The sequence below is a fragment of the Aegilops tauschii genome, chromosome 7 (genome assembly GCF_002575655.3).
Source record: "Aegilops tauschii subsp. strangulata cultivar AL8/78 chromosome 7, Aet v6.0, whole genome shotgun sequence".
Classification (NCBI taxonomy): domain Eukaryota; kingdom Viridiplantae; phylum Streptophyta; class Magnoliopsida; order Poales; family Poaceae; genus Aegilops; species Aegilops tauschii.
In genome coordinates, this window is record NC_053041.3 from 176,488,105 (window position 1) to 176,560,193 (window position 72,089).

Genomic DNA, 72,089 nt, shown 5'->3' on the forward strand with positions numbered 1-72,089 from the left:
TATATCTCAAAACAATCATCAAGTATCAAACATCTCATAGTATTCAATGCACTTTTATGAAAGTTTTTATTATACCCGTCTTGGATGCCTATCATATTAGGACTAATTTTATAGCCAAAGCAAATTACCATGCTATTCTAAAGGACTCTCAAAATAATATAAGTGAAGCATGAGATATCAATAATTTCTATAAAATAAAACCACCACCGTGCTCTAAAAGATATAAGTGAAGCACTAGAGCAAAATTATCTAGCTCAAAAGATATAAGTGAAGCACATAGACTATTCTAATAAATTCTGATTTATGTGTGTCTCTCCAAAAGGTGTGTACAGCAAGGATGATTGTGGTAAACTAACAAGCAAAGACTCAAATCATACAAGACGCTCCAAGCAAAACACATATCATGTGGTGAATAAAAATATAGCTTCAAGTAAAGTTACCGATGGACGAAGACGAAAGAGGGGATGACTTCCGGGGCATCCCCAAGCTTAGGCTTTTGATTGTCCTTGAATTTTACCTTGGGGTGCCTTGGTCATCCCCAAGCTTAGGCTCTTGCCACTCCTTATTCCAAAATCCATCAAATCTTTACTCAAAACTTGAAAACTTCACAACACAAAACTCAACAGAAAATCTCATGAGCTCCGTTAGTACAAGAAAACAAATCACCACTTTAAGGTACTGTAATGAACTCATTCTTTATTTATATTGGTGTTAAACCTACTGTATTCCAGCTTCTCTATGGTTCATACCCCCCGATACTAGCCATAGATTCATCAAAATAAGCAAACAACACACGAAAAACAGAATCTGATAAAAACAGAACAGTCTGTAGTAATCTGATTTGTTCGAATACTTATGGAACTCAAAAAATTCTGCAAAACTAGTAAAACCTGAATAATTTGTATATTGATCTACTTCAAAAATAATTAGCAATTTATCACGTTTTGGTGAATTTTAACAATTATTTTCGTGAGTGCAAAATTTCTGTCTTTTTCAGCAAGATCAAACAATTATCACCCAAGAAGATCCTATTGGTTCTACTTGGCACAAACACTAATTAAAACATAAAAACACATCCAAACAGAGTCTAGATGAATTATTTATTACTAAACAGAAAAAAAGCAAGAAACAAAAATAAAAATGGGTTGCCTCCCAACAAGCGCTATCGTTTAACGCCCCTAGCTAGGCATAAAAGCAAGAATAGATCTAGGTATTATCATCTTTGGTTTTAATTTTTTTAGCGGAGTCATGCTCGAATCTGGGAGGTTCTTTACGTTTTCCTTCATATTCGGAATTTTTTAGATCTAAAGAATCCAACCGCTTATTGCAAAGGGTAATCAACATATTCATGCGGTGAAGATTTCCGCTAACACTCTTTAAGAGGTTCAAGAGACTTTTGTAAAATTTTCGTTACTTCGCAAATCTTCTCAAAGACTTGTGTCTCTTCCTGGGTATGATGTGGCCCCTTTTGTTGAGGTAGTGTTCCTACTATTCCCTCTATCATTTCATGCGCAATACTGGGATCAATTTCGATAAAATTTCCTTTGGCAACGCAATCCAAGAGTTCTCTATGGGACATATTTAGTCCAACATAAAAGTTGCTAAGTAAAATTCTATAACTCACCTCTAAGGTGCAATTACGATAAGATTCCATCATCCTATACCAAGCATCTTTTAAGTTTTCTCCTTGTCTTTGTTTGAAGTGAAGAACTTCAAACTCGGGAGACAAAGGAGCAGATAAAGGACTGGCCATGACGACGAAACAAACGATCTAAAACACGGACACACAAGAAGCAAGAGAAAAGAGACGGACGGAAAAAGAGGGCGAATAAAACGGCAAAGTTGAAGTGGGGGAGAGGAAAACGAGAGGCAAATGGCAAATAATGTAATGCGAGGGAGAAGAGTTTGTGATAGGTACTTGGTATGTCTTGACTTATGCGTAGATCTCCCCGGCAACAGCGCCAGAAGTCGCACGTTGGCGGGAGATCAAATTTTGACTTGACTTGGTGTAAGCGTCCCCGGCAACGGCGCCAGAAATCCTTCTTGCTACCTCTTGAGCATGCGTTGGTTTTCCCTTGAAGAGGAAAGCGTGATGCAGCAAAGTAGCGTAAGTATTTCCCTCAGTTTTTGAGAACCAAGGTATCAATCCAGTAGAAGACTACACGCAAGTCGCCTAGTACCTACACAAACAATCAAGAACCTTGCAACCAACGTGATAAAGGGGTTGTCAATCCCTTCACGTCCACTTGCAAAAGTGAGATCTGATAAAGATAATGAGATAAATATTTTTGGTATTTTTGTTGTATAGATTGAAAAGTAAAGATTGCAAAATAAATAGTAAACTAGAATTGTAGATTGAAAACTTCTATGATGTAAAGTAGACCCGGGGGCCATTGTTTTCACTAGTGGCTTCTCAAAAGATAGCATGTATTACGGTGGGTGAACAAATTACTGCCGAGCAATTGATAGGATAGTGCATAGTTATGATGATATCTAAGGCAATGATCATGAATATAGGCATCACGTCCGTGTCAAGTAGACCGAAACGATTATGCATCTACTACTATTACTCCACACATCGACCGCTATCCAACATGCATCTAGAGTATTAAGTTCATAAGACCGGAGTAACGCATTAGGCAAGATGACATGATGTAGAGGGATAAACTCAAGCAATATGATATAAACCCCATCTTTTTATCCTCGATGGCAACAATACAATACGTGCCTTGCTGCCCCTGCTGTCACTGGGAAAGGACACCGCAAGATTGAACCCAAAGCTAAGAACTTCTCCCATTGCAAGAAAGATCAATCTAGTAGGCCAAACTAAACCGATAATTCGAAGAGACTTGCAAAGATATCAAATCATGCATATAAGAATTCAGAGAAGAATCAAATAATATTCATAGATAATCAAGTTCATAAACCCACAATTCATCGGATCTCAGCAAACACACCGCAAAAAGAGTTACATCGAATAGATCTCCTAAAGAATCAAGGAGAACTTTGTATTGAGATCCAAAGAGAGAGAAGAAGCCATCTAGCTAATAACTATGGACCCGAAGGTCTGTGGTAAACTACTCACGCATCATCGGAGAGGCCATGGTGTTGATGTAGAAGCCCTCCGTGATCGATTCCCCCTCCGGTAGAGCGCCGAAAAAGGCCCCAAGATGGGATCTCACGGGTACAGAAGGTTGCGGCGGTGGAAATAGGGTTTCGTGGTGCTCCTGGATGTTTTTAGGGTATATGACTATATATAGGCGAAAGAAGTAGGTCGGTGGAGCCACGAGGGGCCCAGGAGGGTGGGGGCGCGCCTACCCCCTGGGCGCGCCCTCCTACCTCGTGGCCGCCTCATTGCTTCCTTGACGTCCACTCCAAGTCTCCTGGATTGCGTTTGTTCCGAAAACGATCCTCGCGAAGGTTTCATTCCGTTTGCTATTCCTTTTCCGCGAAACACTGAAATAGGCAAAAAAACAACAATTTGCACTGGGCCTTCGGTTAATAGGTTAGCCCCAAAAATAATATAAGAGCGCATAATAAAGCCCATTAAACATCCAAAACAGATAATATAATAGCATGGAACAATAAAAAATTATAGATACGTTGGAGACGTATCATTGTGCTGCATCATCCCTTCCTCTTTGGGGAAATACCGATGTAGCTTCAACCCGCATCAACAGGAATTTCTGGCGCCATTACCGGGGAGGATCTTCAACATATACCTGGTTCGTAATCACAAATCTCATCTCCTCGCAATTTACATTATTTGCCATTTGCCTCTCGTTTTCCTCTCCCCCACTTCACAAGATTTGCCGTTTTATTCGCCCTCTTTTTCGTTCGCCGTTTTCTCGTCAGATCTATCATTTGCTTGCAAACATGAGTGATTTTGGTATGGCACCAACAGATGACGGCCTAACTCCTAAGATTGGACGTATGGGCAATCTGGATGCTAAAACTTTTATCTTGGGGCAAGGGAATGTTATGGGAAAAGAACATATCCAAGAATTTTTCAGTTGTGTTGGGAATCTAAATCTTGATGATACTCCTATACTTAGAACTACTAGATCTTATGCGGATGCTATTTCAGCACTAGTTTTGAAACTTGAAAGTAAATTTATTCATACTCATCCCACTTTGCAAAGATAGTTTTTTGAGCTTCCCGTTATAAACAATCCTAGGGCTAAAAAGTTGGCCACCCTTGTCCTTATGAATGAATTTGATTACATAATACAGGAAGCTAGGGAAATCTTTGATTTTTATGGTATGAATCGTGAAAAACCCGTGATAGATGAAATTCTTTACAATAGTGATTATGCGCTAAGGCATTTTCTTGGGGATAATAAAATCTTTGATGAGAATCTTAGAAAGGAAGTCCCCGTTTTAGATATAATCCAACAAGTTTTCAATAATGTTAATCCACATCACTCTTGGATTGTTGCTGGAAATCAAAGGGGATATGATGAAAACCAACTCAGGAATGCCAAAGGTTTCTATGGATAATATGTTTTATGTTGTCTTTACAAAACCTCATGACAAGGATACCCCTAAGGAAATTAAGAGCAAGATGACAAAACTTAGATCCTTGCTTTATGCCTAACTAGGGGCGTAAAACTATAGCGCTTGTTGGGAGGCAACCCAATGAATAAAATTTATTTTTGCCTTTTGCTTTCTGTTCTTGAGTGTTTGCACAATTAAGATACTGTTATGATTGTGTTTTTTGTGTTGTAATTAGTGTTTGTGCAAAGTAAAGCCTTTAGGATCTTCTTGGGTGATAGTTGTTTGACCTTGCTGAATAAAACAAAAAAATTCGCACTCACGAAAACAATTCTCATTTTTAACCAGAGCGTGATAAAATACCAATTATTTTAGCAGAAGATTAATATACAAATTTCTCACGTCGTCCTAATTTGTCAGAATTTTTGGAGTTTCAAAATATTCGAAATATCCAGATTGCTACAGACTGTTCTATTTTTGACATATTATGTTTTCTTTGCGTTGTGTGCTTATTTTGATGACTCTATGGTTTTCTTTGATGAGTTTTTGACATAGAAAAGTCGGAATACAGTATATATAAAGCAAGAATAAAATATGAGTTGGTTTGATACAATACTAATAGTAGTGATTTGCTTTCTTATACTAACGCATCTCATGAAGGTTTTGTTGAGTTTTGTGTGATTGAAGTATTCAAGTTTTGGGTTATCTTACGATGGATGAAGGAATAATGAGTAAGACGAGCCTAAGCTTGGGGATGCCCATGGCATCCCAAGCTATTATCCAAAGAGAAGCAAGCAACTAAGCTTGGGAATGCCCCGAGTGGCATCCCCTCTTTCTTCTAACGACCATCGGTATTTTGCTCGAAGCTATATTTTTATTCGTCACATACTATGAGTTTTGCTTGGAGCGTCCTGTATGATATGAGTCTTTGCTTGTTTTGTTTTGCTTTTTAAGTCTTGATTCCTTGCTGGATACACCTATTTGAGAGAGCCAAAATTATGCCATGACTTGTTAGAATTGCTCTCTGTGCTTCACTTAAATTTTTTATGAGCTATGGATTTGCTCTAGTGCTTCACTTATATATTTTTTAGCATGGTGTGCTTAGTTATTTTTGAAGAAATGATCTCTTGCTTCACATAGATTTATTTGAGAGTTAGTAATTTTTTTAGAAATTCTCTCTTGCTTCACTTAAATTAATTTGAGAGAAAGAAATATTATGCTCATGATCTTCACTTATATTTGTTTGAGCTTATCAAAAGCAACACATGAAAATTAGTCCCAAAGTGATAGATATCCAAGAAGGATATAATAAAAACTTTCATGAAGATCATTGGACAAAATAAACTTGATTCCTTGTAATAGTTTTGAAATATGATGATGTGATATGTGAGTCATGTTGACGAGTAATTGTGCTTTAGTAAGAATATTGGTGTTAAGGTTTGTGATCCCCTATGCAAGCACGAAAGTCAATTATCATGCAATGAAATTACATCCTACTTGGTGCATTATTCAGTGTTAATTATGCTTAATGCTCGCTTATGAGATTATTCATTTCTTGGTTGGTCGCTTCTCAATCTTTTGCTAGCCTTCATTTTTCACTAAGTATGATCACTACTTGTGCATCCAAAATCCTTTAAACCAGTTCTGCCACATGAGTCCACTATATCTACCTATATGCGGTATTCTTTTGCCGTTCTAAGCAAATTTGTATGTGACATCTCTAATTTTCAAAATAAACTTCTCTTTTGTGTGTTCTTACCGCTCGCGAGGCGGTGAGGGTGGCTAATATTTTCCATGCTAGATGTGTTATTCTCACAATGAGTGTTTATTCACTTGTCATTGCACGAGAGTAAGGCAAAGGTATTAGGGATGCCCAGTCCCGAAATGAAAACTGAATTTACTTTATGTTGTCATATAATAAATTCCTTGGAAAGTGTTGGTATGGAGGGCAACCGTGGATACAGCTAGCCATGGAAAGTGAAAGTATGGTTGAAAAAGGAATAAACTATAATTTCTGTTTGGGAACCGCCTATGATATATCTAGCATGGAAAGTGTTGGGAACTCTAAGTCGTTTTCGTTGGTGGGAAAGGCACACCTCCCAATATGTTTTTACCTCTAAGTTTTTCGCTTTGAGCTCTGGCACCTCTACAAATCCCTACTTCCCTCCGTGAAGGGCCTTTCTTTACTTTATGCATTTTTTATTTTGAATTTGAGTCTCCATCTTCTCTTATAAAAGCACCAACTAGGAGGCACTATGATCGTACTTGAGCATTGGGTGTAGTTAATATGCGAATGTGTTTCATGAATGGATCAATGGTTGAGCATGATGGGCTAGGGATAACTTATTTTAGCATTGATATTTTGAAAGACATGGTTGCTTGTTGATATGCTTGAGTATTTAAGTCGCATGTCAAAACTAGACTATTGCTTTGAACCATATAAAAGTCCAAATATCCATGCTATAAAGAAAAGAATATGATATAACATGTTGGGCACCATTCCACATCAAAAATTCTGTTTTTATCACTTACCTACTCGAGGAGGAGCTGGAATTAAGCTTGGGGATGCTGATACGTCTCCAACGTATCTATATTTTTTGATTGTTCCCTACTGTTATATTATCATTCTTGGATGTTTTATAATTATTTTATAGTCATTTTATATCATTTTTTGGTACTAACCTATGGACATAGTGCCAAGTGCCAGTTGCTGTTTTCTGCATGTTTTTTACATCGCACGAAACCAATACCAAACAGAGTCCAAACGCAGCGAAACTTTTTTGAGATTTTTTTGGACCAGAAGACATCCAGTGGGCCAGAGAAGCGCCTGGGGGTGCTCAGAGGGGAGCACAACTCACCAGTGTGCGCCAGGAGGGCCAGGCGCGCCCTCGTGGGTTGTGCCCCCCTCGGACCGCCTCTTTTCTCCATAAATACCCCAATATTCCAGAAACCCTAGGGGAGTCGACGAAAATCAATTCCAGCTGCCGCAGAGTCCAGAACCACCAGATCCAATCTAGACACCATCACAGAGGGGTTCACCACTTCCATTGGTGCCTCTCCGATGATGCGTGAGTAGTTCTTTGTAGACCTTCGGGTTCGTAGTTAGTAGCTAGATGGCTTCCTCTCTCTCTCTCTCTTTTGATTATCAATACAATGGTCTCTTGGAGATCCATACGATGTAACTCTTTTTGCGGTGTGTTTGTTGGGATCGGATGAACTTTGAGTTTATGATCAGATCTATCTTTTTATCCATGACAGTTATTTGAGTCTTCTTTGATCTCTTATATGCATGATTGCTTATAGCCTCATATTTATTCTCCGATATTTGGGTTTTGTTTGGCCAACTTGATCTATTTATCTTGCAATAGGAAGAGGTGCTTTGTTGTGGGTTCGATCTTACGGTGCTTGATCCCAGTGACAGAAGGGGAACCGACACGTATGTATCGTTGCTACTAAGGATAAAAGGATGGGGTCTATTTCTACATAAATAGATCTTGTCTACATCATGTCACCGTTCTTATTGCATTACTCCGTTTCTCCATGAACTTAATACACTAGATGCATGCTGGATAGCGGTCGATGTGTGGAGTAATAGTGGTAGATGCAGGCAGGAGTCGGCCTACTAATCTTGGACGTGATGCCTATATAATGATCATTGCTTGGATATCGTCATGATTATTTGAAGTTCTATCAATTTCCCAACAGTAATTTGTTCACCCACCGTTTGCTATTTTTCTCTAGAGAAACCACTAGTGAAATCTACGCCCCCCGGGGTCTCTTCGTTAATATATTTGCCTTTGCGATCTATTTTCCTTTGCTTTTATTTTCAGATCTATTAAACCAAAAATACAAAAATACCTTCCTGCAATTTATTTTATTTGGCATTCGATCTATCAATATTTACAACTCTCTCACGTCCGTTTGCCTATCTCTAGGCGTCGTTACCCAAAAGGGATTGACAACCCCTTTTACACGTTGGGTTGCGAGTACTTGTTATTTGTGTGCAGGTGTTGTTTACGTTGTGTTGCTTGGTTCTCCTACTGGTTCAATAACCTTGGTTTCATCACTGAGGGAAATACCTACCGCTGCTGTGCTGCATCATCCCTTCCTCTTTGGGGAAATACCAGTGTTGCTTCAAGCCGCATCAGGTTCCCATTGGGTTTTTGGGGCCTTCCATGTGCTTTCCATCGCGCAGTACTTCCGTACTACATGCGATAGTTCCGTGAAACTCTGTATGCGGCGGCGGTCGAGGGCATTCCGAATTCCCTCATCGGTGCAATTGTGGTGAAAAACCGAGACTGCATCATCGTCGCAGTAAACTTTAATCTTGTTTTTGACAAGTAGAAACCTGGCCCAAAAGTGATTGACCGTTTCCTGAGGTTGATGTCGTACATACATCAGGTCGGATATGCCCGGAGGGCCTGAATTACTAGGAGAGTATTGATTGTGGTGGGCGGGTGGGCTAAAACTTAAATCCCTACCCAAAATTATATTCGGAGCTGGTAAAATCTCCGAGGTCATCGGTTCGGGTCCAGGAAGATCCAAGTGCTCCCCGGACCCTAAGTCCGACCCTGAGTTTGGGGGACGCGGGGTCTCCTCCAAAGGAAGAGTATCCGATTCAATGGATTCAGAGATCCGAACGTAGATGGTTTTTAACTTAGGGGAAGAAGTGTTCTTGTCTCGTTCCTCGACGACTGCCACCAGGTGAGTGACCGGCGGGAGATTGATTTCCCTCTGGTCAGGTTTAAGCACGGTCCGATCATAATCCGTTGAAAGCCCCAGGGCGGCGATGCGATCTAGCAGCTCGTTCAAGGACGAGATGTCTGTCGGATCCATCTTTTCGGAGTGTTCGAGACTGATGCGGAGGTGATGTTTGGCGATCGCGGGGGGCGTCGTCGGCTTGATGGCCGTGTGGGTGCCCATGGTGAAACCGTCGAGCTGGAGGACCTGTCCTGAAGTTAGGCTCCTTCCAGAAGTGATATCGTTGTTGATGACAAGGCGAGCCATCGATGCTTCTATCGACAACACAATGGAACTCTCAATGAAAGCACCAATGTCGGTGTCAAAACCGGCAGATCTCGGGTAGGGGGTTCCGAACTGTGCGTTTGTGGATCAATGGTAACAAAGGACGATGGGGACACAATGTTACCTAGGTTCGGGCCCTCTTAAAGGAGGTAAAACCCTACGTCCTGCTTGATTGTATTCAATGAGTATAGGGGTTACAAGAGTTGATCTACCTCGAGATCGTAATGGCTAAACCCTAGTTGTCTAGCCTATGAGAATTCTGATAGCCTCTACGGACTAAACCCTCCGGTTTATATACACACCGGAGGGGCCTAGGGTTATACAAATTCGGTTTGTAGAGGAATGGATTAGTACATCCGGACACCAAAACTTGCCATCCACGCATATAGGAGTCATGCCCGGACACATGGGATAACCTTCCGATCTGTCTTCACGGCCCATCAATCCGGCCCATATCGAATAGGCCGGATACCCGAGGACCCCCTAATCCAGGACTCCCTCAAAGGGTGCGAAGAGCAACGTTGTCAAACTTTTTTCCGTTGTCGGTTTGTAGTGCAAGAATGGGGCGACCGAACTGTGTGGTGACATAGGAGTAAAAGGAGGTGAGTGTGGCTAAAGCATCAGATTTGCGACGTGGAGGAAAAGTCCACACATAATGAGAATAATCATCTTAAATCACCAAATAGTATAGGTAGCCCATGTTACTCGCGACGGGAGACGTCCAAACATCACTATGAAGTAATTGAAACGGAAAAGTGGAGACAGTTGTAGACGCACTAAAGGGAAGACGAACGTGCTTGCCTAAGCGACAAGCCTCACAAGTATGCTCGTCGAGCTTATTACATGAGAAAGAAAAACTCCTAAGAATCTAGCGCAAAACGTTGGGTTGCGGTGGCCCAAGCGAGCATGCCAAAGGTCAACGTCGACAGCGAGGGTGACGGGTGTGGAGGTGGAGGCGCCGACGTGCATCGGATAGAGCTCATCGGGGCTGTCACATCAGTGAAGTACCATCCGGGTACGGGCGTCCTTCACAGAAAAGCCAACACCGTCAAATTCAACAGTATGTGGGTTTTCACGAGTAAGATGATGAACAGAAACTAAGCTCGTTACTAAGTCAGGTGAAACAAGAACATTAGACATAGTGATAGGTGTGGAAGTAGAAGGAAAACTAGTGCTACCGACATGAGTGATAGGTAAAGAAGAGTCGTTGCCAACGGTGATACGAGTGGGTGTGTGAACGGGAGTGGGGGAGGTTAGGTTACCGGGATGAGCTGTCATGTGCGCAGTAGCACCTGAGTCCATGTACCAGTCGCCTCCACTGCCATAGTTACTCGGTGACGGCGCAGAGTGCAGGGCGGCCAGGAGGGCGGGGTCCCATGGCGCAGGAACCGGCGGCAGCTGCATGCCCCCATAGGGCGGTGCCGGGGTGGGCAGGCCATAGCCGCTGAGAGGCGGTGGCGCGAGGGGGGCCATAGCCGGCGCCAGCTGGCTGGTAGGGCGCGCCGAGGAATGCCTAGTGGCCCGCGGGGCGAGGACCGAGAAGACCCGGCGCAGGAGCCCGTCGGACGGGCATATGATAGGCATGCACGACGCCCGTCCACGGGTTCTGGCCGGCTGCCCACGGTGGAGGGGGCTGCTGGTAGCGCGGTGCTTCCCTGGCGCCTGATACGTCCATTTTGCATCATGCTTTTATATTGATATTTATCGCATTATGGGCTGTTATAACACGTTTTGTCACAATACTTATGCCTATTCTCTCTTATTTTACAAGGTTTACATAAAGAGGGAGAATGCCAGCAGCTGGAATTCTGGGCTGGAAAAGGAGCAAATATTAGAGACCTATTCTGCGCAACTCCAAAAGTCCTGAAACTCCACGGAAGTTATTTTTCGAAATAATAAAAAATACTGAGCGAAGAAAATACCAGAGGGGGCCCACACCCTGGCCACGAGGGTGGGGGTCGCGCCCTACCCCCCTGGACGCGCCCTCCTGCCTCGTGGGCCCCCTGGTGGCCCTCCGGTGCCCATCTTCTGCTATATGAAGTCTTTCGTCCGAAAAAAAATCATAAGCAAGCTTTCGGGACGAGACTCCGCCGCCACGAGGCGGAACCTTGGCGGAACCAATCTAGGGCTCTGGCGGAGCTGTTCTGCCGGGGACACTTCCCTCCGGGAGGGGGAAATCATCGCCATCGTCATCACCAACGCTCCTCTCATCGGGAGGGGGCCAATCTCCATCAACATCTTCACCAGCACCATCTCCTCTCAAACCCTAGTTCATCTGTTGTATCCAATTCTTGTCTTTAAGTCTAAGATTGGTACCTGTAGGTTGCTAGTAGTGTTGATTACTCCTTGTAGTTGATGCTAGTTGGTTTATTTGGTGGAAGATCATATGTTCAGATCCATTATGCATATTAATATGCCTCTGATTATGAACATGAATATGCTTTGTGAGTAGTTATGTTTGTTCCTGAGGACATGGGAGAAGTCTTGCTATTAGTAGTCATGTGAATTTGGTATTCGTTCGATATTTTGATGAGATGTATGTTGTCTTGCCTCTAGTGGTGTCATGTGAACGTTGACTACATGACACTTCACCATTATTTGGGCCTAGAGGAAGGCATTGGGAAGTAATAAGTAGATGATGGGTTGCTAGAGTGACAGAAGCTTAAACCCTAGTTTATGCGTTGCTTCGTAAGGGGCTGATTTGGATCCACATGCTTCATGCTATGGTTAGGTTTACCTTAATACTTCTTTTGTAGTTGCGGATGCTTGCAATAGGAGTTAATCATAAGCGGGATGCTTGTCCAAGTAAGGACATCACCCAAGCACCGGACCACCCACATATCAAATTATCAAAGTACCGAACGCGAATCATATGAACGTGATGAAAACTAGCTTGACGATAATTCCCATGTGTCCTCGGGAGCGCTTTTCTCTATATAAGAGTTTGTCCAGGCTTGTCCTTTGCTACAAAAAGGATTGGGCCACCTTGCTGCACTTTATTTACTTTTGTTACTTGTTACCGGTTACAAATTATCTTATCACAAAACTATCTGTTACCGATAATTTCAGTGCTTGCAGAGAATACCTTGCTGAAAACCGCTTATCATTTCCTTCTGCTCCTCGTTGGGTTCAACACTCCTACTTATCGAAAGGACTACGATAGATCCCCTATACTTGTGGGTCATCAGCACCCTGGGTCGGCTGCTACTGCTGACGGCGGCCCCGCCGCCCCGCCGGTTGCGCCGGCTGATACGTCCATTTTGCATCATGCTTTTATATCGATATTTATTGCATTATGGGCTGTTATTACACATTATGTCACAATACTTATGCCTATTCTCTCTTATTTTACAAGGCTTAACGAAGAGGGACAATGCCGGCAGCTGGAATTTTAGGTTGGAAAAGGAGCAAATATTAGAAACCTATTCTGCACAACTCCAAAAGTCCTGAAACTCCACGAAAGTCAGTTTTCGAATATATTGAAAATATTGGGTGAAGAAAGCACCAGAGGGGGGCCACACCCTGTCCACGAGGGTGGGGGCGTGCCCTACCCCCCTGGGCGCGCCCCCTGCCTCGTGGGCCCCCTGCCAGGCCTCCGGTGCCCATCTTTTGGTATATGAAGTATTTCGCTCTGGAAAAAATCAGAAGGAAGCTTTCGGGACGAAGCGCAACCGTCTCGAGGCGGAACCTGGCAAAACCTATCTAGGGCTGTTCTGCCAGGGAAACATCAACACCATCGATCCTCTCATCGGGAGGGGGTCAATCTCCATCAACATCTTCACCAGCACCATCTCCTCTCAAACCCTAGTTCATCTCTTGTATCCAATCTTTGTCTCAAAACCTCAGATTGGTACCTGTGGGTTGCTAGTAGTGTTGATTACTCCTTGTAGTTGATGCTAGTTGGTTTGATTGGTGGAATATCATATGTTCAGATCCTTTATACATATTAATACCCCTCTGATTATGAACATGAATATGATTTGTGAGTAGTTACGTTTGTTCCTAAGGACATGGGAGAAGTCTTGCTATAAGTAGTCATGTGAATTTGGTATTCGTTCGATATTTTGATGAGATGTATGTTGTCTTTCCTCTAGTGGTGTTATGTGAACGTCGACTACATGACACTTCACCATTGTTTGGGCCTAGGGGAAGGCATTGGGAAGTAATAAGTAGATGATGGGTTGCTAGAGTGACAGAAGCTTAAACCCTAGTTTATGCGTTGCTTCATAAGGGGCTGATTTGGATCTACATGTTTCATGCTATGGTTAGGTTTACCTTAATACTTCTTTTGTAGTTGCGGATGCTTGCAAGAGGGGTTAATCATAAGTGGGATGCTTGTCCAAGGAAGGGCAGTACCCAAGCACCGGACCACCCACATATCAAATTATCAAAGTAACGAACGCGAATCATATGAGCATGATGAAAACTAGCTTGACGATAATTCCCATGTGTCCTCAGGAGCGTTTTCCTTTATATAAGAGTTTGTCCAGGCTTGTCCTTTGCTACAAAAAGGATTGGTCCACCTTGCTGCACCTTATTTACTTTTATTACTTGTTACCCGTTACAAATTATCTTATCACAAAACTATCTGTTACCGATAATTTCAGTGCTTGCAGAGACTACCTTACTGAAAACCGCTTGTCATTTCCTTCTGCTCCTCGTTGGGTTCGACACTCTTACTTATCGAAAGGACTACGATAGATCCCCTATTCTTGTGGGTCATCAAGACTCTTTTCTGGCGCCGTTACCGGGGAGTGAACCGCCTATGGTAAGTGGAATTTGGTAAGGAAAAATTTATATAGTGTGCTGAAATTTACTGTCACTTGTTACTATGGAAAGTAATCCTTTGAGGGGCTTGTTTGGGGTATCTTCACCCCGACCAGTAGAGCAAAGAGTTGCTCCTCAACCTACTGAACCTACTGAAAATATTTACTTTGAAATTTCTTCGGGTATGATAGAGAAACTGCTAGCTAATCCTTTTACAGGAGATGGAACATTACATCCTGATTTGCACCTAATCTATGTGGATGAAGTTTGTGGATTATTTAAGCTTGCAGGTATGCCCGAGGATGTTATCAAGAAGAAGGTCTTCCCTTTATCTTTGAAGGGAAAGGCATTGACATGGTTTAGGCTATGTGATAATATTGGATCATGGAACTACAACCGATTGAAATTGGAATTTCATCAGAAGTTTTATCCTATGCATCTGCTTCATCATGATCGTAATTCTATATATAATTTTTGGCCTCGCGAAGGAGAAAGTATCGCTCAAGCTTGGGGAGGCTTAAGTCAATGTTATATTCATGCCCCAATCATGAGCTCTCAAGAGAAATTATTATTCAAAACTTTTATGCTCGGCTTTCTCTCAATAATCGCTCCATGCTCGATACTTCTTGTACTGGTTCCTTTATGATGAAGACCATTGAATTCAGATGGGATTTATTGGAAAGAATTAAATGCAACTCTGAAGATTGGGAACTCGATGAAGGTAAGGAGTCAGGTATAACACCTAAGTTTGATTGTGTTAAATCTTTTATGGATACCGATGCTTTTCGTGAATTTAGCACTAAATATGGACTTGACTCTAAGATAGTAGCTTCTTTCTGTGAATCCTTTGCTACTCATGTTGATCTCCCTAAGGAGAGTGGTTTAAATATCATCCTCCCATTGAAGTAAAAGTAGTTGAACCTATTAAAGTTGAAGAAAAGACTATCACTTATAATGTTGATCCTATTATTCCTACCGCTTATATTGAGAAACCACCTTTCCCTGCTAGAATAAAGGATCATGCTAAAGCTTCAACTGTGGTTCGTAAGAGTAATACTAGAACACCTATACCCCCTGAGCAAATTAAAGTTGAACCTAGTATTGCTATGGTTAAAGATCTCTTGGTCGATAATATTGATGGGCATGTTATTTACTTCTGTGATGAAGCTGCTAGAATTGCTAGACCCGATACTACAAATAAACATAGACCTGTTGTAGGCATGCCTGTTATTTCTGTTAAAATAGGAGATCATTGTTATCATGGCTTATGTGATATGGGTGCTAGTGCGAGTGCAATACCTCATTCTTTATACGAAGAAATTATCCATGATATTGCACCTGCTGAGTTAGAAGGTATTGATGTTACAATTAAGCTTGCTAATAGAGATACTATTTCACCAGTTGGGATTGTTAGAGATGTTGAAGTCTTGTGTAGGAAAGTTAAATATCCTACTGATTTTCTTGTTCTTGGTTCCCCACAAGATGACTTTTGTCCCATTATATTTGGCAGACCCTTCTTGAATACTGTTAATGCTAAGATAGATTGCAAAAAGGATGTTGTTACTATTGGTTTAGGGATATGTCTCATGATTTTAATTTTGCTAAATGTCGTAGAAACCCCCATGATAAAGAATTGCCTAGTAGAGATGAAATTATTGGTCTTGCTTCTATTGTCGTGCCTCCTAATGATCATTTAGAACAATATTTGCTAGACCATGAAAATGATATGTTTATGAGTGAAAGAAGGGAAATAGATGAAGTATTCTATAAACAGGGACCTATTTTGAAACACAACTTGCCTGTTGAAATTCTAGGGGATCCTCCTCCACCCAAGGGTGATCCCATGTTTGAGCTTAAACCATTACCTGATACTCTTAAATATGCTTATCTTGATGAAAAGAAGATATATCCTGTTATTATTAGTGCTAACCTTTCAGAGCAGGAAGAAGAGAAATTACTGAAAATTCTGAAGAAGCACCGTGCTGCTATTGGATATACTCTTGATGATCTTAAGGGCATTAGTCCCACTCTATGCCAGCACAAAATAAAATTGGAGAAAGACGCTAAACCGGTTGTTGATCACCAACGACGGTTAAATCCTAAGATGAAAGAAGTGGTAAGAAAATAAATACTAAAGCTTCTGGAGGCAGGTATAATTTATCATGTCGCTGATAGTCAGTGGGTAAGTCCTGTCCATTGTGTCCCTAAGAAGGGAGGTATTACTGTTGTTCCTAGTGATAAAGATGAATTGATTCCACAAAGAATTGTTACAGGTTATAAAATGGTAATTGATTTCCGCAAACTAAATAAAGCTACTAAAAAGGATCATTACCCTTTACCTTTTATTGATCAAATGCTAGAAAGATTATCCAAACATACACATTTCTGCTTTCTAGACGGTTATTCTGGTTTCTCTCAAATACCCGTATCAAAAGAGGATCAAGAAAAGACCACTTTTACTTGCCCTTTCGGTACCTTTGCTTATAGACGTATGCCTTTTGGTTTATGCAATGCACCTGCTACCTTTCAAAGATGTATGAATGCTATATTCTCTTACTTTTGTCAAAAGATTGTTGAGGTTTTCATGGATGATTTCTCCGTTTATGGAACTTCTTTTGATGATTGCTTAAGCAACCTTGATCGAGTTTTGCAGAGATGTGAAGAAACTAATCTTGTCTTGAATTGGGAGAAGTGCCACTTTATGTTTAATGAAGGTATTGTCTTGGGACATAAAATTTCTGAAAGAGGTATTGAAGTTGATAAAACTAAAGTTGATGCTATTGAAAAGATGACGTGTCCTATGGACAATAAAGGTATAAGAAGTTTCCTTGGTCATGCCAGTTTTTATAAGAGGTTCATTAAAGACTTCTCAAAAATTTCTAGGCCTCTGACTAATCTCTTACAAAAAGATGTTCCTTTTGTCTTTGATGATGATTGTGTAAAAGCATTTGAAATACTTAAGAAAGCTTTGATTTCTGCACCTATTGTTCAGCCACCTGATTGGAATTTACCCTTTGAAATTATGTATGATGCTAGTGATTATGCTGTAGGTGCTGTTCTAGGACAAAGAGTTGATAAGAAATTAAATGTTATCCAATATGCTACTAAAACTCTAGACAGTGCCCAGAGAAATTATGGTACTACTGAAAAAGAATTTTTAGCAGTTGTTTTGCTTGTGATAAGTTCAGACCTTATATTGTTGATTCTAAAGTAACTGTTCACACTGATCATGCTGCTATTAAATATCTTATGGAAAAGAAAGATGCTAAACCTAGACTTATTAGATGGGTTCTCCTACTACAAGAATTTGATTTGCATATTATAGATAGAAAGGGAGCTGAGAACCCCGTTGCAGACAACTTATCTAGGTTAGAGAATGTTCTTGATGACCCACTACCTATTGATGATAGCTTTCCTGATGAACAATTAGCTGTCATAAATGCTTCTCATACTCTCCATGGTATGGTGATTATGCTAATTACATTGTTGCTAAATTTATACCACCTAGTTTCACATACCAGCAAAAGAAAAAGTTTTTCTATGATTTAATACATTACTTCTGGGATGACCCACACCTTTATAAAGAAGGAGTAGATTGTGTTATTAGACGTTGTGTACATGAGCATGAACAGGAACAGATCCTACGCAAGTGTCACTCTGAGGCTTATGGAGGACACCATGCTGGAGATAGAACTGCACATAAGGTATTGCAATCCGGTTTTTATTGGCCTACTCTTTTCAAGGGCGCCCGTAAGTTTGTCTCGTCTTGTGATGAATGTCAAAGAATTGGTAATATTAGTAGATGTCAAGAAATGCCTATGAACTATTCACTTGTTATTGAACCATTTGATGTTTGGGGCTTTGATTATATGCGACCGTTTCCTTCCTCTAATGGGTATACACATATTTATGTTGTTGTTGATTACATTACTAAGTGGGTAGAAGCTATTCCAACTAGTAGTGCTGATCATAACACCTCTAATAAGATGCTTAAAGAAGTTATTTTTCCGAGGTTTGGAGTCCCTAGATACTTAATGACTGATGGTGGCTCACATTTTATTCATGGTGCTTTTCGTAAAATGCTTGCTAAGTATGATGTTAATCATAGAATTGCATCTCCATACCACCCACAGTCTAGTGGTCAAGTAGAATTGAGTAATAGAGAGATCAAATTAATTTTGCAAAAGACTGTTAATAGATCTAGAAAGAATTGGTCCTAGAAACTTGATGATGCATTATGGGCCTATAGAACTGCATATAAAAATCCTATGGGTATGTCTCCGTATAAAATGGTTTATGGAAAAGCATGTCACCTACCTCTCGAACTAGAACATAAGGCATATTGGGCCATTAAAGAGCTCAATTATGATTTCAAACTTGCCCATGAGAAGAGACTATTTGACATTAGCTCACTTGATGAGTGGAGAACCCAAGCCTATGAGAATGCCAAACTGTTTAAAGAAAAAGTAAAAAGATGGCATGACAAAAGGATACAAAAGCGTGAGTTTAAGGTAGGTGATTATGTTTTGCTATACAACTCTCGTTTAAGATTTTTTGCAGGAAAACTCCTATCTAAATGGGAAGGTCCTTACGTTATCGAGGAGGTCTATCGTTCCGGTGCCATAAAAATCAACAACTTCGAAGGCACAAATCCGAAGGTGGTGAATGGTCAAAGAATCAAACATTATATCTCAGGTAATCCCATAAATGTTGAAACCAATGTTATTGACACCGTAACCCCGGAGGAGTACATAAGGGATACTTTCCAGAACGTTTCAGACTCCGAAAAGGAATAGGTATGTGGTACGGTAAGTAAAATGACTCCAAAACAATTCTAATAGCATTTTTTCTCCGTTTTGGAATATTTAAGAAAATAGGAAAATAAGAAGTAGTCCGGGAAGGACACGGGGCATCCACGAGGGTGGAGGGCGCGCCCTACCCCCCTGGGCACGCCCCCTGCCTCGTGGGCACCTCGTGTGCCATCCGGACTCCGTTTTCTTGCACGATACTTCTTTTGGTCGGTAAAAATTCATTATATAATCTCCCGAAGGTTTTGACCACCGCACCACGCAAATATCTCCTGCTTTTGTTTCGAGCTGTTTTCTGCCAGAGTTGTCAAGGACAGGCATCATGCCGTCCCCCTCCTCCAACAATGAGGGCGATGATGCTTGGCTAATGAAGATAGAGCTGAAGGGAGAAGAACCCGGGGAGATCAACAAGGATGATAGGATCAAGAAGGCCACGGAGGATCAAGCTCCGGCAGCAGAAGAAGAAGACATCCTTCAACCTCATTACAATCTTCTTACCCCTACTGAAATTGAAGCTTTCAAGATGATTGAAATAGTTCGGATGCAGAACAAGTATCTAACTCGTGAAAATATTCTGTTGCAAGAGCATATCACCGCACTTAAGGGCATTATTCGTAAGTTGGAGCACCTCCTACGCTCGATGTTGGACGACAAGCCTGCATCATCAACAACTCTATCATCACCACCTCCGAAGAAAGAGACATAAACACATGGGGATGGGCACTCCCCTTGGCAACTGCCAAGCTTGGGGGAGGTGCCCCGGTATCGTATCACCATCACACTCCTATCTTTACCTTTTTCTTAGTTCGATCCTTTTGGTAATATCTTGATCTAGTAGAATAAAGTTTTAGCATGATCTAGTTTTGAGTTTTGCTTTACGATCCTTCTATGTAATCGAGTCCGTGGGCTATATATAATAAATATTAGTTTTGAGTCGAGGGCTTGGTTATCTTGCTATGATCTTGAGGGAATAAAAGAAAGAATAAAAAGAATTAAAGAGATCATATTGATCTTATGGAGAGTAATGACTTCACATATAAAGAGTATGATGAATAAAAGTTGTTGAGAGTTGACAAACATAGTTTTGGTCATCATTGCAATTAATAGGAAGTAATAAAGAAAGAGAGGTTTTCACATATAAATATACTATCTTGGACATCTTTTATGATTGTGAGCACTCATTAAAATATGACATGCTAAAAAGTTGATGTTGGACAAGGAAGACAACGTAATGGGTTATGTTTTCTTATATCCGAAATAAAGTATATTGTCATGGATCATCCAACATGTTGAGCTTGCCTTTCCCCCTCATGCTAGCCAAATTCTCTGCACCAAGTAGAGATACTACTTGTGCTTCCGAATATCCTTAAACCCAGTTTTGCCATGAGTGTCCACCATACCTACCTATGGATTGAGTAAGATCCTTCAAGTAAGTTTTCATTGTTGCATGCAATAAAAATTGCTCTCTAAATATGTATGATTTATTAGTGTGGAGAAAATAAGCTTTATACGATCTTGCGATATGGAAGAAATAAAAGCGACGGACTGCATAATAAAGGTCCCTATCACAAGTGGCAATATAAAGTGGCGTTCTTTTGCATTAAGATTTTGTGCATCCAACCATAAAAGCACATGACAACCTCTGCTTCCCTCTGCGAAGGTCCTATCTTTTATTTTTTGCTTTATATCTTATGCAAGAGTCGCGGTGATCTTCACCTTTCCTTTTTACACTTTATCCTTTGGCAAGCACATTGTGTTGGAAAGTTCCTGATATATATATATCCAATTGGATGTAAGTTATCATAAACTATTATTGTTGACATTACCCTTGAGGTAAAAGGTTGGGAGGCAACACTATAAGCCCCTATCTTTCTCTGTGTCCGATTAAAACTCCATACCCATAAGTATTTCGTGAGTGTTAGCAATTGTGAAAGACTCAATGATAGTTGAGTGTGTGGACTTGCTGAAAAGCTCTTATATTGACTCTTTTCGATGTTATGATAAATTGCAATTGCTTCAGTGACTGAGATTATAGTTTGTTAGTTTTCAATGAAGTTTCTGTTTCATACTTTACATTGTGAATAGATTGTTACTTTAGCATAATAAATCATATGACAATATATATATATATATATATATATATATGTTGTTATAAGAATGATCATGATGCCCACATGTCCGTATTTTATTTTATCGACACCTCTATCTCTAAACATGTCGACATATTTTTCATTATCGGCTTCCGCTTGAGGACAAGTGAGGTCTAAGCTTGGGGGAGTTGATACGTCCATTTTGCATCATGCTTTTATATCGATATTTATTGCATTATGGGCTGTTATTACACATTATGTCACAATACTTATGCCTATTCTCTCTTATTTTACAAGGTTTACACGAAGAGGGACAATTCCGGCTGCTGGAATTCTGGGCTGGAAAAGGAGCAAATATTAGAAACCTATTCTGCACAACTACAAAAGTCCTAAAACTCCACGAAAGTCAGTTTTGGAATATATTAAAAATATTGGGCGAAGAAAGCACCAGAGGGGGCCACACCCTATCCACGAGGGTGGGGGCACGCCCTACCCCCTGGGCGCGCCCCCTGCCTCGTGGGCCCCCTGGCAGGCCTCCGGTGCCCATCTTTTGCTATATGAAGTCTTTCGCTCTGGAAAAAATTAGAAGGAAGCTTTCGGGACAAGGCGCCGCCGTCTCGAGGCGGAACCTTGGCGGAACCAATCTAGGGCTCTGGCGGAGCTGTTCTGCCGGGGAAACATCCCTCCGGGAGGGGGAAATCATCGCCATCGTCATCACCATCGATCCTGTCATCGGGAGGGGGTCAATCTCCATCAACATCTTCACCAGCACCATCTCCTCTCAAACCCTAGTTCATCTCTTGTATCCAATCTTTGTCTCAAAACCTCAGATCGGTACCTGTGGGTTGCTAGTAGTGTTGATTACTCCTTGTAGTTGATGCTAGTTGGTTTAATTGGTGGAAGATCATATGTTCAGATCCTTTATGCATATTAATACCCCTCTGATTATGAACATGAATATGATTTGTGAGTAGTTACTTTTGTTCCTGAGGACATGGGAGAAGTCTTGCTATAAGTAGTCATGTGAATTTGGTATTCGTTCGATATTTTGATGAGATGTGTGTTGTCTTTCCTCTAGTGGTGTTATGTGAACGTCGACTACATGACACTTCACCATTGTTTGGGCCTAGGGGAAGGCATTGGGAAGTAATAAGTAGATGATGGGTTGCTAGAGTTACAGAAGCTTAAACCCTAGTTTATGCGTTGCTTCGTAAGGGATGATTTGGATCTACATGTTTCATGCTATGGTTAGGTTTACCTTAATACTTCTTTTGTAGTTGCGGATGCTTGCAAGAGGGGTTAATCATAAGTGGGATGCTTGTCCAAGGAAGGGCAGTACCCAAGCACCGGTCCACCCACATATCAAATTATCAAAGTAACGAACGTGAATCATATGAGCATGATGAAAACTAGTTTGACGATAATTCCCATGTGTCCTCGGGAGTGTTTTCCTTTATATAAGAGTTTGTCCAGGCTTGTCCTTTGCTACAAAAAGGATTGGTCCACCTTGCTGCATCTTATTTACTTTTATTACTTGTTACCCGTTATAAATTACCTTATCACAAAACTATCTGTTACCGATAATTTCAGTGCTTGCAGAGACTACCTTACTAAAAACCGCTTGTCATTTCCTTCTGCTCCTTGTTGGGTTCGACACTCTTACTTATCGAAAGGACTACGATAGATCCCCTATGCTTGTGGGTCATCACCGGCCCCCGCCACCTTGCAACTGCTGGGGAGGCGCGGGGGGCGCGGGGGCAACGAGTAGTACCCGACTGGCGCAGGAGGGCGGGGCAGGGTCGGTGCGGCCGGTGGAGCGGGGCCGCCGCGGGTGGTGCCGGCGGCGAGGGCGGTGTGCTGGACCCGCTGCTTCACCTTCGTCATCCGGCGCTCCTCAAGCTTGAGGTACGCGACGACGCGTTGAAAGGTGGGCTGCGCAGCAAGGTGAGGTTGGACGCCGCGTTGTTGAAGTCCTCGTTGAGGCCGGCGGTGAGGGTGCTCGGCATGAGGTCATCGGAGACTTTGTTACTGATGTCGTGAAGCTCATTGGCGAGCATCTTGAGCCTCATGCAATACTCATCAATGGTGGAGTTGTCCTGGTGACAGCCGAAGAACTCCTGCTGCAAGAAAACAAGGCGCTGAAGTTTGTTGTCAGTGAAGAGCGCGTTGATCTTGGTCCACATGGCACAAGCGATGTCGTCCTTGGCGACAACCGTGTGGAAGATGTCCTTTGAGACGGTTTGATAAAACCACCGGATGAGCATGGCCTCAATGGCGGACCACTCCGGATCGCCCTTCATGTTGTCGCCGTCCACGGAGCCGTCGATGTGCTCGGTGAGATAGTACTTGAGGAGGACAAGGTTGAAGTAGGTCTTCCACGCGTAGTACGAGGTGCTCGAGCTGTCGAGGTGGATGGGGACCCGGGCCTCGATATTGAGGTCGCGGATGGCGGCGGCAGGGGGCTCGGGCTGGCGAAGGTGTTGGACAAGCGGGTGGTGGAGGAGCCCGGGGAGTCCATGGCGGCGCGGCTAGGGTTGGGGGAGCGGCTAGGGTTAGGGTTGAAGGGAGGAGCAGCGACGGCGGGAGGGGTGCGACAGCTGCGTGGGGCGGCGACTGCGTGGGGAGGTGGCAGCGGCAACGGGGAGGGATGGTGGCGCGACGGGGAGCAGCGGCGGCGCGGCGAAGAAGAGGCGCAGCGGCGGCGGCTGCGGGTCGGCGCGGGGAGGTGAGAGCGGAAGCGGCAGCAGCACGGGGCGGTGGCGGCGTTGGAGGGGAACGCGGTGGTGGCGGGGTGCGGCGGCGGTGGGGTGCGGCGGCGGCGGCGATGGCTCGCCCTAGGGTAGGAACGGGAAGGATGATACCATGTACAGAGATAGTTTGGCAATGCAATACACGTTATATTGATTCGGTGCAGGTGCACTATATATAGAGTACAAGTAGGTCTCGACCTTAACTATACACAACTAGAAGATGGGCCAGGATATACACAAATACATGCAACACATATATATTCAACACACATTTTAGATGTACAAGTATGATCGGCACTGGATTATATCATTGTCGATGTCACTTTCTGTTTTGCGGGATATGCATATTCTTTTTTTAAATTAGAACAAAGTTTATTCTGGTTTGAATCGCGTGTTAAGGCATGGAGGTCGTGATACGTGTTTGTCCATGTGTGGTTGCCGGGCGGCGCAAACTATAAGACTTGAATGAGAGCGTAGCATGTGGAGTGGAGTGACATCATGAGGGAGGTGAATGTTTGGTTGGGAGTTATTAAGGTCCCAATAGGTTCAGGAACGGTCATCGAGTTTCCATTTTTCATAACATATGTATGTCTTTTATCATCCAGTTTACACTCTAAAACTGTCTGCTACCACCTTTGTCAAAGACGCGAATCCAGACGATCATGGAGTCCCCATCCAACATTGGTCTCGGGGAGAGATGGGATTGTCAAGGTTGAGAAAATGCTTCTTTGCTTGCCTGTTGGCTCCAGCTTCAGATTCCTAAAAGAGAAGGTCAGCTAGCGGCAAATGAACTTGCAGACATTATTTCCAAGCAAAAATTTAGATAATATAATAAGTTTGTGATCATCAGGACGTTAGAGTCGGAAGAAAGCAACTATGATATGACCCATGTGTGGTGTGTCGCCCTTCGGCCCGCTAGTGCTGGTGTATTTTGTTCGAATCACCAGGGCGACATTAATTAGAGGTCGATCTTAATTTTACTTGTCCATGAAAACAAATTTTAGGCGGCTTGGGGCATGAAAACACTTAATCTATCACTATATTCCTTGCACATAACAAGTACATAATACCACCTTACACACCAAACTCACATCATTTCACAAAATCGTTTGACACATATAGATAACATCGCTAATATTTCGCATAGTTGTGTAATAATCAATGCAACATGGAACAAAAATAAATGAATTAACATGAGGATATTATATTTAAAAACTGAAATTGTAAAACAAAGACAATTTTTTCTCGTTTCCTTGAATCTTCTTATCGTTTTGGCTATGATGTTTTCTTTTGTTTGATCTCTTTACCCTATGACCATAGAGGCCATGATGTGAACATACACACCAACAACATAAATGAGCACGTTAATGGATAGATAATAATATGAACAAAAGAATGCTTTAGATTTCATGATTTGTGTGAAATTGGCACGAGATGGTCGCTCAATTGGCTCAACGGGAGATTTAAAACCTTTGTAACATCGAGGTGTCATGTGCCCACATGTGTGTGTGATTTGCAGTCAGATGATGGTTTGAAAACCCATTTGTTAATAAGGATTGAAAATCAAATTTTACAATGGCAGAAATGTGTAACAACATGGGAAATACCCATCGGCTCTCCACGACGTGTGTTCCCTGAATCTCACCGACCAGTTAGTTTGAGACAGGGCCGACCCTAGTATTATGGAAGCCCTAGTGCGAATGTGGTACAATGGAACAGACAACAGAGTAACATAAATGAGCTCAGTTTATAAAAAAATGTTCGCTTAAAAATATACATTACAAAACAAATTAAAAACAACTACATTTTCCTATAGTCGGCTCGATTCACTAGCTCAGCAATGGGGCTGTCCCATCCAGGACGACTCTTGCCAAATAGGAGGAGGTTCCGTATGGAAAACCCTATTTGTTGCATTGTACGACAAACTGTCGACGCATCGCACACTCTTTGCTTGGGTCGGCCATTTATTGTTTTATTATGTGCGTCAACCTCAGTTTTGGGAACCTTCTGGAAGGTCGCTGAGCGGTTTTGGGAACCATCCAAAAGGTTCTTGGACCGGGTTTTCTTTATGGGTTTCCTTTTTTCTTTTTCCGTTATTTTTGTTTCTCTTTTTGTTCTTTCATATATTCAAGAGAATAAAAACAGATATTCAAAATGTGATTGTTTCAAAAAAATTGTTCATGTTTTAAAAAAATTCTTTACATATTAAAATATTGTTTGAAATTTCAAATTTCGTTCACAACTTTCAATAAATGTTCAAATATTAAAAAATGGAATTTAAAAAATATGAAATTTAAATTTTGTTCACCTTTTCCAAAAATTGCACACATTTCAAAAAATCATATATTTTTTAAAATTGTTCGGAATTTGAAAATTGTTCGCGCTTGTCAATTGTTTCATAATTTGAAAAATTGTCGACGTTTGAAAAAAACTATTTGGATTTTCAATTTTTTGTTCACAATTTTCTTGATTTGTTCAAAAAAAATAAAAAAAAATTGGTTCTACCGCTCTAGTTGGTTCTTAAAGGTTCATGTTGCGAATCAGTCATCCAAAACTCATCAGCACCAATGGCTTGAAACCCTAGTTCACGAGCGGGGCGTTGCGAGTTTGATACCTCGCTAGCGCACAACACTTTTTACGAAATGAATAACTAAGGGTACCCCTTGCAAAGGTCACACCATCTTCTCAGGCACTGACAAGTGTGCACTGCATGTGCAACACCTGTCGTAATTTTTTTAAACCTTTTTAGAGATTTATTTATTTAAAATGTTTTATCTCTTGAATCGTGCGTCCAAATCTCGAACCGTATTGGCTATTGTATTTCTAGTGTCGAGATCTTCAAAACTAGATCTCATGTTAATAAGTTTCGACAAACTTCTTTTCAAGAAAAAACCAAAAATTGAAAAGAAACTAAACCCCAAAAAAATAAAAATAAAAAGATTAAACCGGTTTCGCGCAAAAAAGTGAATACCAAACAAGGGAAGAGAGAATTGAAACCCAAAAGCACAGTTGCGGTTTTTCAAAAAAATCACAGCCTGTTATATTTCCTTTTTCTTGGGAGCTTCTCATGTAAGGAAAATTGTGCTTCCATGAGAACCAAATTTGTGCTTCTCGTGCAGGCACATCTTTTTTTTCATAAATAAGTACAGTCGTGCTTCGTGCGGAAGTAAATATGTGCTTTTGATGGAAGTATTTTTATTTTATTTTTTCGAGAAGCATAGTTCTGCCCTTCGCGGAAGTAAATCTGTGCTTCCACAGAAAGCAAGTATCTGCTTCTGGTGGAACCACAATGTTTTTTCTCGAGTAGCACAATTATGCTTTCTTGCGGAAGCAAATCTGTATTTCTGCTGGAAGCACAAATTTTTTCGCGCACTTTTCTTCAAAACATAAGGAAAACCCAACGAAAACCGAAAAGGCAAAAAACAAACCCAGAAAAATCCATCTAAAACACGAAATTGCGTAAAAGAACATTGATCGGAAACGCCCAGCCCGCAGCATGTGGTGGTGGCTAGACATGCCACTTGGCGTGCTCATCGCTTAAAAGAAGCTTGGCGTGCTCATCGCTTAAAAGAAGCTTGGCATGCTCCCAAGGCACCAAAAATGATCCTTGAAGGTCTCCCACAAGGGGTAACCTCAAGTTAGTTGCTCTCCACTTTTTGGGTGATTTTATTGGGCATCTCGGATTTGATCCCTCCTTTGGACTGCCTAGTCAGGGGTTCTTCTTTGCGAAGCGGCTGTTGGACGGGCGCAGCTATACCTCGCTTATAGCGAGGCAACCTTCCGATTTGTTGAAGCGCTTTGCAGCCGTGTTTTGTTCTTTTTTCATGTTCTTGTTTTTTTACTTTCATTTATACTTTCAAATATTCTAAATAATATATTACAAAAACATTTAAAAATGTTAACCAAACATTTGAAAAATGTTAAATATACATATAGAAAATGCTTCTCATGTATATAAAAAATGTATAAAAAAATATATAATGTATGTGAAAAAGTTGATCATGTATTTAAAAAACTAATCCAAACATTTGAAAAAAAATTTGAACAAGTATTTGAAAATTAGTAAATGTGTACTAAAAAATGTTAAAGTTGTATTTGAAACAATGTTAATCAATCATTTGAAAACTATGAAGCGTGTATGGAAAAAAATATTGACCATGTATTATAAAATATTAAATTTGTATTTGAAAATTTTGAATCAAGCATTTCAAAAAATGTTGACCATGTAAAACAATGTTAATCTAGTATCTGAAAAATGTCAATCAAGCATATGATAAAGTGTTAAATTTGTATATAAAAATGTTGACCATGTATTGAAAAATGTTATACTTGTATCTGAGAAATGCTAATCAAGGATTTGAAAAAAATATATGTATAGAAAAATGGTTGACCCTGTATTCGAATAAATTAATGATTTTTTTAGAAATGTTAATCAAGCATTTGGAAAAAATTAAAATGTATATAGAAAAAATGGTGACCACGTATTCAATGAATCTTAATCTGATATTTGAATAATATTAAATGGTGACAACTACAATTAAAATTGCATTAGAAAAACAATGAAAAATCGAGAGAAAACACATAAAAACAAGGAAAAATGAAATGAAAAAATGAAGAAAAATAAATAAAAAATATGAAAACCCGTGTAAAAACAGAGAAAAGAAACCCAAAAAATCTGTTGAAAACAAGAAAAAACAAAACAGAAAACCTATGAAAAACCGGATCTTTTTATTTAACAAGGTAGCGACCTACTAATTTCACACGAACCGCATGGTGCCCAGTTCTTAGCAGCGCTATGCGTCACCAGGAGATCCCAGGATCGATTCCTATTTCTTTTAGCACGAATGGACCGCCTTTAATTGTATTTAATTGTAGTTGCTTCAGGTGAGACCGAAGAAAGACTCGTTGTAAGCAAGATATAGTCTTTATGTTGTTGGATGCACAAAGTGTCAACATTTTTGTTGGAGCACGCACAGAGTGTCCTATAGAAAAGAATGATAAATCCCGAACATTCGGATTTTATGCGTGGCAATCTGAACTTTTTTAATGGCAACTTTACTTCACGTGAAGTTGGCAAATATGACCATTTTTTCTGTGACAAAGTTGCCATGTTTTTAACAACTAAAGTTGCCATCTCGCGTCAACTAAAATTGTCATGAAAAAACGTTCAAGATGTGATATGCTTAGAGCATCTCCAGCCGCGGCCCCAACAGGCCATCCCCAGGCGTTTTTGCCGTGCCGGCAAAAATCAGCCCAGTCACGTCCTCAAGAACCCGTTTTTCGCCGGCTTGAGCCGAAATTGGTGCCGGCGGCCCCAGGCCGAACCCGGCGCGCTGGAGGCGCTCGGGGGCGAGGGGTTTTGGCGCGAAAACGCGGCGGGCCTGTCGAGTCAGCGGCACACGCCTCGTCTTCCCCAGAACACCTCGATTTCCCGCGGGGGAATCAATGGCAAGGTTGCCGTCAGCCTTGCCATTGATTCCTCACGGGCTGCCTGTCGCGGCGACGCCTCCCCTTCCGACACGCGTTCACACGGCAGCTGGGGCTATAAAAACCAGATGCTTCCCTCACCGCTGGCCACCCAGTCCGCCGAGCCCAAACCAGCCGCCGTCCCTCCCTTCCGCCGCCGAGCACTGCCGCTCTCCCCTTCCCTCCCTTCCCCTCCTTCTCTCCATGGCGGAACGCTTCCCCGGCGACGCCGCGGCGGCCAACGGCTTCGGCCGCCGCTCTCTCCAGGAGTGCGAATCGTGGCTGCTCTTCGAGGCGAACATCCCGGCGCCGCCGGACATGCGCGCCGGACCGACGGGGTGGAAGCTCAGCAACGGCGGCGTCCCCCCCCTGTGCCCGACATCGACGCACCCCCTGGCTTCTTCGCCGCCGAGGTCGACCGCGTGCGGTCGTCCTTGTCGGAGGAGCAGCGCGCCCTGCCCCAGTACGCCGCCGACAACAACGCCGCGTGGGCGGACTACTTCCAGCGGCGGCAGGCGCAGCGGCTGGCGTCCACGAACGGGGCGCCGGTGGTCGGCGGCGTGAAGAACAGCGACGGGCGCCGCCTCTGGTGGGGCGTCCCCGGCCGAACCCTGCACGAGGTGATAGCGCACCTCGAGGGTGGCAACAATCCGCCGCTGGCGTACCCCGCCGCGGCAGCGGCCGTGCCGGCCCCTCGCCGGAGCGCCGGGCCGTGGGTGCCCCTTAGATTACTTTTTTTATTTTATAATTTATGTAAAATGTCGAACATGTTTAATATGAATATCAAGTTTGCCGAATTTTAGCCAAACTTTGTCAAATTCAAAGTTTTTAAAATAAAAAAAACGCGTCTGGGGGCGACCCTGAGGCGAGCGGCTGGGAACCCGCTCTCCCCCACGCCGATTTTAGCGCCGGCTTGCCCCAGAGAGCGCGTAAAATTGTCGCTGGGGGGCCAACGGCTGGAGATGCTCTTAAAATCGCCATTTTATTCTCCGCTCATCAGGCCCATGGGTTCACCCCTACAACTCATAGCCCATCCAACACAACTTCACGGTCCCACCCGAGCAACCGACTTGGTCCGAAGACCGAGTCAACCCCGCACAGTAACACAGTCAAGCAGGACCCATGCGGGGCACCCACCCCCGTGGGCCCAGACCACGCACCCCGCGCCACCCGAGCCGTCCACGCACCATCGGACGGACGAGGACCAGCCACCCACGTCCACGCACCGTGTCTCAGCCCAGGGTGCAGTAGTATACCGCGTGCACCCCGTGGTCAACTCCGATTCAAAAAAACAATCCCACCACTCTCCGCTTCGACTCCTGACTCCAGACGCCGCCCCCGGCCCCGCCCCCGCCGGAACCCTAGGAAGTCGCCGCCCGTCGCCGGGCACGCGGCCGCCGCCATGACCGGGTGCGTCGCCCCTCCTCGATCCGATCGCGTAGACCTTTGCCCGCGCCGCGCTCCTCCGATGGTTCGTCCCGCCGCGGTGGAATGCGATCTGCCTAGGTCGGGATAGGAGGCGCCGGCTGTTTTCTATCCCCTTCTCATGTCGAGCACGGGTGGGATTAGTAGGTGGCGCCCCTTTGGGGTCCGGGAGCTTGCGGGGTCGATATCCCCTTTCACCACTACTTTTTGCGGTTCAATGGATGCACGATTTGGGCGTCGGGAGGTTGGGATTTTGTACAGTTAAAAACGATCACTCTGTTAAGGGTTTGGATCGAAAGGCGTCGTCTTTTCTTGCTTGCGAAGCTCCGTGTTAGGATCACGGCTCGATTATGTGAATGTGGCACGTTCTTGCTTGGGATGTGCATGAAAGGCATGATTGGTTTGGGTGCTGCGGCGTGGATGGTTGGATTGCGTCAGTACTTTGTAGTTTTGCAGTTAAGCTTGCAATTGCCCGGCAAAAAGATGACGTTTTTGCATTGGTTATGGTTGAGAGGGACATTTTTTTTCTATACCGGGTTAGCACTATGTATGCACTTTGTCCTTAGCAATTAAAGAACATACACTTAGTTTTAGTTGAATGGAGACATTTGTTTCTATTCCAGGTTAGCAGTATGTATGCACTTTGTTCGATAGCAATTAAAGAACTTACACTTTGTTCGATAGCAATTCAGGTAGGTTTTTTTGCCCCTGGGTGATTTTTTTTTAAATCGTCAAAGGAGTTCATTCATCGTGTCACCCTCGACTCTGCTGTTGTGTCCATCTTAAACTTTTGGATGGCCATCGTTTCAGCATGACTAATTAAAGATCACTTTCCAACGTTTTCTTCTATTTATCCAATTAGCATTGCACGCAAACTTGACTTCAGTCATTGTTATTGGTCGTTAGTTTTACCAGTGTCATGGTTCCTCGGTAAAAAAAATGTTTCTTTCGAACTGACTTCAGCTTAGCAGCGCTTTAATTTGGATTTACACCGTAGCCAGAAACCAGCAGTGCAGTCGAATTTGGTCCTGTATTTTGTAAACGAGATGCTTGATCACTATTAACACGAAAGATATATTGAGGAACTATGCATTAGTGGTACATATATTTGTATTTCGGTGTGCTTGTCAGATTCCAAATCAGGTTCATTTTGTACCTGTACAAGACTGACTGGATCTGTTTAATGAAATTATCCCCTTTCCTGTGCCAGCCTTTGGTTCTTCCTTTTTGTGGTTATAATGCTGTTGATAGGTGCATAAATATGCATTGAAGTTGTGATAATTTTGTTGGAGTTGTGGAGCAACTTTTCTGTATTCATCTATCTTAACTCTACTGCTAATAATTTCTGCAGGACATCCTGGCTAATTGATAGCCAAAGAATTGCTTCGAAAATAAAAAACGTTTCTGGGTCACGGGATCTCAGTAAACAAAAATGGTTGAGCAACCCAACTAAGGAGTGCCCGAATTGCAGCCACAGCATTGATAACAGTGATGTAAGAGTTGTGCCTTTGCATTTCTATTATGCAAAATTGAACTAGCTGTGGTGCATGTGTATATCATTAGCATTTTGTTGTTGGTATGTTTGAATGGCTGATTCATGCTTATTTTAAAGGGCCATTTGCATTTCAGCCCCTAACTCGAACCACCTACTCAGATTTACCTGTAAAAAAATCATGTGTTCAAATTTGTCCCTCTTCCGTTAAGTGCGGTTATAGAAATGCCCTTCCGTACATTTTCCGTCCAGTCAAATGCCTTTAACGGTCAAACGCCTTTGACTGGACGGAAAATGTAAGGAAGGGCATTTTTATAAGCGCACTTAACGGAAAAGGGGCAAATTTGAGCACATGATTTTTTTAGGGGTAAATCTGAGAGTGGGCGCAAATTAGGGGCATAAATGTAAATATCCCTATTTTAAATAGAGGATTTAGAGAAAAAACTATATAGTTAATGTTTGAGCGATTACTGTTATCTTTATCCAGCCTTCTGCTCATTGGTCTATGTTAATAAGGCAATCACTTCTTCGTAAAGCTGGAACAGATTCTGTTATAATTCTGTGACTTTGTGATTCTCATGTTCCAGATCAAGTGTTGTGTGAATATATTGTTTCTAAAGTTTTTGAGTTTTCTCACTTTGAGACTTGGATTAGTATTGTTAATTATTAATGCCCAGTAAGGTACTAAGATGTAATGTAAACTGCAACCCTCTGATGAATTAAGGTTTCTCTACAGGTTGTTCACCAGTGGCCTGGTTTGCCAAAGGGTGTAAAGTTTGATCCGTCTGACCAGGAATTGCTTGGGCATTTGCTGGCAAAACATGACAGAGCAGGTTCTCAACCTCACCCATTCATCGATGAATTTATTCCAACAGTTGAGGAAGCTGATGGTATCTGTTACACTCATCCACAGAAACTTCCAGGTTCCCCTCAGTTTAAATCTTTGAAGTACCCAGATATCTTCCTGTGTTTGCTATCTGGTCTTTTCCAGTCAAACCCAAGGCCCAGCATTTCTACTAAATCTAGCAGTATTTTCGGTGTTGGCAATCACTTTTTTTTCATTCAATATATTACCTTTACACATATGTCACTCAGGAACATTCTACAAATCTGCTATGACGTCTTGCATCTCTAGACTGGTTCAGTTCAGGTCCTTTTTTTTCAAACGGGGACTTCACTTTCTTTATAAAGCACCTTTTTTTATAGCTTTGGCAATAGAAGTGTGCTTTTGAGAAATTTAATCTGTTTTCTCTGCTCTGCTTTGTTGCTTTGCATTACTGTTGAATTGACTTCATCCTTTTCAGGCGTTAAGCAAGATGGAAGTGTATCACACTTCTTCCACAGAACATTTAAAGCATATAACACTGGGACTAGGAAGCGTCGAAAGATCAACACTAGTGATCTTGCCGATGTTCGCTGGCACAAGACAGGCAAGACAAAGCCAGTAATGGTTGATGGACAGCACCTTGGCTGTAAGAAAATAATGGTGCTATATATGAGTACTGTGAAGGGTGGGAAGCCCAAGAAGACTAACTGGGTGATGCATCAATATCATCTAGGCACTGGGGAAGATGAGCAGAATGGGGAATATGTTGTCTCCAAATTATTTTTCCAGCAACAGAATGGGCAAAAGAGTGCATTAGAGCTAACCAACACAGATGTGATGGAAACTACAGTTGCTGAAGCAGATCTTACTGACCTCCCTGAACCAACCGCGGAAGAAGAAGATGAACGTATTAGTAGTATTAGTAACCAAGAGTTTCTTCTTAATAATGAATATAATGCTGACGAGGAAGCCCTTCATAGCCATGAACATAATACTTATCAGGTAGTTGCCTATTCATATCGCTGTATTTCTATGCATTATACGTTCTAGTCAAGTTGAGTTAGCAAACAAAACATAAGAAGTGTTTAAGGTAACTGAATAATGAAGTCGGTAACTGATATGCAGGAAAACGGAGATTGTGAAATAAAAATGGAAGAAAAAGCTGCTGATGAAAATGCCGTCTATCCATCCTCTGAAAAACCCGAGGATGGAGATAATCCACCATCACAAGATCCAAACTTGTGGGAAGGTGATTCCCAGTTTCTGTTAGATTCTCAGCAACTAGCAGAAAACTTGGCCATTTGTGATGAGTTCCTGCAGAGTCAGACCTCATGCGGCGATGGAGATGAACCAGGTTCGATCAAGCCTCGCCTGGCAGTTTATGCCCAATTGCCAGTAGAGGACTTGAAGAAAGATCTGCAAGAATACAAGGACTTGGGCCCTTCAGACAATGCAAATCTTGAGCCTGAAAACAATGCTGAACTTCGATTGAGCCAACTCGTAAGATTTTGATACCTTGGACCCTCATGCAGTTTGTTGACATGTTCAGTTTTCCCTTTCCACCCTGGGTTTGCTAATCCGTGCCTTACTTGCAGGAATTTTCACAGGACAGCTATACGATTGGAATTTTCACAGGGCAGGCGGCTGATTGACGTCGTCTCTCCTTGAATGCATTGCCAGCACCCTGCGCATGAAGAAACATCTGAAACCCCTTTTTGCGAGACAATATTAGAGCAATGTGCTGCAAGCATCACCAACTGTGGTTTTCAGCTATGTGGTGATGTGGCTATTTTGTAACCTGCCAGCTTAAGACGTTGGCACTGTATATGAGTCGGGGTTGTTTATGCACTGATGAGTTGCTCTCAGGCATACGAACTGTTAAATTATGAAGAAGGCCAGAAGGTGTGATGCTGTGCGCTGGTTACTGTTCAGTCCTAGAACTAGCTATGTCTGGCAGCATGCGCTTGTAAATTGTAAGGATTAGCTGCCTCATTTTGGGAATCTTGAATGAAATGCTAAATGATTAGCTGATGTACTGATGAGTTTTTTCTTCAGTTGCAATTATAAATCCTGAATTTGAGTTGTCTAATGATGTTGCATTGACAACGTTGGCCGTCATGGTACCACCTATTAAATGTAAAAGATCACTTTCATGTGTGGACTAATACCTTGGTGAAGTTGGGGTGAGAATTTCGTGCAAGATTGATCTTGTGATAATCACATGACAGAGATGGAAAACCAACCCCAACTTTTTCAACTCCCTTTCAATGTCTGGTATATATCTCTATGAGTCGGTATATCGTTTCGAATGGATTTTAACTGGCAGGACTTGACTCACTTGACAGACATGTTGGGTAGGTCCGAGTGGGTTGGATTTAGGATCTGTTTGGAATGGGGGAATAGAACACCACGGAGATACGTAGAAAATAAGATAAGCGACTTCACATGTGGTGTGTCAAGCTAAAATCCTTACACAATATTTAATGCAGAAGAGAAGTTGTTTGATTGTGACGATTGATGCTTCACAAATTATTCAGTTTTCTGATCTTGGTAATAACGGTTGCATGCATTGTTCGATGCAAGAGCCGAGAGCTTTTCTTCATTTGGAAAACATGACGTATTACATTACTTCAACCACAACAAAAAAAACTAAGGGCAAAGTGGACGGCTGGACGCTACATGTTGGACTGATGCCCCTAGCTGCCACGTCGGCTCAGTCGGTACAACTTATGTAAAACACCCACATCTTTTAATCGGACACCCGGGAACAAACGTATGGTTGTCTAATTATTAACGGCATCAACGTCACTGCGTATGTACAAGCCGACACGATTAATCATTTTTCGACGTGCTGATCCGTCCGAGTACCAGTGTTCATCACGTTGCTAAACCCAGCAGTGACGCTTACTCTGCAATAGATATATTGCTGACGTCGGTAGTTTCCTTTTGAGAAACTCTACTGTCTATGTTCCCGCACAAAAAAAAGAAAAAAAACTCTGCTGTCTGTGGTTTGGTATGTGCAGATTTGCAGTTTTGATCGGTTCTCGTCGCGCATACGTGCAGGCAAACGACAACACGAATACTTTTTTTTTCGAGGGATGACAACACGAATACTTGGGTGGGGCCAGACCAGCCAGGCCCACGCCTAGCGGCCCATGGCGGTGCACGTCACAAGACTAGAAAAAGGAGCGGCCCGACCGTGTAGCGCGGAGCCGGCGGCTACCGTTGCGAGTGCGACGCGGAATACTTCGCCCGCACGGTATAGAAAAAGGGCCACCTCAGATCCTATCCCTTTGCGCCGAAAAGGCTTGGCGCCCTGCGAGCACAGTGCTTTTTGTATTGTTTGTCTTGGCGCCCGCGGAGTAGATATTTTTTTTTCTGGATGGAACACTTGTATTACTCAGTCACAATGTCATTGCAATCAGCCCTTGAAATAGACTGCATTTGGAGGGCCACAGCCAGTCCAAGGTCATAGTTCTACTTTCCAATCAAGCAAAGCTAGCTATCCCGCTGTTCTAAGAACGGCTCATATGAGTAATACAAGAATAATGAAGAGACACAAGATGCTTGATTTCCTTCATGATCAATGAGTAGATAGATCGGTTCAGCTCCTGTGTTTGTAGCATGTTGACTATAAAAAGAGAGTCCCACTCAATTACGTTGCCAGGCGTATAATATAAATTTTTAAGCTGATTGTTAGCAAAATCAGCTTTACTGATTATTTATGAATAACCAATTTATAAGAAAGCATGTTTGAATGTGGAAAGTGTAAAATAGATATATCAACTTGGTACCTGCAACCCTATCTCTGTTGTGACCCTCTATCTCACACGATTAGTCTTTTTCTGAGTTGGCGAAATTGTGCACGCTCCAGCCTCGGTTTCCAACGGTACTGCTCGCCTTCCGTCGGGCCGACCTCGAGAACTTTGCACGCGGACGATGATGGGGCACTTCCCATGGACACATGGGGCTTATGGCGGAGCCGCCACAGACGAGCAGAGGGATCGGCACGGGTTGGCGTATGTGCAGAGGTTCATCTCAAGGCCGAGGAAGAACCTGAAGATGATGCGCTTGCGGTAGATGGTGTCGACCAGAGCATTGTCGGCGTCCTCCAACCACGTGTCCTCCCCAGCGGTAGGGCCTCGCCGCCGCCAACTACATATGAGTACAAGACCGCGGTGCATACGATGCACAATACGCCGACGCGTTTAAGTCGAGCGTGACATATGCTAAACGAGTTTATACAAAACCAACCAATATTCTTTTTTCCAAAATCTGTCTTTTCTGATTTTTATGAAAACAAAAAATTTCTTATCTTGATTGGTTAGGCTAACCAAAAAACATGGTTATCCCCTTAAACATGATTAGAGGAAACTATTCTAGTAAATTCTACCTATCCAAAACAAGCAGTTTTTCCCCCAAACTGTAAGCCCCTTCTCATTAACATTACTAATAGTATAACAAGGTACCTAACAATCCCATGATACACAGATAACAACTTAGCATTAACACAAACATCACAACATGTGTCCACATCATCCACGCGCATCCATCTTCGCTGACCAGAGTATACTGTGTTGCAACCAGCAAGGAGATGCAGCCGAGCACCCTATCCGTGTAGAGGCGGCGTCTAGCCGTGAGTGAAGCATGGAATTGCACGGGAACAGAATCCTTCGGCGAAGGGAGAGTACTTTGCCCATGGAGCATCGACATCCCAAAATGCCGAAGAAATGCAATGAGTGAGACAACTGACTTTGCCACTACTAAGGGATTTGTTGGCAAGGCAAAAAGTTGAGGTAAAAGGCTTAGCATTGAATGCAAGATGAATCAACTACGTCGCATTTCTTATGATTTATACATGGTGCTAGTTGAGAATAAATCTAACAAAAAACACAAAGATGTGGGTCAAAGATATATGAATGGAGAAAACAAGATATGCGCATATGTTGTCAGAATCTAAGCTGCCAATTAATTAGACCAATAATATGACGCAGAACAAAAATTAGAGCAATACTATATAAGCTATGTGACTTAAAATTATACCATTAAAACCCATTTTCAAATAGGATTTTGATGGTATAACTTGTGTGGCACATAACCTACATTTTTGTTGGTTAAATTGACAGGTAAAGTTTGATATCATAATACGTGCACGTCTTGCTCATTGGAACGACCGTTATGCTTCATTAACACTAAGATGTTGATGGTTATGGGCTTGTTGCTGATTTGCTTGGCAAGTTGGTAGAGTGGGAAGTTACTAGGCAATCAACCCTAACATTGAAGTTTTAGACACGGTTATGTGTTGGAAAAGTCCATCTTCCTCGACCATCCTGGTGAACCATGGAATTAAGTTATTCACTAAATAAAATGTCTTCTTTTCTATTCTGTTCAGCAAAGGGAGTTAACTTATCAATGTACGCAAGAGGCTACAATGTTCAGAACAATATATAATTGTACTCCCTTCTTCCCAAAATGTAAGGCACCTTTACTTTGTAGGGTCCTTAATGCATAACTTTGACCATTAATACATATAAAAATGCATGGATTGAACATGTATAACTCGTAACGTCGTATTTGTCTTGCAAAATAGTCTTAATTCATGTATATTATACTAATTTATTGGACATACAATAACTATAAAATCATATTCAAAATTATATAATGAAGACCAAAAAAGTCTTAAGAAAGGAAAAGCTGCGTTTTGGATCGGAGGGAGTATAATAACTACTAGTAGTAAATAAATAAACAACAGGAAAGACTCCTATACAGACTTTAAGCCAAAACAAGATACGGACTGCAAAGTGTAGAAGAAAACAAATCGAATCTCCCTACAAGTTGTTTAATGCGCTCCGGGTGGCCCACGGGACGGGGACACGAACCTGAAGGCGGCGCATATAAACGTAATTACCCAACCTTCCCGGGGTTCTGGACGCAACAACTCGCCCCCCCGCAAGGTTTAATCCGAAAAAACTTGGCACACCAACGAAGCAACCCCCCTCCCCGGACGCCCTCGCTTCCTTCCGTCTCCGGCGACCCCACCCCCGCCACGCGCCGGCCGGCCCCGCGCGGGCGCCTCGGACTCGCGCTCGCCGCGGGCGGGAGGGCGGGATGGGGCTGCTGCGGGGGTTCTCGGTGGGGGCCGTGATGAAGCGGATGTGCAAGGCGGTGCTGAAGAAGGGGCTCGGGGATCTGTTCCTCGGCGAGCTCGACCTCGACCAGCTCGACCTGCAGCTCACCCGCGGCACGCTCGAGCTCACCGACCTCGCGCTCAACGCCGACTACATCAACAGCCAGGTGCGTCACGCCTCGCCGCCCCTTCGCGATTTCGTCCCTGTCCCGTGTGGGTTTAGGGCGCCTTTTTCCGTGTTCGATCGGGCGCGGCGGAATCGGGTTTTCGGATGCGTCCCGTCGCGATTGGTTGTCCCCGCGTGCTGAGGCGAATCGAATTGTGGCGTGATGATAGACAGGTTGACTGTAGGGTGGGGTGGTGGGGGTGGGATGACCAAATCAGTTTCCTCTGATTTTGGTTGCAATTGGACACTGGGGCGACGTGTATAGGCTCGGTTTTATTAGAATTTCGGACAGGGTTTTGCGAATATCAGGGGCAAAGGATTGGCGGGGGAAGGCGTCGTTTTCACTAATCAGGCTGGTGAGTTTTTCGTTAGTTTAGTAGGACTATATTGGAGTGCAGTTTGCATCTGGAAGTGTACGATCAAGCTGGAGTATTAGGGTTTGGGAGAAGCAGTAGGGTGTTGGTCCCTGTCAGCAGTTCCTGCATTTGAATCATAGTAACTTTAAATATTGTCACATTGGACTGACTGGAGCATTTGCAATCATATGCTGCGCAACTGTCAGTTAGGGTATTAAGCTGGATGATAATCTTCAAGCTTCAACAGTTCAGTGTATAATCCTTTTCTACCAACCCGACACCTGATTTTTTGTGATACTTACTGCCTAGCATATACAAATCTTATGCGCATGCTCCTCCCACCACCCACTGTGAAAACTTACATTTTCAAATTCTTCTGATTCACGATGATCATAAAACTGCAAATATGAAACCGGTGTATCTGAATTTGTAGTTTGTTATATTTTGAACTGTTCAATTGGGCCCTTACTTCAGATTTTTAAAGTTAATATCCTTCTCCATTTCAGCTATCAGGATTATCTATCATGGTGAAAGAAGGATCAATAAAATCTCTGCTGGTTAAATTTCCTCTACAGTTAAAGAGTTGTGAGATCGTAGTGGAAGACTTGGAGCTTGTGCTTGCTCCATCCGTTGCTAGTGAAATTCCACCTGTAGATGCTGAATGCTCTGTTTCTGGTAATAGTAGCTCCAGACAGACATCAGTCAACACCAAAAGAAATGAATCTGAGAAGCACTGTTCTACATCTGCATCTCGAGATGTGGATGAGGGTGTCAAGAGAATAGCCAATGCTGTCAAGTGGTTTCTTACAAACTTCAAAATCAAGTTTAAAAATACATATGTTGTATTTGATCCTCAGACCATTTTGGATAACAAGATCTCAGAATTTAATCGATCACTAGTTTTCCGGGTTAAAGAGATAGAATTTGGAACTAATCTTTCAACAGATGGTCTTGTCAAGCTGAATAATTTCGTAACGTTCCATGAGGCGGTGATCGAGTTCTTGAAAATGGATGATGTTGATGTACTTCTTCAGAATGATTTGGATAAGGCAACAGCTGACATCTCATCAGGTCATAGTACTACCTCGGTCTTGACAGGTCCTATTGGTGGATTCTCAGGGACATTGAACTTAAGCATCCCGTGGAGTAATGGATGCTTGAACCTTAAGAAAATCGACGCGGATGTATCTGTTGATTCATTAGAATTGCTGTTACAAATCAGCAGTATCCAGTGGTTCATGGATGTGTGGGATTCTCTCCATAGAAATCAAGCACGTGAACAGATTCGTCCCCATAATACGGCAGATATGTCCTTGAGCACCTCCAGATCTGCCTTAAGCACTTTGAAATCAGGTTCAGACTCAGTGATGATCCGGAGGGAAGACACAGACCAGATTGCACTTTCACAAAACAGGCAAGACAAATATCAGGATTCTTTCCTAACTAAGGCACATGTTATTCAAGACTGGATTCCGGAGCTCGTTGTCCACGAGGATCAAGGTGACCCTGATTCAGATTGTGACGAAAGGTTTGTTTCTTTCCTAATGACATTCGTTGCACCCGTGTTTCCATCAGCTTCCAGTTTACTTACTTCACATGATTAATGATTAATCCCTTAAAGAAGTACTCCCTCCGTCCCAAAATAAGTGTCTCAACTTTGTACTAACTTTACTACAAAATTGTACTAAGGTTAAGACACTTATTTTGGGACGGAGGGAGTATATGTTTGACATAGCTGTTATGAGATCATTGTAGAAAAGATTAAAATATGTTGTTGCTATGTCATATTGCATCCATTTCTTTGGCTTATGAATGATCGACCAGATGTATGATTTTACATATAATTTTTGGTCATCAATTTGAACTATAATGTGCATGCTTTGGGAGTTACAGTTAATAGTGGTCATTGCAGTATGCACTTGTTGCTCCTGTCCTGTCCTTTACTTCAGCTGTCTTTTAGATGTTCCGTTGTCTTATAGTTGCAACTTACGAGTATCACTGCCCATTGGGCTAGAGAATAGTTCTCTGCAATTGGTATGTTGCCTGGGGTTTCGGTGACCAAATATAACTCTTCATTGACTAGCATATTTTTTCCTTTGCTTTGTCTTTATTTACGTTGTTATCCTGTAAGACAGTAAGAGTCTATCTCTTGCTACGTGTGTTTGCATTTACATTTATTAAGAGAAGCAGGTCATTTGAGCCAAAGAAGAAAGCAAGATTTGGACTAGCCTAAGTGGATTACTGATTCGTTCTTATCTTTGACAGCATTGATCAGTTCTTTGAATGTTTTGAAGAACTGAGGAACTCCCAGACTAATTTAGGAAATAGCGGCATATGGGACTGGACGTGTTCAGTATTCAACGCAATTACTTTTGCATCCACTTTAGCTTCTGGATCAGATCAAGTTCCTAAAGGTATATAATGCTTATTTTGTTATGGATTTATGCTTCATATTTAATTTGTTTGTGTTGTATGAACAGTGGAATGGCAATAAACGCGATAACATTGACTTCCATAATCGAGTTTTTCTTATGACACACTTTCTTGCGGATTCAGGGCATAGTTTGTACTCCCTCCGTAAAGAAATATAAAAGCGTTTAGATCACTAAAGTAGTGATCTAAACTAAACGCTCTTATATTTATTTACAGAGGGAGTACTTTGTAGCCTAAGGTTGCCACACCTAACCTTAGTCGTGCCACAAACACCTTATGCATGTGTTGGTTCATAGCCATGCTTTTTAGCCATATGGTCCACATGCCATAGGCTCGGTTTTTTGCCAAATCACCACACATGTGATGGCCATTTCGTTCGCCACACTTTTTGTGGCAGCCACATTTCCCTTGGTTAGTTGTGGCAAAGTTAGTCATGAACCAAACCTGCCCTCATTTATCTTGAATATAACTTGGCTCACTCTGAATGCCATCCATGCTAAGTTCATAGTGTTTCACACTTGTAAGGAAAAATATTACACCGACTGTTAGTCAGCATGCAAATGAAACATCCTGGTAAAAAACATGGATACATTATGTTGACTTGTGAATAGCAGCAGACGTATATGATGCCCTAAGAGCATTCCATGCTGGTATCCACACCTATGAGTTCCACCACAGGCGTGAGTTTGTATAATAGCTTCTATCCATTCTCTTGCCATGGCTATAAGCTATAGCATTGTGAGCATGTAAAACACCATCGAATTTGTTCCAGTATTGAATCGAACCAAGTGGCTGTAACGTGTTATTTCTTTTTTTCCAGTTAATTATCGTCTGATCTTCTAAATCTCAGGACTTGCTTTCCTCTTCATTTTAACAGAACCGCCGATTGAGAAAACGTTACGGGCTTCCATCGCTGAGATATCTGTTATTCTCTTGTTCAGTGATGAAATGGATACTGGCGATTCCAGTGTTCCTGTCAGTCTCGTCAATGATATGAGAAATTCCGAAATGTTCTCGAGCTGCCTTTCCTCCCCCCCGCAGTTTGAACAATCGATGATGTATCCTGCTACTGCTTCCAGCTTAAATATGCATCATCTTGAAGCCAAGTGTCAGAACATTCATCTTGAACTCGAGGTATTGTTTTCCTCTGCAGCACTTGTTCTGAGTTCATGCATTGGTGAAGTCTTATAGCTTGATACTGATCTTTTTTCTTCTGATGTCTGCAGACATATCCCAAAAAATTAGGGTTCAAGGCATTGATTGCCCACATGAAGCTTGACGAATACTACAGTACTAACCATGATTCAAATCACTCACACTTTGGCACTGCTTTCTTAAATAATAATTTCTGTAGAGAAGTTCAAGCTGCTCTCCCTCAATTTCCATTTGCTGCTCAAGATTATTGGGTGGAAACAGTTGGAAGCTCTTCCCGCCGTTCAGAAAAATTCATTAAGGTTGAGCTGCTAAAAACATTTGGTGAGTCCACATTCCATTATGATGTCAGTAGCACAGATCAAGATGGCAACCCAGTAAGCACAACTTCACTGTCTATATATTTGGCTCCTTTGACTTTGTGGGTGCACTTCCATACAGTATACATGATACTGAATTTTATCAGTAAAGTCGAGTCTGATGTGTTTCATGGAGAGCATAGACTTAATAGGGATGGGGATGAAAGAAACAGCAAACTGGCTAATACTTCCTCAAGTGACTCTCTGAAGGTTCAAATAGCTCCATCACATGCAAGAATCGTCTTTTGCTTTCCTTCTGAGCCCTCATGGGATTTAAGTCGCCCGTCCATCCTGGATAAGTTCCTTGTCATCGACCACACAACATCTCATAACTCAACAGAAGCCTCTTCCCCACTTCGAAATGAAAGGTTTAATGATGTTCATCCAAGCACACAATCTACTTCACTCCATTTGGCTACCGGGAACTTTGACATCTACTTGGTTAAACCCTCCAGTGCATTGGATGGTATATGTGCTTTGAGTAGGCAAACTTTCTCTGCTCTGAAGATTTTATCTGTGACTAGATCCGATTATAATGACTCCAGCATTAGAATGATCCGAAAAAACCACCCTGTAACTTGCCCTGAGATGGTGGACAAAGTTTGGAGTTTGCCGAGCCTACATGATCAGAAGATTACTCAGAAAGAAAATAACAAATGGGTCGGCGTTGCCTCTTCTACAACTTCACAAGATCTTGTAGATTCAAGTCTCAGTATTCGCCAGGAACTCATTCGGAGCACTGAATTCTTGCTACATGTTCAACTTCCTTGTGTTTCGGTTCATCTCAATAAGAAGGATTGTGGACTACTTAATCAGCTGCTAGATCACGTACTCGATGGGCTTTCAGATGAAGCACCAGGCAGTTCTGAAAATGGCAAGGACAAAAACAACGAAATTGCCATTCAAACATCTGTCATTTTTGAATGCAGCATGTTGGATATTTGTACTGAGTTGGATGAAACTGTGGAAGTTGGTCCATCGTTGCAGACAGAACTAGAAGATTCTTGGAATCGTCTCAAGTTATCTGTTTCAAAATTGTCTCTGTGCTCCTTCTCTAATGTTGGTGGGGTCAACAATACCAGTTTTCTTTGGGTGAATCATGGTGAAGGTGAGCTTTGGGGTTCGGTTACCGGTACAGATGATAAAACCTGTGAAGAACTCAAAGATTTTCTTCTAGTTATTTGCAAGGATTCTGCTAGCAGGCGGGGTGATGGTGAAGGTAACAATGTATTGTCTTTTGGTACTGCTGGCTGTTCCGTGACCCACATCAGGAACCCAAACCTACAAGAGAATTATACTTCTGTCAATGTTCGTTCTGGGACAATTGTGGCACCTGGTGGACGTATGGATTGGATCAGTGGAATATCTTCGCTGTTCACTTCAGGTTCAAGTGGAACTGAACAATCCGATAACAGTAGTAGCACAAATAATTCACAGGCTGGTGAACCATTTTGGTCCTCTTTTTTTCTTGAGTTAACCGATGTTGCTCTGAGCTATGAACCTCACCTGAAAAATTCCTCATTCAATGCTGACGCTCCGGACTGCAAGTTTTTCTCATGCCTTTTAGCTGCATCATCATTTAAACTTCATAATAAATCTGCATCAGATTCTGCAGCTACTGATTTTGATATCCAACTGCGAGATCTCGGGCTTCTCATTTGTGAATCGTCTGGTTCCAAAAATGTCACTTGTGGTTATGATGTTGATTACCTTCGTCAATTGGGCTATGCTAAGATCGGCCATAACACATTCATTGAAGCTGCTCTAAGAACTGATACTTCCTTTTGGAAACTTGAAATATCCGAGTCACAATTTGATATTGGGACATGTCGTGATACAACACATGGTCTTGTTCGTTTGGTTTCCCAACTACAAAAGCTATATGCTCCGGATATGCGGGATGCTTTAGCTCATCTTCAATCTAGGTGGAATATTGTCCAACAGGCAAACGCACAAAACATGCCCAGTGATGCATCAGATATGTCAGAGAGCACTGACAACTTGGCAGATTCTGGAGAGTGCAAGTCAGATGGTCTGCTTGATGACATAATTGAGGATGCTCTTTACACTGACCAGGCCTACACAGACTACAATTTTTGGGACAAAAATTGTCATAACTCATTGAGCAGCAGTGAAATGAACGCTGAATATGAGATGAATATGGCTAACCCTGAGGCAGCTGATGTCGGTGTTTCACACATAGTTACCCCAGAAGCGAATACTGCCCAAATACCAATTAAGCAGAATTCCTGTCCTGAGCAGATCATTGACTCTTATTATATGCCTGATCTTCTCAATTCATCATTGTCATCATCTCCTTGTAATGTAAACCATCAGTCATCTGGCGATGATGCTCGTAAAACCATGAACTGTGATGATGGTGGATGGTACAACAATAGCCCCTTGACGATAGTTGAAAACCATGTTTACAAAAGGAACAGCCCACATGGAGAACATGTGTTCCAACAAGAAGGCAAGCCTGCTGTTTGCAGCTTGAATTCTGATGAATCTTGCAATCTGAAAGGCAAGATTCTTATTCATGATATAGATGTTAAGTGGCGAATGTATGCTGGTGATGACTGGCCACTGGCTCACAATGATTCAACTAGCCACCCATGCTCAAATGGAAGAGATAGGAGTTCTTCTTTGGAATTCATCGTGTCAGGACTCGGTGTGCAATTTGATATGTATCCAGATGGGGCCGTTTCTGTTTCTAGGTTATCCATCTCCGCACAGGACCTAAATCTTTGTGACCAAAATATGCATGCTCCATGGAAAATGGTACATATTCCTTTTTCTTTCTAAATTTCATTGAGCACTTGCTTTCATCATCGATTAATGCCTTTTAACTTCTATCATTCATTTTAATAGGTTCTTGGATGCTACAACTCAAAGGATTACCCAAGAGAATCTTGCTCCACTGCATTCAAGTTAGAACTAGAGTCTGTAAGACCTGAACCACAGGCTCCTCTAGAAGACTACAGGTATATACAGCATTAGGTTGCACACACAGTGGATTAATCTATTGGAAAAGATACCTGCTTGTTTCTTATACTCTGTACTGTGTTCGCTTGATGCTATATAGCTTCAAATGGTTAAAGATAAAGATTACTGTAAGGATATCCTATCTACATCATCCATCCATACATAGAAGACATCCTTTGACCTGGTAGATTGTAGTAAAAAATAAGCTATATATTGGTTTCAGAACATTGCAAGACTAAGTCTTAATGTACTTGACTAATTTATCTTTTTGCCTCAGTTTTGAGGGGTATATGGAATATGGAGTTTGCACAGTTAAATAGCAGAGACATAGTTTCATGTAGTAACCGTATCCTAGTGCAATAGTTGTTTTCATCCTATTCCAGTATTAGGTTTGCTTATGTTAATGATATGGGAATTCTGAAGAAAATTTTGTATGGCAGATCCATATTCATGATTTGTGCTTGTACGGTATGGTTGGTTGTTTATGCATTCTTGCTCTTTACACCTTTGTTCTTGCCACTAATTTGTGTCTGTTTGAATCTTAAATTGTAATCTGAAAGAATAGTGCTGCCATTTTTTCACCTTCTCGTTTCTGACACTTTTTATGCTCTCTCAGTTTGTTGTCTGACCCTCTTCTCTTGCATCCTTCTTCAGGTTATGCCTTGAGATTTTGCCTCTTCAATTGCATCTTGATCAAGGGCAACTGAACTTCCTCATCAGTTTCTTCCAGAATGACTCAAGTAACAACAACCCTCATGTGCCTTGTGAAAATGAGATTGTTGGTATGGACAGCACAACCTACGGAAGCACTACCATTGTGGATGAGGCATTACTTCCCTTTTTCCAGGTATTTTGGATTTACCAATTCTTGTTTTCCTCTTAATTGTGGGACTTGATTGGGCACATAAGAACTCTTTGCACCTATTTAACCTGACATATTCAAAATTTTGAAATTGTGTGCATTAACAGTCATCAAATTCTTTTCCTTTCTCATCTTATTTGCACTGGTAGGCAGCAGCGAGCTGGGCTCTGTTTGTCTTCAGTAAACATTTGTTGAATCTGATCTTCTTATTCTGTGGTGCCAGAAATTCGATGTGAAGCCTCTGGTTCTGCATATCAATTATATTCCTCGCCAGTTTGATCCTATTGCACTAGGTAAAGGAAATTACGCAGAGCTTCTCAACATCCTTCCATGGAAGGTAATTCGTTGTTGAAAAAGGAAATACTTTTGAGCAGTCAGTTCACTGCTGATTATCTTAAGATCAATAGGCAACACTGATGATGATTTTTTTTGCGTGCAGGGAATCGATTTAAAGCTTAAGAATGTTTCTGCAATGGGTGTTTATGGGTGGAATAGTATATGTGAAACAGTAGCTGCAGAGTGGCTGGAGGACATCTCCAAGAATCAGGTTCTGATCTCTCCATGCACGACTGTACATTTAGACATGCTTGTTGTTTTATGCACACAAAAACATACATATTTAATACAAGCAATATCAGAAAGAAACGGAGATTAAATATGCACTTCTCCACGCGAAAGCGTAGAGAATATTGTAAATCTGCCTTGTCTTACACAAGAATTCCTGTTCGCACCTGAATTCACAATATGCTGCTTGTGCAGGTCCATAAAGTGTTAAAAGGGCTTCCTCCTATAAAGTCATTAGTTGCCGTCGGTTCAGGCACTAAGAAATTGGTTTCCTTACCAATCAAAAGCTACAAGAAGGACCGGAAGTTGCTCAAGGGAATGCAAAGAGGTAATTTGGTTCACTGTACATGACACTGATATCAGTACTTAGCTAACATTTCTGTTGGAGTGTTAATAATATGTGATGGTACAGTATTATTAATCAGTAGTTGAATGATGACATGAATGGTTACAAATTAGGATGAATCTTACACGCTGTTTGGCAGGTGCTGTTGCTTTCATCAGAAGTGTATCCATCGAAGCTGTAGGCCTTGGTGTCCATTTGGCAGCGGGAGCTCATGATATGCTTTTGAAGACAGAGCGTGCCCTTACAGCTGTTCCACCGCCTTTAACCTCACGTGAAGCAAAAAAACCCAAAGAAAATATAAGAGCTAACCAGCCTGAAGGTGCACAACAAGGGTTGAAGCAGGTATTCAGTTTGTCTGATTTGTATGATAAAAGCATCTCCTTTTCTACCAGTTAAAGATAATTCAATGTCCAGAACCTGCATTGCTGATTCCCTTTATTTTTGTTTGTTTGTTTGGAATAGACCTTGCTTCCTGTTAATTTCTCTGAACTGGAGTAGTGCTCAAGCCTACATACGCCTTTAATCTTTTCATGTCTTGCGTAGTGTTATTAAGATTAACATGAAACTTGTCCAGGCCTATGAAAGTTTAACTGATGGGCTTGGAAGGACAGCTTCTGCTTTGATTGGGAATCCTATCAAGGTTTATAATCGTGGGGGTAGCACTGGATCAATACTGGCTACTGCAATCTGTGGAGCTCCAGCTGCTGCAGTAGCTCCAGTATCAGCTTCTGCTCGTGCTATGCACTATGCACTTCTTGGGCTAAGGAACAGGTGAGTTTTTTGCTCGTTTTCAAATATCGGTGGAAAACAGTCTATGGATACACCATTAGTTACAATCTCCAATTCACCATAAGGGGCTATTAGTTTGGTTCATGTCTTCCTGAATTCTTAAATTTGTTCATGTCTGTCCGTAACCAACTGTCGTTTCCTATCATTTTCTTCTATGTAGTACGTCAAGTGGTTAAGTACGCAATTTCCTCTTTAGTCGCATGTATAATCAGTACTAAACAGCTTGCATTTGCCACTTAAGATTTTAACACTAAAAGGGCAGCTCGGTGCACGTAGCTCCTGCTTGCACAGAGTCCAGGGAAGGGTGGGACCACTTTGGGTCTTTTGTACGCAGCCTTTCAGAAGACATAAAATAAAAACCCGTATTTTATGTCTCCTTTAATTGCTAAATAAAATATTTGTATTGTCGGTAAGACACTGATTTGTGGTGAAGATAAACCCTACAAGAACTATGCAATTGAATTTTATGAGGCAAGCCTGTAATTTATTGGACATCCCATATGTAGTGTTGTACTTTTCAAAGTTACCTACCAAGTAACAAAGATAATATAATGGGAGAGTGTTGAGAGGCCAATGAACAAAAGTGAGGGATGCATTCGATGTTTTGTGGAAGTCCTAACAGTATATTTCGGGCTGGAAGAAAAATAATGCAGCTAATTTGTCCCTTCACACACAGTATTACCTGGTTTTGCACTTACCAAGCTAGCTGTTGCTGAGTTGCTGTATATAAATTTGTTTTAACAATTATTACAATTTGTTGATGTGATAATGAATAGGGGTCTTAAGGTTCTTGGATCTTGACAAATGTTTATCCTAGGAATTCCTAATATTTTGTTACTCAGGGTCTTGCTAAGTAATCTGACTAAACTCACTAATTACCAGTGTAGCTGTGTAACATTTTGGGGTTCCCTTGAGTTCTATCTTGATTTAACATGATGTGCTCGAGTTCTGCTGGTCAGTGAATTAGTGAAACTGAGGTTATATGCAGGATTGATATGCTTCAAACATGTTTACCTCCCGTATGACCGCAATTTATCCCAACTTTTATCATTATTGGTACCTGGTTCTTACTTTGTGTACTGAACTTATTTTTCACAGCCTTGATCCTGAACACAAGAAAGAATCTGCGTACAAATATTCCGGGCCTTCTCAATAGTAGACTTCAGTGTGGAGGTTGCCTAGCTATGGTCTCTTCATTCTTGTGTGGCCTATCTACAGTATTTATGGAAGAAAACTGGTTGTCCGCAAACTTCTACAGTGAAGTGAGAATTCTGTACTGCTAGAGATCCTTAACCCGAAGAATCAATTGGCATCAGCTGGCCTGCTCTTACTGGAGTTTCTAATACGTCTGTGCAGCTGTACAGTTGTAGGATAGGTTGTATGTGGCGTCAAAGCCCTTCTATAGTATGTATAAATTAATATATACGCACCATGATTGTAGTCACCGCACCTTTTCCACCTCGGGTGGAAATTTTGTAAACTCCTAGCTTAGGCATTGACTAAGGTCGAGGGAGGGGATCAGGGGGGATGGCCCCAATTTTGTACATAATTTGGTTGCTTTCTGAGTTGTGCAGATGTAAATAACTCTTCTGTTTTGGTTGCCAATATGTTTGTCGGCTCGCTAAACCGCTGATAATGTGTTATTTTGCTTTGCAACTGTAAATATTGTTACTACTACCAGATTTTGTACTGTTGCAGTGAGCTCGGAAAACATGTTTTTGTCAGGTTGTTGCTCCCTCGGCTCTTTTTATTCTCTCGATGTCCTTCAATTATTTACCTGGCGAAAGTGGAGCGTTGCTGACCGGTTCTTTCGTGTTCTGCAATGCATTTGCTTGGTTAATGCCTTATCAGATGGCAATCTTCTCATTTTTCTAAGTATTTATAGTAAAATTTGTCCATTTTGGCACAGGGGAGGTGAAAGTGCGGTTTGCAAATTGGCTACATGCTCTATTTGTTTTGCATTTCTAAATGTGATCTTAAGAGTAACTAGCAGATTTCCTGAAGGTTGGTCTTTTAAAACTGGCCCTTAACATATTTAAAGGCTCTAGAGCAAGTGTGCAAAGTCAGGTTCCCTAAAATTAAAACCTTTATAAAATTTCCTCTCGTGGTTCTCCTATGTGTGTGAATTACACTCTAATTGAACTTCATGTCACAAAGATAGAAACTAAACATCAAAACATAGCATAGGGTCAAAATGCACGGACAAAACATGGTAATCATCATCCAACTGAAGTTCAACAAGGACGCGTTTGGTAGGTTGCATACAGCCCAACCAGGCCCGAGCGGGATGAAAATGAGCCGTTTGGTTGCCTGCAAGCCGGCTTGGCTCGCATCGGCACAGAACTTAAAGCAGCTCAGAGCCTGGCTCGCTGGAAACGCTCGAATTAATTGTTTCCAGCGAGCCAGGCTGAGTCGGGAGGAAAACAAAGACGCGGCGTAGGGCGCGGTGCAGGGGGATGTGGTCGGAGATGGCGGGATGGCGCGAAATATACCCTCACCACCTCATTTACTCGCTGCAGGGGGGACAAGCTCTCTGTTATTGGCACCGGTGACGGCGGTGACTCAGATCTGTGGCTGCGACACTCCCCTGCAGCGGCAACAACACTCCTCGGCAGCGGCAACTGCTTCTCCTTTAGTCTTCGACTCCGTCCGGCCATCCTCGTCTTCGCCATGTCTCCCCTGACCTCGAAGCTGGTAAGCTACCCACCTCCCCCTCCTCTGTTATTGCACCGGCGGCGGCGGCGATTCAGATCTGTGGCTGCGACACTCCCCAGCAGCGGCAAGTGGCGGCAGCAGCACCCCCTGCAGCGGCAACAACACTCCCCGGCAGCGGCAACTACTTCTCCCTTTCTTCTTCGACTCTGTCCGACCATCTTCGTCTCCGCCATGTCTCCCTTGACCTCGAAGCTGGTAAGCTACCCGCTGTGTTAGCACTACTGCAGGATGCTGCTAACGCGACTACGATCAGAGACCCTTCGACAAAACTGTGTGCGATGCAATAATCGCAAACGGTGGTGTAAAACAACCGTCAAAAAAGGTGCAAAACGTTTGCGATGGCGGGAACATCAAACACGGTTCAGATTTTAGTTGCGTGTGCGATGTAGGGCATACGGTTCAGTTTAATGAACTGTTCGCGATGAGGAAGAAGAAAAGAAACGGGCAGCCAAATGAAGGGTGTGCGATATACAACATACGGTTCACTTAGATGAACTGTTTGTGATTAGGCAACACAAAAGAAACGGTCAACCAGATCAAGATGTGTGCGATATACGGCATACCGTTCACTTGGATGAACTGTTTGCTTTGAGCCAAGAGAACAGAAACAGTTCAATTTAACAGGATGTGTGCGATACACGACAAACAGGTCTGTAAACAGAAATGTGTGCGAAGACCGATAATAACACAGACGATTGCTTCTAATAAGACGTATGTGATATGCTCTGTCTACACAACATCTATTGGCCATAAGGATGCGAAGAGGCATCCTATATCAGCAAGGACTAGCTGTTCCACCAATAGCTCATCTAAGAGAACTCTCAAGTTAATCGTGCTCAGGCTGGAGCAGCCATCAGATGGGTGACTGGATGGGAAGTTGTCTTGATGTTAAATTAACTGATAGGATGGGTCAGAAAGGTCAAATTAAATGACCCCTATGATCCATCCCATTAGTTAAATTAACCTCGAGGTCCTTGTTTTTTTAACACATGTTAAAGAAGGTCTACTACATTACTTTTTGACTGTGCGATACGTGGCATACAGTTGATCCATCCGACCTGTTTGTGATGGAATAAGCCATGTGTGTTCTGGGCAAACGCTTGCTAGTATACAACCGTTTGCGATTGATAAATTCATTACCGACGGGTTCTCTAATGTGGTCCGTGTTTATCTGATTATCATCTACTTCTTGTGCTTGCTTGATGTTCCTTCTATGCCAAGTTTCCATTAATTGATGGCGTTTTATGAACACGCCACCGTTTCCCGCCATTTCCTCACCTGTTTCCCGCTACCCAGTGATATTGCGCATAAACCTAGGCGGCGCGCGACGCACGGAGGCGACAAGCGCAGCCTGTAGCACATCCACCTTTTCCAAGCATGCCAACCCACCAAAGCGCCGCCTTTGCCATCAACCTCGTCGATGAGCAAAACGAGCAGGCGCCACGGCCCGTCGAGGCCGAGGCGCTCCCCGCAACGCGATGGACGACGCCATGATGCGCGTCATCGCCAGGGTTGAGCAGACCCTTGGCGCATGGCGCTTGAGCGCCGCGGATCAAGACAGGCATGTCAGCACCGAGAGGCTGCAGCTCGCCGCCCAACATGATCGATGGCGCGCCGCAGAGCAAGCTAGGCGCGTCCGCGCCGATAGGGTGCGGCTCGCCGCATGGCGAGACCATTGGAGCGCCACAGAGCGAGAGGCGCGGCGCGCCGCACAGCAAGAGCGGATCCATCGGCGCTTGCCTGCTGTCGACATGGTGTCGCAGCTGGGTACACGTCCCGTCAATACCCCCATTCCTCGCCAGGAGTGGGCAGATGCCCTCTGCGGCGTACTTGCATCAGAGGCTGGCCGCGTCGTACTTGCACCGGACGCCCGCCACGCCGTTCGCATGGGTCGCGCCGTTCGCCTTGTCCGCGGCCTGCTCGATGCCAACGCGCTAGTCGGTAGGCTCGACCGCCTCCTTGGCCCAGGTGTCCACCTAGGCGCAGTAGAGGAACATGGCCGTCACATCCTCGAGCTGGTGATCTCCGATGAAATAGCCAATTTGGAGCTCGGTATCGTGCTCCAGATGTACCGCGAGCGTATCGACCACTTGGACGAACGACTGCACGAGTTCAGGTAGAGCCAAGAGCTACCGTAGGCAATGGCTGCTTGTCATCGTCTCATGAACGCGTTTTATTTTGTTGAGTCGTTTCGACGTGGATAGCTATGTATTAACAACAATCATAGTATTGCTATGTTAATTACTCTGTTTCAATGTGTGTACTCTGCTTTTCGTTCTTATATGTTCTATTTTAATGTGTGTATATACACTTTCCATTATGTATATGTCGATGATAACAGTTAGATTCAAATTAGTATACAAAAACAGATAGAAAATGGAATTCATAATATATATATATTAATTGTTCATTAGTTCATCACAGAATATATATAATATCATCACATATACGTGATGATACTTAACTACTAGGTACAATGCATAAAATTGAAAATGAACAATACTAAAACTAATAATCCCTCCTGATGCGCGGCGTCTTCCCAGCGCGGAGGCAGTACTCCACCTCCTCCGCCTCGCAGCGCTTGACGTACCGATCTGCCTCTTGCTGGCGGACGCACGCGGACGATCTTGACATTTCGTTGGGCGCCCACCGGAGCTCCTCGCCGGTGGCACGCTGGAGCTTATCGGCCCACCTCCACGCAGTGATGAGGCGCCTAGCGCCTTTGACCTTCCTCGCGAAGTACCCGTCTTCATACACCTCCTCCGCACGACGACGCGCCCGCCCCCAAAGCTCCACCTTCTCCTTTCCCAGGCGACATCACGGGCTTCACAGGCCACCTGGTACCTCGCTTCCTCCTCCGCCATCTCCTTCTTGAACACCACTTGCCTGGCTTTCTCAGTCGGCGATAGTGACTTCCACAGACAAAGATTGTACTGGCCCCAAAACCAATCCAAAGTTGGGGGGTCCGGTGCAACCTCGTCCGGTGGCGCGTAGGGGTCCTCCTTGTCGTTGCTCTTCGACTGAGCATCCTCGGGGGCGGCGATTCCTCGTCGGCGCGTGGGCAGATCGGCAACGCCATGGCAGAGCTTTGAGAGAGAGAGAGAGAGAGGGCGAGCGAGGGGAGGATGTAGATGAGAATGCAGGCGGGACGACATGAGCAAGGTAGTATTTATTGGTGGCCGGAATCTAGATCGACGGGAACAGTACACACGCCGGTCGCCGGAATTTATGAGTACTGTAGTTTGAATTACACACGATTCCCACATTAGAATCCGTGTGTGAACATAATAGCTGACGGTTTCCAATACAGAACCGTGTCTGATTAATAACCCCCGCCATTCACCTTCCAAACCTCGAGGCGCAAAATAGAGTGCCAATCGTGTGGGAGCCGGTTGTCTTGTCAGATCTTTACATTTTCTTTTTTAAACACCAGATATTTACATCGTCTGAAGGTTTTTTGAACACCAGATATTTACTCTCAGAACCACTAGCCTTCTAGTGAGTTGCTCCGGTTTGTGAGGGGTGTGTGTCCAAACTTTCGTCAAACATGCTAATTTTTTTACCACATCATCTTGGTGGCATGACATTACATCAAGCAAGGTTTCATGTTTTTCTGATCATTTTTTAATTTTTTGGAGTTTAAATGCCATGGCACTCAATGCATGCCATGTGTCCATGCCGTGAGACCAATATGTTTGAAAATTCCTTCTAATTTACCGCACATGGAATTAACTCACACACAAGTACGCAAATATAATTTTTCAAACCGTTATGGTTAGCCATTGCATGTAGATGTAGTTCAAATTTCAATTACGGTCAATAAATGGCTAGAAAATCACTTAAATGTCTTTAAAAGGTCAAATGACCCTTGAAATTTTCCAAATTTTCACATGGCAGTTGTATTAGTGCATGTTAAACGTAGAAAAAATTTGAAGGCCATAAGGGGAAGCTATCTCCCGTTCGTCATCAAACATGCATTGTTCCCTTTCAGAACCACTAGGCCTTCTAGTGAGTTGCTCTGGTTTGTGAGGGGTGTGTGTCCAAACTTTCGTCAAACAGGCCAATTTTTTTACCACATCATCTTGGTGACATGACATTACATCAAGCAAGGTTTCATGTTTTTCTGATCATTTTTTAATTTTTTGGAATTTAAATGCCATGGCACTCCATGCCGTGAGACCAATATGTTTGAAAATTCTTTCTAATTTACTGCACATGGAATTAACTCGCACACAAGTACGCAAATATGATTTTTCAAACCGTTATGGTTAGCCGTTGCATGTAGATGTAGTTCAAATTTTAATTACGGTCAATAAATGGCTAGAAAATCACTTAAATGTCTTTAAAAGGTCAAATGACCCCTGAAATTTTCCAAATTTTCACACGATAGTTGTATTATTGCACGTTAAACGTAGAAAAAATTTGAAGGCCGTAAGGGGAAGCTATCTCCCGTTCGTCATCAAACATGCATTGTTCCCTCTCGGAACCACGAGCCTTCTAGTGAGTTGCTCCGGTTTGTGAGGGGTGTGTGTCCAAACTTTCGTCAAATAGGCCAATTTTTTTACCACATCATCTTGATGGCATGACATTACATCAAGCAAGGTTTCATGTTTTTATGATCATTTTTTTATTTTTTGGAATTTAAATGCCATGGCACTCCATGCATGTACATGTGTCCATGGCGTGAGACCAATATGTTTGAAAATTCCTTCTAATTTACCGCACATGGAATTATCTCACACACAAGTACGCAAATATGATTTTTCAAACCGTTGTGGTTAGCCGTTGCATGTAGATGTAGTTCAAATTTTAATTACTGTCAATAAATGGTGATCTAGGTCAGCGGTCGCGTCGGCCGCCACTTCGGCGGCGCCGCCGCCGCTGCTATGTTCCGACCCCTCCGCCCTGCGTAGGTGTGTCGTCTTTGCTTCTAGTCGGTCTGCTCGTCAGATCGTCTGTTCTTTCTCCGCCCCGACAGGAACTTGCGTCGCGACGGGTGTCGTCTTTGATTCCAGGTGGTCTGCTCGTTAGATCGTCTGTACTTTGTCCGTCCCTTGGTGAACTTGCTTCGCCGCGGGCGTCGTTGTCAATCCAGCCGGCTTGCTACGCCAGGTCGCTGCATGTTCTTTTGATTACTGATTGTTTACTTGAGGTACGGTCTGTTCGTGCAAGTGAAAGTGATCTGTACTTGCAATATTGCTGGCTGATCTGGGTGTGTAAGGTCAGGAGATCTGTAGGTGCAAGGTTTGCGCCTGGACAAATGAACCTTCTAAGTTGGAATTACCGGGGGGGGGGGGGGGGAGGGAACTCCTGGATAGTTCGCGAGTTAGCGATGTTGGTTAAGTCGCATTCCCCCATAATCGTTTTCTTATGCGAAACTAGGCAGAAAGAGAGCAAGATGAAAAGGATTCATGGCATATTGGGCCTTAAAGGGTTTGCCGGCGTGGACAACAATGGCTTGAGTGGCGACCTAGCTTTATATTGGCATGAGTCATGTATTGTGGAAGTGGTGGATAAAGATGATCGATGTATTGATGCACTAGTCAGAACCCATGAAGGAGCTGGACAATGGAGAGTTACTTGTGTATACGGTGAACCTCGCGTAGAGAATCGCCACCTCATGTGGGAAAAGTTGCAAGCCTTGAAAAGTACCAGCGATTTACCATGGTTGGTAATTGGTGATTTTAATGAAGCTCTGGGACTTCGAACATATTTCAGCGACCTCGAGAGCGGAAGCACAGATGGTTGCTTTTAGGGATACTTTGGAGATGTGTGAACTAGTTGATCTCGGTTTCTCGGGAGTCCCGTTCACCTATGATAACAAACGAAGTGGTGCAGGTAATGTGAAGGTGAGACTGGATAGGGCCGTCGCGTCTAGCTCGTGGAGGAATATGTATGCATTCTGTACAGTACAACATGTACCTTCACCATGCTCAGATCATATTGTACTGGTTCTCAAAGGCTCACCTGACCCTGGACCGTCGGGACGCAGCCGCCAGTATGAGGTATTTTGGGAGCGTGACGCCACCCTCCTAGACCCTTTCTTTATGTTGTTGCCAGCGCTTTCCCGGGCTGAGCCGGAATTCTTTATTAGAACGTTGGCAGGCAAAGCCCGAAGGAATCATTAAGGATGCTTGGGGAATCGGTTGGGGCAGTGCAGAACTTGGCCATGCTACAGGATGCTTTGAAGAAGACCATGGCTACCCTAGCGACGTGGAGTAAAAAATTCGGCAATGTTACTAGAGAACTTGCCAAATCACGGACTCAGCTAGAGGAGTTGATGCACATGAATGCCGATAGGAAAGATATTAGAAGGGTTACTGACAAAATGAATGAACTATTGTACCAAGAGGAGATGATGTGGTTAGAACGGTCGAGAATCATGTGGCTTAAAGAGGGCAACATGAACACAAAATATTTTCAGAGCAAGGCCGTGTAGAGAGCTAGGAAGAATAAAATTTGAGAGCTTACTGATTCCATTGGGAATGTACATTCAGATTTGGCTGTAATGAAGAATATGGCAAATGAGTATTTTAAGGGTATGTTCTCGGCTAATGATAATATAGATGCTAGTCCGGTGCTAGACCTCTTGGATACATTGGTGACAACAGAAGATAATATTCGCTTGTGTGCTGAGTTCTCTGACAATTTTTTTTCAGATGCATTATTTCAAATTGGGCCACTAAAATCTCCTGGCCCAGATGGTTTTCCTGCACGCTTTTTTCAGCGGAATTGGAGCACAATCAAGGATAGCGTGCTGGCGGCGGTTAAGGAATTTTTTAAGACTGGTATTATGCCGGAGGGTGTTAACTCTACCTCCATAGTTCTTATTCCTAAGATATCTAACCCTGTTAGATTGTCTGATTACAAGCCAATAAGTCTTTGTAATGTGATATACAAAGTTATTTCCAAATGCCTGGTGAACCGGTTGAGGCCATTATTGGATGATCTTATTTCACCGGAGCAGAGTGCTTTCATCCCAGGTAGAATGATCATAGATAATGCACTAGTGGCTTTTGAGTGCATACATTTTATCAAACAGGAGAAAGACCCTAGCAAAAATTTTTGTGCCTATAAACTTGATTTATCAAAAGCCTATGATAGGGTGGATTGGGTATTCTTGAAGCAGGTGATGCAAAATTTGGGTTTCTCTCAACGATGGGTGGACTGGATAATGTCTTGTGTCACATCGGTGAGGTATTCTGTCAAATTTAATGGGACCCTCTTGGATTCATTTGCACCATCGTGTGGTCTTTGGCAAGGTGACCCACTTTCACCATTCCTATTCTTGTTTGTGGCTGATGGGCTTTCTGCTATTCTGAAGAAAAGTGTGTCAGTTGGAGATATTACTCCGGTTAAGGTGTGTAGGAGAGCTCCGGGAATCTCACATTTACTCTTTGCGGATGACACCTTATTATTTTTTGAAGCTTCACAAGTGCAGGCTGAAAGGGTTAAGGCTGCTTTCGAGACTTATGGTAGGGCCACCGGCCAAAGCTTGAATTTTAATAAATGTTCCTTGCTCTTTGGTAGTGCTTACCCAGAAGATGTACAACAACAAGTCAGAGCAACCCTTGATGTTACTAGCTTGGTTTTTGAGGAGAAATACCTTGGCTTGCCTACCCCGGAGGGGCGCATGTCCAAGGGCCGCTTCCAGAATCTCCAGACAAGTATGACTAAACGTCTTATCCAATGGGGTGATGAACTTCTGGCCCAACCAGGTAGAGAGGTGTTGATCAAATCGGTTGCCCAAGCGCTGCCAACATATATTATGGGTGTTTTTAAGTTGCCATTTTAAGTATGTGATGATCTTACCAGAATGGTCAGGAACTTCTATTGGGGATCATCGAAGGGCAGAAGGAAGGTCCATTGGAGAGGATGGGATCATCTCCTTCAACCGAAAGATAAGGGGGGGTGCTGGTTTTTGAGACTTTCGTCTATTTAATCAAGCTTTGCTAGCCCGACAAGCATGGAGGTTGATATCAAAACCTGACAGTTTATGTGCTCAAGTGCTAAAAGCACGTTATTACCCGAAAGGAAAATTGGAAGATACTGTCTTTACGGGGAATGCATCTTCGTCATGGAAAGCCATTAGCCATGGTCTAGACCTTCTAAAAAAGGGGCTTGTTTGGAGAGTAGGCAATGGACGTAGTATAAGAGTGTGGCATGATAACTGGATCCCCCGTCCTTTCTCCTACAAGCCAATTTCTCCTCAGGGCAGGTGTCGTATCCGTTATGTCTCAGACCTGCTGAATGACAATGGCTCATGGAATTATGAGCTTCTAATTGAGTATTTTGTTCAAGTGGATGTGACGGAAATCTTGAAAATCCAGGCATCTCCAAGGCTACAGGAAGATGTACTCGCTTGGGGCCCTGGGGAGCTCGATATCTTTACTGTTAAGAGTGCTTATACTTTGGCCTTTGAGGAAGAGCATAGAGGCAGTGCAGTCTCCTCTAGTTCGCACCCGTCTGGCAATAGGTCCTGTTGGAAATTGATTTGGTCCTGCAGTGAGCCGCCTACAGTGTAGAATTTTGCTTGGCGTATAGCTACAAATAGTCTCCCCACTTGGCAGAACAAGAACAAGACCAGCCTCGAAGTGACTAGTCTATGTCCTATCTGTGCTCTGGAATGTGAGGACAATTATAACCCATTTATTTGTTGTCCTTTGGCGCGTGATCTTTGGGTAACAATGGCACAAGTGTGGAAGCTTCCTGACTTAAAGTCGATGTTGAACACAGGGAAGGAGTGGTTGCTGCAAGTCCTTGAGCCCTTGTCTGATACTGTTCGCTGTATGGTGCTCATGACTCTCTGGAGAAGTTGGTTTGTGCGAAATGAACTTGTGCACCACAAGCCAGCGCCACCATTGGAGGTGTCGAGTAGGTACCCCAAAGTTATCTGGACTCTTTGATCGGTATTAAGTTCAATACAAGTATAGATCCAAGCAAAGGGAAGATGTTCATTTCGTACGATAATTTATCTGAACATGTACACAATATCAAGCCTATAGTGTCTCTCCCGTGGATCCCACCTAGTCCTGGGTGGGTCAAATTGAACACTAATGGCTCTTTTGCTACAGATGGAATGGCAGGTGCAGGTATGGTTCTAAGGGGTGCCGATGGATCCATCATTTTCTCAGCTTGCAGGGAGCTGAGATCTTGTCGGGATGCGCTTGAGGCGGAGCTTTGTGTGTGTATGGAAGGACTCTCGTTTGCTATTCAGAGAAGTGACCTCCCTATTGTGATTGAGATGGATTCGATGGTGGCAGTCCCTGTGATTCAAGATCGTGAAATTGATAGATCTGTTTATTCCTCGCTTGTGATGGAAATTAGACATCTTAGAGGTCTTCAACATACTTGTATTACTCATATTAACCGTACAAAAAATAAGGTTAGCGACAACTTGGCTAGTGCTAGAGTAGAGAGAAGGACATTGACTTGGGTTGGATCAGGTCCTCCGGAAGCAGTAGAACTAGCTCTTGCAGATTGTATGAACACTACCTTTGAGTAATACAAGTTTTGTGTCGCAAAAAAATGGCTAGAAAATTACTTAAATGTCTTTAAAAGGTCAAATGACCCCTAGAATTTTCCAAATTTTCACATGACAGTTGTATTAGTGCACGTTAAACATAGAAAAAATTTGAAGGCCGTAAGGGGAAGCTATCTCCCGTTCGTCATCAAACATGAATTGTTCCCTCTCGGAACCACTAGCCTTCTAGTGAGTTGCTCCGGTTTGTGAGGGGTGTGTGTCCAAACTTTCGTCAAACATGCCAATTTTTTTACCACATCATCTTGGTGGCATGACATTACATCAAGCAAGGTTTCATGTTTTTCAGATCATTTTTAATTTTTTGGATTAAATTGCCATGGCACTCCATGCATACATATGCATATGGGTCCATGTCGTGAGACCACTATGTTTGAAAATTCCTTCTAATTTACTGCACATGGAATTAACTCGCACACAAGTACACAAATATGATTTTTCAAACCGTTATGGTTAGCCGTTGCATGTAGATGTAGTTCAAATTTGAATTACGGTCATTAAATGGCTAGAAAATCACTTAAATGTCTTCAAAAGGTCAAATGACCCGTGAAATTTTCCAATTTTTCACATGACAGTTGTATTAGTGCACGTTACACGTAGAAAAAATTTGAAGGCCGTAAGAGGAAGCTATCTCACGTTCGTCATCAAACATGCATTGTTCCCTCTCGGAACCACGAGCCTTCTAGTGAGTTTCTCCGGTTTGTGAGGGGTGTGTGTCCAAACTTTCGTCAAACAGACCAATTTTTTACCAGATCGTCTTGGTGGCATGACATTACATAAACCAAGGTTTCATGTGTTTCTGATTTTTTTAATTTTTTGGAATTTAAATGCCATGGCACTCCATGCTTAATTGTGTCATAGCCGTTAGACCAATATGTTTGAAAATTCCTTCCAATTTACCGCACATGGAATTAAATCACACACAAGTACATCTAGTTCTAGTTTGAATTACGGTCATTAAATGGCTAGAAAATCACTTAAATGTCTTCAAAAGGTCAAATGACCCCTGAAATTTTCCAAAATTTGACATGACAGTTGTATTAGTGCATGTTACACGTAGAGAAAATTTGAAGGCCATAAGAGGAAGCTATCTCCCGTTCGTCACCAAACATGCATTCTTCCCTCTCGGAACCATGAGCCTTCTAGTGAGTTGCTCCGGTTTGTGAGGGGTGTGTGTCCAAACGTTCTTCAAACATGCCAATTTTTTTACCACATCATCTTGGTGGCATGACATTACATCAACAAAGGTTTCATGTGTTTCTGATATTTTTTATTTTTTTTGTAATTTAAATGCCATGGCACTCCATGCTTAATTATGTCATAGCCCTTAGACCAATATGTTTGAAAATTCCTTCCAATTTACTGCAATGGAATTAAATCGCACACAAGTCACAAATATGATTTTTCAAACCATTATGGTTAGCCATTGCATGTACATCTAGTTCTAATTTCAATTACGGTCATTAAATGGCTAGAAAATCATTTAAATGTCTTCAAAAGGTCAAATGACCCCTGAAATTTTCCAAAATTTGACATGACAGTTGTATTAGTGCATGTTACATGTAGAAAAAATTTGAAGGCCGTAAGAGGAAGCTATCTCCCGTTCGTCATCAAATATGCATCGTTCCCTCTCGGAACCACGAGCCTTTTAGTGAGTTGCTCCGGTTTGTGAGGGGTGTGTGTCCAAACTTTGGTCAAAAATGCCAAAATTTTTACCACTTCATCTTGGTGGCATGACATTACATCAACCAAGGTTTCATGTGTTTCTGATATTTTTTAATTTTTCTGGAATTTAAATGCCATGGCACTCCATGCTTAATTGTGTCATAGCCGTTAGACCAATATGTTTGAAAATTCCTTCCAATTTACTGCACATGGAATTAAATCGCACACAAGTACACAAAATATGACTTTTCAAACCATTATGGTTAGCTGTTGCATGTACATGTAGTTCAAAATTCAATTACGGTCATTAAATGGCTAGAAAATCACTTAAATGTCTTAAAAGGTCAAATGACCCCTGAATTTTTCCAAAATTTGACATGACAGTTGGATTAGTACTACAAATTTTCTTGTACATTTAAAACACCATCTATTGCCACTTTACTCCAAATTCGTCTTTCACAGCTAATAAAAAAAATCTACAACGTCACACACAGTTGTTTTGTAGGAACCGTTTGCGATAAAAATTTCTGGGTCAATTTAAGTCTTCCTCCTTAAGCTTCGCCGACTCGTATGCTCCAGTGCCGGCAACCACCGAGTCCACGAATCCCGATCCCCATTACCGCACCCCCTTCTTGCAAAGATGACGCCATGGAAACGCTTCAAGAAGGCCTGTACGATGGCGCGTCCCCCCGAGCGCCGCCGCCTGCGTCGAGAGCGCGGCCGCTACGCCGAGAGTGTCACCGCATCTGCATTGAGCGCGGCCGCTTCCGCCAAGAGGGCGTCTGCGGCAGCCGATAGGGCAGCAGCAGTAGCCGAGACGGCTGCAGCTGCTGCTGCGACTGCGGCTGCAAACACCGAGAGCGCTCGAGCTGTCGTTCGTGCCGCCGTTGTTGCCCTGGCCCGGGTCTAGGCCATCCATGCCAAGATATTCTAGGCCACTGTCGGTTCAATATCCGGCGTATCTCGTAGTAGGGGTCCTAAGCTAGGCGTCTGGGAGCGATGGAACATGGACACGGGGTTTTACCCAGCTTCGGGCTCTCTTGATGAGATAATACCCTACATGCTGCTTTTGATGTTATTCATATGGGTGTAGTACAGAGTATATGTATCTACCACGAGATTGTAGTAATGAATATGAGATTGTCTATTGACTAGCCCGGCCTCGGTTTATATATGCACCGTAGGCCTAGGGTTTAGAGGAGTCCTTGTCTTGGGCGCCAAGTCTTGTAGAATCCTCCTTGTATGCGGCATGGGTTGTCCGAACTGGCCCAATAGTGAGCCGCCATGGGGGTCCTCGGCCCGATCCAGCTGGTCGGGAGACGACGTGGTGAGTACCCCTATTCCAGGACACCGTCAGTAGCCCCCTGAACCGGTCTTCAAGTTGGGGACGCTCCCCGATTCTTCCGAACTGTTCTTCATCTTCGGTCGTCGGTCTTGAAAACTGGTTCAACAAATCTTCTCATCTTCGATCTTGAAGATCGCCGAAGTGCATCCAAAGAGTTTACACGTCAGGTATCTGAGGAGTCCCTTTAAGTTTCCGGCCTTTATCAATGCCCTGTTATTTTTACGCCACACCATGGGTTTGAAGTTGTTCCCGGGCGGCAGTGTCCTCTTGCATCCGAGCTCCAACGTCGGACTGCATTCGAGGTATCTTTTGCAGCCGAGCACCAACGCCGGACCGCTTCCGAGCTTCAACGCCGGAATGTATCCGAGCTCCAACGCCGGACTGTATCCGAAGAGTATTGTTATAGTCGAGCTCCAACGCCGAACTATGACCAAGCTCCAACGCCGGACTATGTCCGAGGTGTCATCGATCACCTTGGTTCAAAAAAGTGTTAGCCGAGCTTAATGCCGGAAATGCCCTCTAAGGAGCCAGCCACTTGCATCCGAGCTATATGCCGAACTGCTTCCGAGGTGGCTCAGCACCTTGGTCATGGGCTAATTGTTTGCGGATTTTATTTCCGATGCGTATAAATTTATTTGCTGACGAGATGTATTGCCAGTAGCCCTCAAGGTGTCTATCGGCCTAAAATCCGGGATGCACCTGAAGGAAAACATAAAACTGCTGATCATGGTAGCCCCTGAGACCCAGGTCGTGAAATCAGCCTCAGGATCAACTCCTAGCTCGGCAACATACATAGGAATAGAAACACAGTGTAATATATTAGAGGTAATGGTGATCGGCGGACGGGCCCCTGAGAGAGGGTCGTGAGAAGTCACCGTGATATATCAGCTTGATGCCGGATAAGTCCCATATGGTACTTATTGTCGTCCGAAGACGCGCTTGTCCATAGTTCGGTTATGCCGAACACTGAGCACTTTGAATTTTCTGCATTGAATAGGCAATGCAGTAGCCCCCGAAACACTGGTCGGGTGGCAACACCATATTAGGGGATCGATGTGCCCCTTTAATATTTGTAAATAATGAGCGCAAAGCCCAGTAGCCCCCGAGCCTTAATGTGGGCACGGGTGGCCGAATTAAGGATTGATATCCGTTTGACAGAAAATTTTGTTGTGTTTAACACAAACTTCTCGGAAAGAGAATAAAGATCTCTTAAAAGAGTTTAGAGCTGGTCAAAATCCGAGCTCGCCAAGGTAGTCCCAAGGGGTTTAAAAGATGGAATGCAGTAAACGGATTTTACTCGCAACTTTTATGTGTAATGATTCTATGTATCCAAGTACTTTACATCATTAATGCTTAGATCCGCATTGTACAAAACTTTGTTGACCGACCATCGGCTTCAACCTCCTCGTCCAGTAGCTGGGGAGTGTTTGTCCTACTTTATAAAGCCTTTACAAGGGCAAAGTTTTACGGCAAACAAGGCAATCCGGTCATACAGTTTTATAAACAAAGGTACGCAGAGAGATATGTTATATTACTGTTTAATGTAAGAATCATCTTCCAAAGAAAATAGTCCCGCTATCGGTTCCTTTCCTTGGGTCATCATGTTGATCATGATCATGAAACCTCAGCTCCGATCAATGTGGGAGGAAAATATGGAGGGTTTAGTTTGGGGAAAGTTCCCGGACTATGTGGTTTATAGTGAACCAAAATTTTCACTTCCGTCGTTGCCAACCAATGTGATACTTTAAGATTGCTAGCTTTCGGCTTCACCCAGTCTGACGTACTTACTCGGATGACCCGGTAGTAACAATCACAGAGGTGCTCCCTTTACCACCTGGCCGAACAATCGGGAACAGAGGGGTAAGCACAGGAGCCAGGCAACCCAGCTTGGCCAAAATCTTAAGTCAAATTGATGCATTTTTATGGCTTTATAACGATGATTGCGGAAGGAGGCCGTCGTATATTAAATACAAACACCGATGATATGTTTATTTTGACTCCGTTGCGACCGTTTATCAGTTGAAAGTGGCCCATCGACGTCTTCCACCCCCTCGTAGATGCTACACAGGGTGTTTCCGCAATAACCAAACAGCTCTTAGCTGATGTCTCGGTACCCGAAGGTGGTTGTGTTAGGGGAAACGAGGCAATCAGATATGCAGGCTTTATAACTTTCACTTAGTCATAGGAGCTTAAAGTTGGGAGGCCGGTTACTAGCCCCCGGTTAGTGTTCGCCGACAGCCGAGGTCAAGCCGTAAACACTTCGGCCAATGTTATGAACGACCCATTATTTAACACAGGGTGACCTCTATCGATCTTATAGTCGTCAGATCGCTGACCAGTTTACGCTTATTGTGCGAGTCAGTTTTCGGCTTTCTCCACTGAGGTGCTTAACCATTCGAGCTGGAAGCACAATCGCAATGGTTCTCCCTTTGTGCACCTAGCCGAACAAAGTGGAACATAGGAGGCAAGCACAGGAGCCGGGCAACCCAACTATTGACCGAAGACACAATTCGAAACCGATGCATATATAGCAATATCCGAGAATGTTTTTGCCGAATCTCTAAAGGTGTCCGGCGTTGCACTGCGAGACTTATGCTGGAAACACACAAATAGTTTAAAAGTGCCATAGGCTTGGAAAACCCAACAATTTAGTAAAAACCTGACGTCCGAATTAGATCAAGTGTTCGGTGCCAATCCGAAAATTGGTCAAAAAAGGGGTGCTTCTGTCGTGCATTAATATGACACATCCGATCTCAAGGCCTCAAGCGGGTCAGCCCACGACTGTAACCTCCTATCCCGAAGGCAGAGTACTGCTTGTTAGGCCAGTTTAGCGAACTAAACTCGAACGGCTTTGATAGAGAGACTAGGCTCCCCGGCTATTGACCACACACTCGCGTCGAAAAAAGGAGTGATAGAAAAAGATTTTGCAATGACCAAGAAGAAAACATTTATTATAAAACGGCTCATACTAATTTAAGAGCCCCCGAGTGACTTGGGCAAAAGAATGTTATGTATAATGATTGTATGTACGGAAGTACTTATATCATATCTGTGTTCACCCGAACTTTAAACGCGTCTTAACTGACCATCGGCTTCTCCCTCTTCGGTCAAGGACCGAAAAGTGTTATGTACTCCACCTGTCGAGAATATCGATGGTGTTTCCGATAACCATGCAATCAGGCCATAAGGCTGTAACAGACAAAGCGCGCTCATGGAACTTATGCTATATTACTGACGAAGAGTAAGAAGCATCTTCGAAGAAAATAGTACCTCCACCGATACCTTTCTTCGGTTGCTCATTGTTACTATGAGACTTGTGCAATAGATTTTTTGTACTCATGAGTTCCGTTGTGTGCCGACCATAATTGAAAACAATAAGAGCGCTAGCTTTCGGCTTCACCCAGTCTGAGGTCCGAGCTCGGATGACCCGATCGTGACAATCGCAGAGGTGCTCCCTTTACTCCCTAGCCGAACAATCGGGAACGTAGGGGTAAACACAGGAGCAAGGCAACCCAGCTTGCGGAACACTTAAGTCAACATGGTGCATATTGTGGCGTAATACACAAACAAGGAACGAAGCCATACAAGTATAATCATATGCAAGAGGAAAGGCTTCATAAAGGAAGCCCCCAAGCAAACGGGGTATTTGAATTTGTGTGTCACAAACAAAGTTTTGACAGAGTTTTCACAAACAACTTTTTGCCAAAAAAAGTATAATGCTTGGTCGAACCGAACAAAATTTAAAATTGAAAATTCTGAGCATAAAAGCGACTTAGCTGGTTAATGTGCTCGGTGTCAATGCACGACCCGAGCATACAGTGGGACAAGGTCCCAACCCCCAAGCTGGTCCCGAGGTGGTGGAGCGAAGAGCTCGACACTCCGAAGTGGCGACATAGCACGACCAATGCAGGCCCGCAGTGTGACGCCGAAGTCCCCGGCGTGGGTTAATGAAGTGATGATGAAGCCCTCGGTCCAGCCGAGGTGACGTGGTACGTCGGTACGCAGAGGTGACAGCGCTGCCCGATCCGGATCCTTTATCTGTGCACAGAAAATAGTGCAAGTCGGAGATAATAGGAGTAATAATAAATTAAAAATGTTGCATAATTAATAATTTATGCAAAGTGAGTAATAAAAGACATATGGCCTGTGTGCCGAACACTCGATGAGGTAGAGCTCTCTCAACGATGTCGAAGTCCCCGAGGCAACCGAACACGTCGGTATGGCAACACGACCAACAAGGTGATCACGCGAGCCGATTTACGCCGATTGGGATGACGGCGTCGGCTTGTCGAAGAGACCACGTGACGTAGTCGAAGTCCATTACCGAACCACCATGTGACCGTCGTTAATGTGGCCACCATTTGATAGACCTACGTACAGATGATGGAACAAACCAGAGTAATAATTCCTTGGAAAAAATAAACCCAAACAAGCAAAAATTACTAGGATAAATAACACCTGGTTTATTTGTTGTAGCAATCCGAAGAAAGGTGACTCTCAAAATTGGGAGTCGATCCGCACACCCATTGCCTGATGGGCGATAAAGTGACGGCATGACGATGCTGGCAAAGGTTGGCTTGCCGAGACAAAGCCCTCGGTCCAGCTAACGTGACGAAGCTGGTCGGCTGGTGACGCCGAAGTCACCGGAGTATGTTGATGAAGAAATAGCCAAGTCCCCGGTCCAGCCGAGGTGACGGAGCAGGTCGGTGAGGAGACATTGCAGCTGCCATGTCAACCGAGGTGTTGAAGCAGGTCAGCATGATGGACATCGGCTTCAAGAAGCAACAGTGCGGCCATGCTGACGCAGGTCGTGACTTGTGACGCGGTCAATGCCGACTTGATGAAGTGACCATGCGGCGATGCCGGTGTGCCTGCTCCGTGGTCCGTGGGACAGCAATGTTGGTGATGATTTATCCTTCGCGATGCCAAACTCTTTTTTGGCTTGCCGAGATGATGATCGAAGAAGTTGAGCTCGGCTCAACAAAGCGGCGACGTGTCTAGTGCAGGTCGGCAGCCGTGGAGCAATATTGCCGGACTGGTTTGACACCAGCGTGATGGTGAAGATTACCTCAGAGGAGGCTCGTATTCGCGCAGAAAACAGATCCAAAAATTGGTCCACTCATCGGAAGGTTCCCGGAGTTTGAACCGTCGGATCGAGCTGAAATTTGGAGGGGTGGTAGATATGGGAATTCCGCAGCAGATGAACGGTTGGATCTTCCAAAGGACCACCGAGCTGGCCTCTGGAGACCACGCCCTAAACTCGTCCAGATTCTCGTCCAGATTTGACATGGCTCCGGTATATCGTAGATTGCCAGAGATTCCTCCATTGGAACTCGACGAAATTTGGCATAGTTGTTGTACACTTAATTCCGCACAATTCCATTAAAGGAATCGTCAAAGCGATGCTCGAGGAGGTGGTGGCAGCGGATACAAGTTTGCTGTTCGGAAAAAACAGCACGGTCGCCCGAGGGCAATGTTGACGTTGAGCCCCCGAGCTCCATGGATGATTCTTCCATGATCATGTTAGAGATCGGAGTTGATGTTGACGAAGGCCCTCGTGCCAACATGATGATCGGAGTAGGGCACAGTCCTTGGTTAAGCCAAGGTGGCCAGTCGAGCCAGCGACAAAAGATGCCGACATCGACCATAAAGCTCGGCTCCGATGCGTAGATCGCGCCGGAGACGATCCGAATTCCCATCGCCCCGTGGCGACCGCCAGCAGGCTCTCAATGAAAGCACCAATGTCGGTTCAATATCCGGCGTATCTCGCAGTAGGGGTCCTAAGCTAGGCGTCTGGGAGCGATGGTAACATGGACACGGGGTTTTACCCAGCTTCGGGCTCTCTTGATGAGATAATACCCTACATGCTGCTTTTGATTGTATTCATATGGGTGTAGTACAGAGTATATGTATCTACCACGAGATTGTAGTAATGAATATGAGATTGTCTATTGACTAGCCTGGCCTCGGTTTATATATGCACCGTAGGCCTAGGGTTTAGAGGAGTCCTTGTCTTGGGCGCCAAGTCTTGTAGAATCCTCCTTGTATGCGGCATGTGCTGTCCGAACTGGCCCAATAGTGAGCCGCCATGGGGGTCCTCGGCCCGATCCAGCTGGTCGGGAGACGACGTGGTGAGTACCCCCTAGTCCAGGACACCGTCAGCCACCTCGGAATCCAGCATGCAACCCATGTCCGAAAAGGCGGCGGTGGCCATGGAGCACCTGCTTCCTCGTGAGGTCGCTGAGCGGGAGCTGGAGATGCAGGAGGAGGCGGAGATCGAGGAGTGCCGGGAGGAGGAGTTGCGCATGGCCGAGGTCGAGGTAGAGAACAGTCTGTCCATCGAGGAATCAGCGGTGGAGTAGGAACGCGAGCTCTAGTGCAGCCACTACTACGAGTACTACAACCTTGAGGGCAGCGTCGAGGACGAGAACGAGGACGCGGTCGACTTCAGCAGGGGGGACATGGAGTCCACCAACGGCGGCATGTCGCCAGGATAAGTCATCGACGTCTCATCTCACATCGGCGATGCATAGGCCGGCGCGGCGGTGGATTTGTTAAAATTATGCGTACTTAGGCTTTGTTTTTAATGTTGGTCTTTTGTTTCAGCAATGTTTAGGTCAACTGGCTCTGTTTAATTACTAAAATTGCTAGATTCAGTAAGTGTGGTCTGTCTGCTGTACGCTCTTTTGTGTGCCCAAATTAGCAAGCGATGTTAAATTATGCAATGATGTACCCGGGGAAATTTCCACCAAAATTTGAATTGTCAAACTCATCCCATGCGCGTAAAGCAGAAGAATCGTTTGCGATGCAAACAATCATTCAAAGTGAATGGTGTCCAGCGGCACCGCGCGCAAAGTTTCCCTCCACATTTCCAAAATTTTGGCCTACCACCAAAATATCTAGCCCCACCCCCTTTTCTCCCCGACCACAAGTCACATTTCCCCTGTTTCCTCCTTCCTAAGCTATAGCCGCTTCCTCGCTTGCTTCCTCGCTCTCACCGTCTCGCATCCTACCGTCGGGGTCGCCATGGTCTTCTTCAAATACCTCTCCAGTGGTTCCTCCCCCTCCGACGACTCCTTCACCACCCGGGTATGCCTCTCTGCCCTCTCTCGGGCTATGACTTGGAATGAAGGATTTTTACCCGGCGGTTGATTTGAGTAATTTCTTCCTCTTGTAGCTCCCTAGGACCATCAGTAGCAACAAATGGAGCGGGGTGGCTGAAGATCTATCTGCTCGTTGTCACCATCAATCTCCATGCGTGAAGCTAGTTGCGTTTGAATCTGTGGACAGTGGGATGAAGTTTATGGCATGTGCAGAGAAGGTTAGACCCTCTTTCGTTGTTACAAATCATTTGTTAGATGTGATTTAGACACTTTCACGGTCCCAACCCATTCATACCACACCTTCAACCAAACGCATCCTAAAATAGTGTCACAGTTTGTACCTAGTATCTAAAATTGTTGCCATCTCATCAGCGGTGCCATTAGAAAATTATTTGGCACCGCTTCAGCAGTTTGTGCAGCCAACTTTGGTGTACACAT

The 72,089-nt window shown here is 43.4% G+C and overlaps 3 protein-coding genes across 3 annotated transcripts; 2 read left to right on the top strand and 1 right to left on the bottom strand.

The window, feature by feature from the left end:
- Nucleotides 1–23,064: 23,064 nt before the first annotated feature.
- LOC141026995 (uncharacterized) lies at nucleotides 23,065–24,363 on the bottom strand. Its single transcript, XM_073503903.1, has 2 exons — nucleotides 24,352–24,363; nucleotides 23,065–23,652 (listed from the first exon to the last, which is right to left on the bottom strand). Exons 1-2 carry the CDS (start codon nucleotides 24,361–24,363, stop codon nucleotides 23,065–23,067), a joined length of 600 nt encoding a protein of 199 aa, XP_073360004.1.
- Nucleotides 24,364–30,692: 6,329 nt separating this feature from the next.
- LOC109746261 (SUPPRESSOR OF GAMMA RESPONSE 1) lies at nucleotides 30,693–35,174 on the top strand. Its single transcript, XM_020305379.4, has 6 exons — nucleotides 30,693–30,810; nucleotides 32,177–32,318; nucleotides 33,054–33,240; nucleotides 33,622–34,145; nucleotides 34,269–34,643; nucleotides 34,739–35,174. Exons 1-6 carry the CDS (start codon nucleotides 30,803–30,805, stop codon nucleotides 34,793–34,795), a joined length of 1,293 nt encoding a protein of 430 aa, XP_020160968.1. The 5' UTR covers nucleotides 30,693–30,802; the 3' UTR covers nucleotides 34,796–35,174.
- Nucleotides 35,175–39,075: 3,901 nt separating this feature from the next.
- Nucleotides 39,076–50,908, top strand: LOC109746254 (autophagy-related protein 2). Its single transcript, XM_020305375.4, has 13 exons — nucleotides 39,076–39,437; nucleotides 40,299–41,320; nucleotides 42,058–42,206; nucleotides 43,103–43,359; nucleotides 43,452–46,517; nucleotides 46,608–46,720; nucleotides 47,376–47,568; nucleotides 47,807–47,920; nucleotides 48,023–48,130; nucleotides 48,343–48,475; nucleotides 48,633–48,835; nucleotides 49,068–49,264; nucleotides 50,381–50,908. Exons 1-13 carry the CDS (start codon nucleotides 39,252–39,254, stop codon nucleotides 50,436–50,438), a joined length of 5,799 nt encoding a protein of 1,932 aa, XP_020160964.1. The 5' UTR covers nucleotides 39,076–39,251; the 3' UTR covers nucleotides 50,439–50,908.
- Nucleotides 50,909–72,089: the final 21,181 nt, after the last annotated feature.

Excerpts from the sequence above, each read along its gene's own strand:
- LOC109746261 (XM_020305379.4), top strand. Across the intron at positions 32,319-33,053 it reads ACAGCATTGATAACAGTGAT|GTTGTTCACCAGTGGCCTGG; the intron begins GTAAGAGTTGTG and ends GTTTCTCTACAG. Across the intron at positions 34,146-34,268 it reads ATGAACATAATACTTATCAG|GAAAACGGAGATTGTGAAAT; the intron begins GTAGTTGCCTAT and ends ACTGATATGCAG.
- LOC109746254 (XM_020305375.4), top strand. The coding sequence starts at position 39,252 with ATGGGGCTGCTGCGGGGGTTCTCGGTGGGGGCCGTGATGAAGCGGATG. Across the intron at positions 43,360-43,451 it reads ACATTCATCTTGAACTCGAG|ACATATCCCAAAAAATTAGG; the intron begins GTATTGTTTTCC and ends TGATGTCTGCAG. Across the intron at positions 49,265-50,380 it reads CTTCTTGGGCTAAGGAACAG|CCTTGATCCTGAACACAAGA; the intron begins GTGAGTTTTTTG and ends TATTTTTCACAG.